This window comes from Beta vulgaris, chromosome 9 (assembly GCF_026745355.1).
Source record: "Beta vulgaris subsp. vulgaris cultivar EL10 chromosome 9, EL10.2, whole genome shotgun sequence".
Taxonomy (NCBI): Eukaryota; Viridiplantae; Streptophyta; class Magnoliopsida; order Caryophyllales; family Amaranthaceae; genus Beta; species Beta vulgaris.
Window position 1 is genome coordinate 12391309 of NC_079210.1, and position 72089 is coordinate 12463397.

General features: G+C 35.0%; 4 protein-coding genes across 6 annotated transcripts in view; 2 read left to right on the plus strand and 2 right to left on the minus strand.

The window, feature by feature from the left end:
• Positions 1–15810: 15810 nt before the first annotated feature.
• Positions 15811–21218, plus strand: LOC104903253 (DNA polymerase II subunit B3-1). Its single transcript, XM_010691265.4, has 4 exons — positions 15811–16626; positions 19237–19321; positions 20734–20775; positions 20911–21218. The coding sequence occupies exons 1-4, from the start codon at positions 16063–16065 to the stop codon at positions 20988–20990; spliced, it is 771 nt and encodes a 256-aa protein (XP_010689567.2). The 5' UTR covers positions 15811–16062; the 3' UTR covers positions 20991–21218.
• A 34246-nt stretch (positions 21219–55464) lies between these two features.
• LOC130590121 (uncharacterized) lies at positions 55465–57165 on the plus strand. The gene is made up of 4 exons (XM_057392082.1): positions 55465–55609; positions 55819–55965; positions 56061–56261; positions 56670–57165. The coding sequence occupies exons 2-4, from the start codon at positions 55912–55914 to the stop codon at positions 56991–56993; spliced, it is 579 nt and encodes a 192-aa protein (XP_057248065.1). The 5' UTR covers positions 55465–55609; positions 55819–55911; the 3' UTR covers positions 56994–57165.
• Positions 57166–58061: 896 nt separating this feature from the next.
• LOC130590116 (protein FAR1-RELATED SEQUENCE 5-like) lies at positions 58062–61265 on the minus strand. 2 transcript variants are annotated; one of them, XM_057392077.1, is made up of 3 exons: positions 60233–61265; positions 58647–59446; positions 58062–58288 (listed from the first exon to the last, which is right to left on the minus strand). In XM_057392077.1, the coding sequence occupies exons 1-2, from the start codon at positions 60908–60910 to the stop codon at positions 59204–59206; spliced, it is 921 nt and encodes a 306-aa protein (XP_057248060.1). In that variant the 5' UTR covers positions 60911–61265; the 3' UTR covers positions 58062–58288; positions 58647–59203. The 2 variants fall into 2 exon arrangements, with proteins under 2 accessions (XP_057248060.1, XP_057248061.1); XM_057392078.1 differs by having other exon boundaries at positions 58062–58291.
• Positions 61266–64088: 2823 nt separating this feature from the next.
• Positions 64089–72089, minus strand: part of LOC104903254 (uncharacterized) — an 11884-nt gene continuing 3883 nt past the window's right edge. Inside the window, exons 5-12 of one of the 2 annotated variants that reach the window (XR_791443.4) lie at positions 72009–72089; positions 71828–71911; positions 71085–71181; positions 70913–71000; positions 70676–70781; positions 70330–70422; positions 64522–64964; positions 64089–64429 (exon numbers count right to left, since the gene is read on the minus strand). The exon at positions 72009–72089 is cut by the window's right edge and continues 7 nt beyond it. Coding sequence is in view for 1 of the 2 variants with exons in the window: in XM_010691266.4 (XP_010689568.2) it covers positions 64578–64964; positions 70330–70422; positions 70676–70781; positions 70913–71000; positions 71085–71181; positions 71828–71911; positions 72009–72089 (936 nt within the window). In the remaining variant the exon portion in view is untranslated. Of the gene's footprint in view, positions 64965–70329; positions 70423–70675; positions 70782–70912; positions 71001–71084; positions 71182–71827; positions 71912–72008 lie in introns of both variants that reach the window. The other variant, XM_010691266.4, reaches the window with a different exon arrangement.

The window sequence follows — 72089 nt, forward strand, 5'->3', positions numbered from 1 at the left end:
AACCCTCGACAAACCGAAGCTATTCTAAGCCCAAACACACTTCTTTTCTTTCTTTCTAGCCATAATTCATTGTGGTTGTATTAAACATGAGTAGATGTGAATAAAATAAGTTTAGGAGAGGCATGAATATGAATGAATCAAGGTTGGTTGGAGTAGAGAATCAAATGGCCACCTTATCTGAGCAAAAGACTAATGTGATGGTTGTTTTGGGAGATGTGGGGGTTAAGAGGGCAAGTAAGAAGGGGAAATGAGGAGGATTGAAGATGTGGCATATGATACTAGTGAGGAAGTTATCTTTTAAGCTTCCAGGACAAGGAGAAGGCCACGAAAAATAGATGATTTTCGAGACATTAAGTTAGATATTCCTGAGTTTGATGGAAACCTTAATCCAGATGTTTACTTGGAGTGTGTAGCAAGGTGTGATCGAATCTTTGAACTCAAGGAGTATGATGATGCTAAGGCTTTCAAGGTTGCAATTACTAAGCTAAAGGGGTATGCATCCCTTTAATTTGGTGGGAAAATGTTGTTCTAGAAAGAGTAAGAAAGCACAAGTTAAAGATTAAGAGTTGGATGAAACTCAAGAAGAAGATGAAAGAGAAGTTTCTACCTTCCACTTATATTCTTGATTTATACAACCAACTATCTGATTTATCGCAGGATCGTAAACATGTCGAAAATTATATTCACGAATTTGAGAAATTGATGATGAATTAGATGTTCAAGAAGGAAAGGAGAAAACTATGGCTCGATTTTTAGGTGGTTTGGAGAAAGCCATTCAAAGGAAGTTGGAGCTGCAACCTTATTCTACTTTAGATAAACTTTCAAGCTAGCTTTGAAGGTGTAAAAACATCAAAAGGAGAAGAAGAAGAAGGCGTTTGTTAAGGGAACTTCTTACACCAAGGAAAGTTCGAATGTGAAGCCATCTTATGCATCTCCTTACACTCCAAAAGGGGATACTTCGAAGGCCATTGACAAAGGGAAGAAAGTGGTTGAAGAATCCTCTAATAAATCTAATGTGAAGTTTTTTAAGTGTCATGGTTATGGTCATTATCAAGCTTAATGCCCAAACAAAAGGGTAATGACTCTAATTGACATTAAAAACATTGATGAAGCACTTGGATTTCAAGAACAACTTGAAGATGAATCCGAGAAGGAGGCCGAAATTGAAGAAGAAGTTGAGGTGGGAGAAGTAACTCAAGGTGATCACAGCCTTGTTCTAAGAAGAGTTCTTCATGCTAAGGAGGCTGAATTGATTTCATCTCAAAGGGATTAAATTTTCCAAACAAAATGCTTGGTTGGAGGGAAGATTTGCTCGATGATTATTGATGGTGGGAGCTGCACTAATGTGGCATCATCAACCATGGTGGACATGCTCAATCATCCTATCTTCAAACATCCTAAACCATATAAGCTTCATTGGCTTAATGATGGCAATTGTGTGGAGGTAACAAAACAAGCTTTAATTAGCTTTTCTTTTGTTGATTCGTATACGGATGAAGTTCTTTGTGATGTTTTTCCTATGGATGCATGTCATATATTGTTAGGAAGACCATGGCAATCTGATAAAGAAACTATGCATGATGGTAGGGCTAATACTTACACTTTCATGCATAACCGAAATAAAATTGTGCTTAGTCCTAGTAAACCATGTTCGAATGCACGTAAACCAAAAACAACACAACTTAAAACACAAAACAAAAAAAAACTTAATCTTTTCGAAATGTCAATTAGATAAAAGCTGTGGAAAAGGGGAATGTTATGTATTTGTTGTTATTATTAGATGAAAATGATATTAGTCCTATTGAAATACACGAAATGGTTAAGCCATTAGTGAGGGAGTTTGGTGATATTTTTCCTGAAGACCTTCCATTTGGTTTACCCCCTAGTAAAGGTATTGAACATCAAATTGACTTGAATCCTGAAGCACCATTATCTAACAAGCCAGCTTATAGATGTAATCATGAAGAAGCTAAAGAATTGCAACGCTAAGTTAGTTAATTGTTAACAAAAGGGTTTGTACAAGAGAGTCTTAGTCCATATGTTGTGCCTGTTATTTTGGTTCCAAAGAAGGATGGTTCCATGCGTATGTGTGTAGATTGCAGAGCCATCAACAATATTACAGTTAAGTATAGGTATCCTATACCTAGACTTGATGATTTGCTGGATGAATTACATGGTTTCACTATATTTTCGAAGATAGACTTAAGAAATGGCTACCATCAGATTCGAATTAAGGAAGGCGATGAATGGAAAACAACTTTTAAAACTAAGAGTGGTTTGTATGAATGGCGTGTGATGCCATTTAGTTTGACAAATGCTCCTAGTACTTTCATGAGACTTATGCACGAGGTACCCATGCCCTTCATTGGTATCTTTGTTGTTGTTTATTTTGATGATATTCTTGTGTATAGTCAAAGTGAACAGGAACATCTAGTTCATCTAAAGAAGGTTTCCTTAATCTAAGGGAAAAGAAGTTGTATGCAAATATGGAGAAGTGTGAATTCTTCACTTCTAGTGTGACATTTCTTGGGTTCATAATATCTTCTAATGGCATTTCTATGGATGAATCCAAGGTGGAAGCAATCAAGTCTTGGCTAGTTCCTAAAACTATTCCGGAGGTTCAAAGTTTCATGGTTTGAACTTCTTTTTACAGGAGATTTATCAAGAGCTTTAGTGCCATCTTGGCGCCATTGACTGAATGCATAAAGAAAGGGTCTTTTATTTGGACTCTAGCAGCTAGGGCTGACAATCAGGCCGGGTCGGGTCAGGTTCAGGTCGACCTATTTAGGTAAATAGGTCATTACTTATGAACCCGAACCCGACCTGTTTAGGTAAACATGTCAGAAAAGTAAACTTGAACCCGACTAGAGGTAATCGGGTTGACTCGAACCCGACTAGAGGTAATCGGGTTGACTCGAACCCGACCTGCTTGACCCGATTGCTGAATAGCTTCAATTTTGCCCAAAAAATCCTGATTTTTTACATATTTTTTTCTTAACACACATCAATCTATTCCAAATTTCCAACTATCCAACATTCAAATTTAAAACAAAAAAATCAGCATCCAATTGCATCCAACTTTCAAGTCAGAAAATTAAAAGTTGAATCCAAAACAACTACACAAGTAGTCAAGTACCAACGTTCAAATTTCAAACAAAGATACCAGCACTCCAACAGACTTAAGAGTTAAAACTAAATATGCTAAAAGTTAATTTGCAACTAAAATATAAAAGTCTGCCAATTACAATACAAAATCCATCAAACATCATTATAAAATCGGCATCAAACTTGGCTAGACATGGCCACATGGGAGCCACTAGACTTTGAGGCGTGCTTTCCAGCGGGCTAGCTAGGGGTCTCATTTTCTCCATTCACTTTCATGGTCATTATCTTCCCACATAGTTTCTCCAACTGATGGTCCATTTGTGCTACAATAAAAAGACAAAACAAGATATCTATAAGATGACATATTGAACTAAATAGCTCTATACAAAACAAGATAATTATTGGCTCACCTTTACCAAAAGCCCAATCCTTGAGGCAGATGATAGATTCAGCAGTAGAAGGCTTCAAAGAGCTTCTATAACAGTCAAGAATCCTACCCCAGTACTAAATGCTGATTTGGAAGCTACTGTAGAAATAGGGATGGCGAGAATATCCTTTGCCATCAAAGAAGAAACCGGGTACCTCACCTCATTAGTCCTCCAGTAATATAAGATGTCAATGTTAGTCGTGCGAGGGATTAGTGGTTCCGCTAAGTACACTTCCAAATTAGTCTATCAAAAATAAATGATCAATGATACAATTGAACATATTAGAGTAAATTATCGTCATAAATGAATCGGAAGACATGATAAACTGCTCATCATCTTGCTGCCCAGCAGTAGAATTAGTGTTATTACAGCCTCTTGAAGTATGTTGATGGTATAGAAGACTCAGCCATATACGCATAATATAAAGAATTCAACTTTTCCTTAAACTTAGCCAACTCACTTACACAGTCAACAACCCCATAAACCCTTTCAAACGCCCACACAACAAACTCAAACTTAAATCGAGGATCCAAAACAACTGCCACAACCATGATTATGCTGAAATGGGATCAATACTTAGAAAATTTATCAAACATCTTAGATGCCATTTTTACCATGAAACTATCAGAACTTTTCATCTCATCTTTTAACAACAAACATACCTTCAACACATTGGGAAAATACATGGTTGCAGTAGGATACAATGTTCCATAAAACAAATTAGTTACCTCATAAAAAACCTTCAAGAATCTGAAAATTTTCTCAATCCTTACCCACTCTTCTTTACTAGGCAGTGAATGTAATTAGCATCTACTTTCTAAAAATGAATAAAAGCCTTCTTAAAATACAACAATCTCTAGCATTAAGTAGCTCGAGTTCCATCTTGTAGGCACATCTTGCTTCAATTCTCTAGTAGATTCTAGCTCAACCTGAGCAACACATGTCAAAAAGCGTTGCCTCCTAGCTTGTGATCCTTTATAGTACTTCACACTATCTCTCACCTTAACTATGGCCCCATATATTTCCTTAACCCCATCTTGCACAACTAAGTTAAGTATGTGCGCACAACACCTCAGATGAAAATATTCACCCTCACAAACCAAATCAAGCTTATTAGATTTAATAACTTCAACAAACACATCATTAGATGAAGCATTATCAAGAGTAATAGACATAATTTTCTTTTGGATACCCCACTCTTTTAACATACAATAAACTTTATCCGCTATATGAACACCCGTATGAGGTGGAGGCATAAAATGAAAATTTAGGATCCTTTTCTGTAGTGACCAATGTTTGTCAACATAATAGTTAAGGAAATATAGCCATCTGTGGTAATTGAAGTCCAACAATCAAAAGTAAAATTCTGCCACGAACTAACTTCAACTCTTCTTTTAACTTTTCTCTCTCTCTCCTAAACGTTTTAAGTATATCAGCTTTAAGGGTTCTAGTCACAAATTTTACTTTTGGATTAATATAAGTGAAACACCTCTTAAATGCATCATACTCAACAAAGTTAAAGGGTAAGTCATGCTTTACAATTGCAATAGCTAAAAGCTCACGAAAAATAGCAGGATCAATAATGGGTAACCTATTTTTGCAATGAACCAGAAGTATTACTAGAATCCAATATCATTTGACCAACATCCAAAAAAGTTCTTTTCTTGCACTTTTGAACATGACGTTTTAAGTTACCAATGCCTTGACTACTATCAGCAATGTATTTTTGCAACACTTCTTAAATAGGCGAACCAGATTACCTTGTTCATCAGGTTCATCCAAAAAGTTAAAATTTACCCAAACACCTAAAGTCAGCTTCCTTTGTCGGTTGAAGTGAGGGTTTGGCTTCATGAATACTGGTTTCCCTTTCTTTTTTTGCATCAACCTTGTTGGGTGGATGGGAGTTCTCTTCTTCCTCAAATGAAACCTCCAAATCAACATGATTAGGAGGAAGGTCATCCATCTGCATTAACAGATATGCAGCAAAAAATAAGAACAAAGGAATATTAACAACTAAACTAAACTGGTATAGTACTATAGTAACATCACTAACAATAAAAAAATGAAGATAAAAAACGACTATAAAAGAGGGAAAAAAACGACAAATATCGAGTTCAAAAAAACAGCAAACTAAACCTTTCCATTAGTAAGACTAACAACAGAACATAACAAAATGAAGATACAAAATAGAGGTGAAAGAAATTACAAAACAGAGGCGAAAACAAGATTAAACAAACTGAAAAACTAAAGAAAATGATTAAACAAAAAATGAAATTTGAAGAACTAAACAAACTTAAACAAATTCGAAGGATTGAAGATAAAGTGACAAAAATAAAGTGAACTCACCAAGATTTGAACTAAACAAAATGAAACTTATGTAGCAAACTCACTGAACAAAAAATGATTAGACAAAAAATAAAATTTGAAGAACTAACAAACGAAACAAATTTGAAGGATTGAAGATAAAGTGGAGAAAACCAAAATGAACTCACCAAGATTTGGATTTAGGGCGACGCAAGAGTGAAAGAGTGAGAGAGATAGAGAGTTGAAAATTGAAATGTTAGGGTTTGTGGCTTTGTGTCATTTGAGTTTTGTGAAATGTTAGGGTTTTACTTTTTAACCTTTGTTTTTATATTTGACTCATAACTCATAAATGACAGGGTTTTATCATTTATGTTTTTACATTGGGCTTGGCACAAATCTGATATATTAACTCAAATTTTAAACAGGTTATGCATGTTATTTTCAGGTTGGAATTTTCAACCAGAACCTAACCCAATTAATTTCAAGTCGGGTTCAGGGCGACCCAATTACTTAAATGGGTCGATTTTTTTTTCCAAATCCGTTTATTTCAGGTCGGGTTCGGGTCGGTTGTCGGGTTCGGGTCGACTTTTGTCAGCCCTACCAGCAGCACAAGAAGCATTTAAGCAATTGAAGAGTATGCTTAGTAGGGTTCCTGTTCTAGCCTTACCTGATTTCAAGAAGGTGTTCGAGGTTGAATGTGATGCTAGTGGCGTGGGCATTGGAGCTGTTTTACAACAAGGTGGACGTCCCATAGCCTACTTGTGTGAGAAACTTAATCAGTCTAGACTCAACTACAACACTTATGATAAGGAGTTCTATGTTATTGTTCGTACCTTGACTCATTGGACTCATTATCTCAGACCAGCTCAGTTCGTGCTTCACTCATATCATCCAGCCTTAAAGTACATCAATGGCCAACACAAGCTCAGTCCTAGACATGTAAAATGGGTGGAATTCCTTTAGTCCTTTGATTTTGTTTCCAAATATAAAACTGGAGTTTCTAACATTGTTGCAGATGCTTTATCAAGGAGGGATTCTATGATTTCTTTAATGGAGGCTCGTGTTCTTGGCTTAGTCATCTTAAAGAGTTATATTATTAAAGCAGGGAATGGAAGAAAAAAAAACATCTGTTTTCATTCCCAATGACAGTAAAATCATTTAAGAGAGTTAAAAAAAAAGTAAAAAAAAAAAACCAAAATTGTAAAGGTGGACCATTCCAGTCAAAATATTGCAAAATTGTTTTTAAACATTTCCTTTATTCCGCAATGCATTCTACAATATGTAGCTTTTTTCTCTTTTCTTTCATTTATTTTTCTCTACCTTTAGGTCCAAAAAGAAGAAAATTTGTCCCTTCTCTAAGGATGACCAATTACCATCAGAAAATAAACACATCATCCATATCCACAAATGTGGTCAAAGAGCCTATAGGGTTTGCCATGCAACCTCTATCCAAAGAATTTGGAATCATGATGAAGATGGGTTATACTCAAGAAACCGAATTAGGGCGTGATGGTAGGGGAATAAAGCAACCAATTCACATAGTAGACAAGCAAAATCGGTATGGAATAGGATACGATCCGGGCAGCACTTCTTGCAACATCAAAGAAGCTTTTATTACCCTCAACGACCAGTTCATCCTGCAGGGAGATACTGAGCCATACTATGAGTTTCCAGAGCCATGGCTAGTAGGAAGGAACATAAGATTTTACTAGGATTGGAGATATTCTTCAATGAGGCTAGAAATCTGGATTTAATTAAAAGTTGGTTTGTCCGAGAACAGAAAATGAAAAAAAATGACTAGGTGGATATGGAACATGAAGTCCTTAAGAAACTTTTCACTTTTGAGTCCTCTAAGGAAGCGGATTTTGACCCGGTGTCTTTGATGATACCTTTTGGCGAAACATTGAACATAAGGGAGTATTGAGTATTAGGCAAAAGACGAGCCTAATAGAATTTAAAATGTGTTTAGGAAACCATCCGCCACATCCATCTCATGAAAATACCTTTTCACCCCTTTCAGATGGATATCATACCGATAGCTCATCTTCTAGCCAATCTACCTTGCATACCTACTCAAAAGACTCTGATAGTGAGAAAATTGAATGTGAATCTTTATCAAAGTACATTTGCATGCAAGATGTTATTTCTGACAGTGAATTTAATAATGATGAATGACTTGATACAATTGAAACATATATGAAACCCATGGAAGAATCCATTGTAATTGATATTGCTACAGAATATATTGTAAAAGAAGTCAAAATAGGATCATCCCTCTCCCTAACTGAATAATCTATGTTTCTTGCATTGTTAAAGAGTATGTCGGTGTGTTTGCATGGTCTTATGTTGTATGCCTGGTGTTAATGGAAAAATCGCGGAACATCACATTCCGTTGCATCCGGAAAGCAAGCCTAAGCAGCAAAAGCTCCGCCCCATATCGATGTGCTCGTAGATAGCACGACTGGTCATGCAATGTTTTCCTTCATGGATGGATTTTCAGGGTATAATGAAATACTCCTGGCTCAAGAAGATATGACAAAGCCGTCTTTCATCACTCCATGGGACACTTTCTGCTACCGAGGTATGTCGTTTGGTCTCAAGCATGCCGGAGCCACATATCAAAGTGCTGCAACCACTATCATTCATGCACTCATCCACGATAGTGTGTAGGTTTATATAGATGAAACAATTGTGAAAAGTGAAGATCGTGAGGGGGATATTCCGGCACTAAAGTCCATCTTTGAAAGAATCATGAAACACAATCTAAGACTAAACCCTTAAAAGTGTGTGTTTGGCGTCACATTAGGGAAGTTGTTGGGATTCATTGCCAGTCAATACGACATCAAAGTGGACTATGAAAAGATGAAAGATATTCAAGAGCTAGATCCTTCAAAAACAGAAAAAAGACGTAAGAGGATTTCTTGGCACAATTCAATATATCAGCAGGTTAATCTCACAACTCATTATGAGATGTGAACCTATATTTAAGCTGCTCAGAATAGGGGCATACCATGAGTGGAATGTGGAATGTCCGGAAGCTTTTGATTCCATGAAAGAGTACCTTTCTAATCCATCTGTTCTAATGCCACCTAGAGCACAAGAACCCCTAATTTTGTACCTCACTACCACCGAAACGACTATGGGAACTCTCTTAGCCCGATATCAAGAGGGAACAAAGAAGGAAGTTTCAATACACTATCTCAGCAAGAAATTCCTATACTATGAGACAAGATATACTCCATTGGAAAAAGCATGTATCTCTTTGTCTATGCCACGAAGAAGTTGAGGCATCACCTTCAAGCTCATACCACTTACCTGATCTCGAGAATGGACCAGTCAACTATCTGCACGAAAAACCCATTCTTAGTGAAAGATTAGCGAGATGGCATGCTATGGTTTTTGAGCTTGATATTTAATGTGTCAGCCAAAAATTTGTTAAAGAAAGAGCCAAATCTGAAGCCCTAGCAGAAGGACCAGTGTCAAGAGATGAATATGATGATGCATTCCCTGATGAGTACTTATTATTCATTGACAACCCACAATGGTGCATGTATTTTTGTTGACCCTTGAGTTTTGAAGATGACCTAACCACAAAAGACATAGTATATTTTATTTGTGTTATTGCAAGGTAATTCATGCTCGAGCTAAGAGAATACTTGATTGAAGATTAAAACGGAGAATTAATCAAGATCAAAGTAAAGATGTTCGAGAGATGAAGAATCAAGCATGGAATGAAGATTAGAATACATTAGGGTGTATTATTATCTTCATGTTAAGGTTGAGTAAAAGCTTAATTAAGTTCGTGGTGAATTCTCAAAGGAACTTGGTTCTGTTCCCATGAAAGAAACAGACCTGGCACTATAGGAACAAGGTTAGGGAACAAGACTTAAAACTGATTTAGGAACTCCTAAGAGACTCTAATGTTGTGCGCCTAAGTTAAACTTGTGCCCAATATAGTTGTTAGAGTTTTTAGGGTTGTTTTAACTAAGATCCACTATTTTAGGAATTTAGTTTAAGTTTGTTAGGAAAAAATTTTAAAAAGATTTTCTGATTTTAATTTAACCGATTTTCAAATCTTATCTTTTATCTTTTATATTTTATTTAAAAGATTTTGTTTTCAAAAAATAATATCTTTCCGGTTTTTTAAATGTTTCAATTTTAAAATATAAAATTGTTTTTCCGTTTTTATTAAAGATATTTTGAAAAAGATATTTTTCCTAAAAACTAGCTAAAGTAAATAATTTATTTATTTCCTAAAAATTGGATTGCATTCCTAAAGCTACTGCTACACGATTTATGTAGTTAGTGAATTTAGTGGCTTAGTTAATTATCCTCCAAGTATTTAATTAAATTAAATGAGTTTAATTATTCTTCAAGTTTTGTAAAACCACGTAATGTGTTACTGCTTCTCTTATGAAGTGAAGTAGTGGATTAGTGTATTATTTACTTGACATAGAATATTTAATTTATTTAATTAAATTAATTAACATCATGGAGATCATGGATAATGGTCTAACTTAGTGGTGATAATGTCTTATCTTAATTGTCTATAAATAGGCGCCTAATTCATTTGAACAAAGTGTGTCTGACTTTTATTAGTCTCACCAAATGTGTGTCTGACTTAGCTAATATTGTCTTAGTTATCTAAAAGAGTCAGTGCCTTTTCCTTAAGAGAATTCATACTTACATTAATCGAATTTATTACTCTTCCATTGTTTTACAAAGTGTAATTTTGAGAAAAGGGTTTGAGTGCACTCTTGTAAGTGTGAGAAGCTTTGAGTGAAGCAAGAGAAAGAGAAAGAGAAAGAGAAAGGAACTTCAAGTGAAGTTTGAGAGGAACGTCAGTTGTGGGAACTGTCGTTGGGAACTTGAGTTGAGTGACTTAAGTTGAGAATCGAGAGAAAAGTAATAGGTTGTAATCAGAGTTGTTTTGGCCTATTATAGTGGAAAGTTGTTTAAAATCCCTTGTGGTCGAGGTTGTTTCTTCCTACTAGGCCTAGGAAGTTTTTCCTCGCTAAATCTCTCGTGTTCCCATTGTTTGTTCCCAAGTTTACTTTTAATTCCGCAAAAAGTATAGCTTATTCTCTCACTATAATTCACCCCCCTCTTATAGTGCTCATATTATACAACAATTTTGATGGAGCTTCTAAAAGGAGAGGTAATGGAGCAGGGGTTTTGTTAGTAGATCTTAATGGAGTCTATATTCCATTTGCCGTCAAGCTGGATTTCTGAACAATAAATAATACAACTGAGTATGAATCCTGCATATATGGAGTAAAGGTCGCTTGATGAGCTTGCATTTGCAGATGAGCGCCGACTACAAGCTTTGCACAAAATTTAACTTTATTGTCAACGAAGAATTCCTCATGCATTTAATAAAAAGGTTCGAGATAGAGACATTCAAGAAGGTGATCTAGTTTTAAAGGAAAATAGAGCTCCATTGCATGATCCTTGGGAAAAATTCAAGTTTAAATAGTCTGGACCATTCCTAATCAAGCATGTTACTACGGCTGGAGTAGTAAAGCTAATGGGTTTTGATGGGGATGAATTCACCCATTTCACTAATCTTGATCAAGTGAAAAAATATTACACTTAGGCATCAAAGTAATTGTAATTGTCGTGGTCAAGTAACCAATCAGTTTATGGATTTTGTATCATGCATATCTGGTTATTCTTAATAAACGTGCCATGTGTTTCTAGATATTCATGCATGTATGGAAAAAAGTGAAACAAAAAGAAAAGAAAAAAATGAAAAAAAAAGGAAAAAAAAAGATGAAACATGTTTTCTATTGTTAAGGTTTTATATGTTATGCTTTTACGTGTCATATGATTGATTAATTATGATTTGCATGTCATACTTAGTTTAAGTGTGCACGTGTTTAGAATTGTGTTCATATTGAATTTCTCACGAGCAGATAATTCTCACAAACAAATTTTGTTCATCCCAACTAGGGTACATCGTTTCATACATAAAAGACATAAAACCTCCATTTCTTACAAACTTAAAAAAAAAGAGCAAAAGAAAAAAAAACTTATAAAAAAACAACAACATGAAAAATAAACATACATGCCATTTCTTTCAAACTCTTTCCCTCTTCATGGTAGGCCCGTTTTGAACCATTATCTTAACCAATATCATGCAGGAGCCATTGAAGGTAATCATCATCAACTGTCGGAAAGGGTGGTTCTGGTAGTGCTGATACAGTTTTAGCCCCTTGTCATATAGTAGGCATTCTCTGAATACCACTCATGTCAGCCTCATAAGTGGTACATGTTGGAAGAGTCTAGAGGCGAGGAATGTGTTGTTGCCTCCAACCAATTTGCCTTGGACACCTCCATGGAAGGTATAAAGTGACTTGGCAAAGCCCGAGTAATTGTACACCTCTGCGACCAGAATTGCAATATACAATTGCATTAACGTCATGGTGGCTTCGTAACCCACTTTGTGTCTTGATATAGAAAAAAATCATCCCACCCACCATTTTTGCTAATTTAATATAAGAAAGGAAGAAGACCTCTCGCCCGGACATGATAGTTTTGTAAGTAATTAGACTCTTGTGGGGGGGTTTCATAAGAGAAATTTTTTCCAACAACCATAAGTGAAGGGCTAATGGACATCCCTTCACAAAACTTTGAGTGGTTCTTTATAGTTCATCTAAGCAACATTTTCCCCAAATAAGTGGTCCAAGACGACCCCTACTGACAATTTTAGGAATAAGTGAAAGACACCGAACATGGCATGCATTTAAAGACCATTTAGTGAGAGTACTTCCCAAAATCAATAAGAATGTAAGCATTTTTTCTAGCAACCCTATAGTTGGCATTATTAGAGAATTGCCAAGTGCCAAATTGAAAAGTCAATAATAAGTTAATAAGAAGTACCTCACAATATTATATGTAGTTGCCATGAAGGTTTTCAGGAAGATATAAAATTGTTGATAAATCTCCCAAAATTCTTATAGGAGATCTAGGTGTAATAACTGGACCGTTGGATGGTAAGCCTAGATAACCCTCAACCTCTTCAACAAGAGGCACACTGTCCGGTCTCTAAAGCGGAAGACATGACGAGTTTCATCCCAAAATTGGGAAACAACATGAATCATTTCATAACAAATAGAAATTGAAAGCAAAAGCATGAGAGCCTTAGTGAAGCGGGAAGAAGAAGAATATTGCCTTGGTTGCTCTAAATTTTTTGTGACCTCCGAGAGTTGTTTTTTCTCAAGAATCCCCATTTCATTAGCTTCTTCATAGTTATGAGCCATTTTGTGAAAGAAGAAAAATTAGAGAAAAGATATGAGTAGTGAAGATGGTGCACTTAAAAATGAGAAATCATGCCCCTTTTATAGATGAAAAAGATGGTCATCCATGATTCATGTCATGGACAATAAGTTTGTGTATTGTCCATAGAATAATAAGGAGCATCCTTCACCGTGGCTAATGACCAAACATTTGTGGTATGACAACTTTTTGTTGCAGCCGAACATAAAAAAACCGTGTTAATGATGAATCAAGAACATTGATACAACCCCTTTTCCTAATGATAGATCATCCAAATAATGACCTTGATTAATCTATTTTATATAGTGATCATAATTTTCCGATAAAGCGAATAAACATTACACATAAACTTTTTCTGAAAGATTTTGGAAAAACATATGAAATCCTTGCCATATGACGTTTGGTCCACCATAGTTTATCTATAAAGTAATAACCTTAGATCAACCCTTTTAGGTGACATGACCTGACAATGTCCTAATTTAAGGTGACAAGATAATACATAAAGTCATAAAAAGTGAGTGATGGTGATTTCACAATTTGCTTGTCATCAAGGCCATGAAAAACTGTGAAAAAAAAGAACTGGAGTTAACCTGTTAATTGTCGGAGTCTATTACATTAACAAAAGACAAATTCATAAGACTGAAAAAAAAGACAACGTTAAAGTCGCATTTAAAATTTTAGAAAATTAATTGGGATTTCTATCTAAGATGACGTTAAAGTCGTTTTCAATTTTAGAAAATTGATTGAGATTTTCTATCTTAGACGACAATAAGGTCGCGTTTTCAATTTTAGAAAATTAATTAGGATTTTCTATCTAAGACGACAATAAAGTTACGTTTTAAAATTTTAGAAAGTTAATTAGGATTTTCTATCTATGACGACAATAAAGTCACGTTTTTAAATTTTAGAGAATTAAGAAGGATTTTCTATTTAAGACGACGATAAAGTCGTGTTTGCAAATTTTAGAAAATTTTCTATCTAAGACGACAATAAAGTCGCGTTTTCAAATTTTAGAAAATTAAATAGGGTTTTCTATCTAAGAAGACAATAAAGTCGCATATAAAATTTAAGAAAATTAATTGAGATTTTCTATTTAAGACGACGATAAAGTTGTGTTTTCAATTTAAGAAAATTAATTGAGATTTTCTATCTAAGACGACAATAAAGTCCCGTTTTCAAACTTTTAAAAATTAATTTGGATTTTCTATTTAAGATGACAATAAAGAAAACCCTTACCGTTTTATAACCATATAAAGAAATAGCCACTGATGTTTTCAAAGGCTTAATTTATCAATTCCGAATTTACACCTCATGATAGGTAATCATGGCTATTACCATCTTAGAGTATTGGGCTGGAAATGCGCAACCCTGTCGCTTTTTATTTAATGAATGGTTGGGCCAAATATTAAAAACAATAATGATATTTTCTCGAACTTTTAAGGGGTCAGATCCAGTCCTTATCCTTAAACAGTCTGCCCATATTTACGATCAAATGATAGTTGTGGGGTAAATATATTAATTTAACTAAGTCTTTATATGTTGTTATTGTCTTCTTCACAAGTTCCTTGATTAATTTTAGTTTCATTAGTTTATTAGTTTTGCTTGTTTTCATTAGTTTTATTTCTCAAAATGCCCTAACTTGGTTGCTTTAAACATTTAGTTTGCTTGGTGTTTACTATATTTATTTACTTTAAATAGTCATATTTTCCCATGAATACGAATTTTTCCCCATCTATTTTAAGTAGTGTAAGAAAGTTAGATTAATTTGGTGGATACGACAAAGGCCTACCAATAATGTAATCTAAAAATTTCAAGTCATTAAGTTTTTAAAATTTGTTTTAGGAAAGCACAATTAGCAAACTTTGCATATGCTACGATGCTTCTAGATTTGTCATCTTCATATATGTGACGATTTCGAACAGGTTTATGATTTCTCGAAGTTTTCGACATCTAGTGATTAAGTTTAATGTTGGATTTGCATAAATTTCTTGAAAGAACAATTTGCAAGAACCAACCTTTTATAAAAACTTTGTTTGTGAGAAACAACCTTTAATTTTTTTTTTTTTGTATTTTACAACCTTAACAAAATTTGATTTGCGAGATCGAATCTCAAGGCTATTTTCCGACGTTAATATTGATTCCAAGAGTTGGTCAAGACATTGAACACCTTTAAGTGCGAGGATTTCACATTGAAAACGTGTTGATCAACGCTTGAAAACGAGAATAAATGCTTGAAAAAAAGCCTTAAAGTTTGATCTCGCAAAAAAAAAAATTAATGCAGTTACGGTTGTTAAATGCTAAGAAAAAATTAAAAGGTTGTTTCTCCCAAAAATAATGCTTATAAAAGGTTGTTTCTCACAGATAATCTTGTTGGTAATTGTCGATTTGCTTGAATATGTTGTTTTTCTCTTTTTCTAGTAGCTAAATAACGAATTTATTGGAGGGTTTGTTCGTTGAGTGTTGTTTATTTTCTCGCATTCATCAGTTCATGTTATTCAATGCATTAAAATCAATTCTTTTGGACTGAATTAATGAAAATTCAGTTAAGTTCAGTTCACGAAAATTCAGTTCAATTAAGTTTGTTTTCTTTCCCAATTTTCATTTATTTCAATTCAATTTAATTTGATTCAAATAAATTAAATTTAGTTTAATTTAGTTGATACCAAATTCAATTCACTCCAAAATAACATAGCCTAAATAGGTCGAGTTTAACATCAGAAGGCGGCGCCGAGAGCCCGAGACGCTTTGATTAAGCAGTATGCTAAACTCATGTCTTTGATCAAAGATTGAACGTCGTGTAAAAATTAAAATAATGCAAAAATCAAAGCTTTGTGAATATTATTAGATTTCATTAACCCTTAGAATTTCCACTGCTTTCCTCACTGTTCAAAGATACAGTGGGAAGTTGGGAACTGGGAACGAACGAGAGACGGAGAGAGGAAGAGAGATGAGCACTGGGCAGAGATTTGAGAAGACGTTTTCAAGGAAGAACAAGGAGACAAACAAGAAGACCAACGAAGGGAAGAAATCGGAACAACAACAACAACAACAACATGTTCCTGAATCATCTTCTTCTCAACAACTGAACGGAAAACTCGACAATCCAAGCAACAAAATCAACAACACTACTAAATCCACCGTTGCTAAACAACCCACCAATAAGAACAAAAAAACTTCTCCAACAACAACCACCAAAAAACCCATCAACAACAACAACACAGTTAAGAAGAAGAAGAATGTGAGTGATTCTCCAAAACCAGAGCAGAAGAAAGAGAAAACTCGAGAGAAGAATGAAGAGAAAGATGAAACCCAGAAACAGAAAAGAAAAACGGAAAATGGGGGAGGAGAGATAGAGAAGAAACCAAAGACGATGAAAACGACGTCGTCGAAGAATGAAGAGAGTTCTGAGTGTGCGTTTCCCACGAATCGAATCCTTAGAATTGTGAAAAGTGAGGGTTCTTCTGATTACAAGCTTAGTGGAGAAGCTGTTTGTCTCATTAACAAAGCCACTGTACTCTCTATTTCTCTCTTCTCGCTTTAATTTAATTTTTATTTATGGTTTGAATGAATTGATTTTTCTGGATATATTTTGTTTATTAAATTTAGTCTGAGTTTTATGAATATGTCATTGTTTTTGCATTTTCTATAAGCATGCATGCTTGTAAATTGTATCTGCTGTAATTTTAGGGTTTTATGTGTATGAGTAATTGTTTTAGGAGAAACACTTTAAACTAAATTGTTGAGTGTTTAGTGACATTCTGTGTTGCACGGAAACGATATTCGGACACCAAACTGAAACATGGAAACAGGTGTTTATAATGATATTCCGTCGATGAGGAAGTTTCCCTGAAGATTCTGAAGTATGAAAAACGTTTCGTGACGCGACTTTCATGAAGTTTGCGTGCAGTATAAGTGACATTATATTAGTATGGAAGGGTGTATGTTGTCATTATGAACCCTGGGAATGCTACACCTGACAGTGCTGAGAGACTACTTAGAAAGACCTATCCTTTCTCTGCTCAAAATAAGCATCTAAAAGTGCAGAAACGAAAACAAAAGATCCTCAAGTTCCATCCATTTTCGGGCTTTTCTAGCACGGAAGGGGGTGGAGTTTTCGGACTAGAAATGCTTCTGAAATGCGGGTAGGGTACTTCATGTACCAGAGTTTTAGTTGGTTCATAACTTTTAATAAATTGGTTTGAGCGTAGGTTGAAGTGAATGCTATGTGTAATCTTGCTGTATCTGGGCTGGATGATATATTTTGTTTTGATGGAGAAAAAATTATTGGGCACGAGGGGATATGCAATGATTTGAGTAAAATCGCATTAATTTGTTTGGTTATATGTTATGACAATAGTTGTGGAACGTCAAAATTTCGCCAAGTAGAGTTCAATTAAGGGGTTAATGGAAGGTGTCCAACTGTAGTATTTTTATGTGAGAGAAGATGGTGAATGTTTAGGATCTTAGGCAGGACTGAAATTGTGTTAATTGAACTGTTGGATTACCAAGGTTGAGAGAGAGAGAGAAAGAGAGGGGAGGGGGGGGGGGGGGAGGAGGAGGGGAGAGTTATATGTTGTTGAGAAGAGCAGTAGAGCAGATTTGAAGAAGTGATTGGTGAAGTGTTAAAGGATGGTATAATTTGAGTAAATGATCATTAATTAGTACGATATTGTATAAGCAACTCTGACAGAGACAAGCGGTTATGTGTACTTATTTTGAATCGGGGTACATAAGCGGAAGAATTTAGTGAGTATAAAACTATTATATTATATTTCTGAACTTAGGAGAATTTTTTGTATATGAAATCATATTAGCTGGACCTGTGTCGTCTCTTAGTATCAAGATTCGAATACATATTATCTGGCTTGTGAACCATTGATGCTTATGGAGAAAGGAAGCTTTTTTGTTTAAAGTGCAAATATATCATTATATAAATGAGCTGTATACATATTATAGATGCTGTTATATGGATGCTTTAGTGTGGGCTTTTGTTTTTCCTTCAATGTGATCTTTGTTTTCTGGAAAGGAGAGAAATAGAAGGTGATGATTGGACCTGAAAATTCAATAGAATTGCCTGCTGTTGGCTAATTTAACAATGTGACTTTAATGATATGTCATCTCTTTTAGACACTTTATGCGAGTTCTCAACATTTACACTTGACTACACGTATTTACTTCTGAGTTCTGAATTTGTGGAATTCTTGATGCTAATTATGTGGCTTGTCATCTTATCCTTGTCAGTAGTGACTGTTCTGAGATCTCAGGCCTCTAAGTCCTCTTTTTCTCAAATGTCTGGTCTTAATCTTGCGAAAGACCTATAAAGAAGTTTGATCAAACTCGAGGTGATGATAAGAAAGAGCTGCAAGTGCTCAATTCTATTTTACCAATTCCGCTTATACTTGCAAAAGGAAAGAGAAATCAGCAGTTGCAGACTACTCACTACACTGAAGTAATTAGAAAGAAAGAAAATCAACACTAAAAAGGGAAACATTGAGAACAGAAATTCTACTGGATTAATCTTCTGCTATTAATACTCTCTTTTGTACTTGTATAACTTTTGGATGGATGCTATCTCTCAGCATGTGAGCATGAAGTGCCTGTTCAAGCTTAATGTTTTTGGTAACAGTTGCACTTACGGCCCGTTTGGTTAGTGTTACTAAATGATGGTAATAGTAATGGTTTTTCATGTAATTTTGTGAAGACTTTCCTACATTAACATCCTTGGTAATGAAACTTGATGTCAAAACATGGGTTTTCCTTTATAAATTTTCATTACCACCCAATACCACCTTCTCAAGTGGTAATGGATGGTAATGAAATTTTGGGGAGAAAATAGGTGTTTTTGATATAAAGTAGCATTATCATGAATGTTGAGATGGGAATGCCTTCACAAGTTTGCACTAGAAACCATTAGCATTACTACCATAATACCGCTAACAAAACGGGCGGTTAGGGCTCTTAATCTATGCAAGTCAACTTTTTTTAATTTTTGTGGGAACAAAGTTAATATTTTCTCAGAATCATGGTTGTCAAGATAAAATTGTAGCTTCCTGCTTACTTATGCTTCATGTTTTTTCTAGATGCTTATTGCTGTTATCTTTGTTTTCTATATTGGTCGCAGGAAAAGTTTATTGAACTATTCTCAAAAGATGCATATGACTCTGCTGTCGAAGATCATAAGAGATTTGTTGCCTACAAGCACCTTGGTAAGACCTCTTTGCTGTGATCAGTTGTCGCTTTTGTTTGTTATTGAAGAGTAATTTGGTATTGACTTCCTCCATTTTAGATATAATTAAGAAGCTACAATATTGTAGTCAGATGTGTTTCTGCCACCAGTCGAGGATGGTTCAGATATACTTTTGAGATGCAATCTATTGAGAACCATAAGTAAGAAGCGAGTAGCATAACCAGATATCTCTTGGTCACCGGTTGAAAATATGGTTTTTGAAAGAAAGTATACTGATGGATGAGAGCCATCAATGATTTGAAATCTTTTTAATGCCTATGCTTCCAAATTCCAATTGCTAATCCACAGGGAGCAGCTTTCAGATGTTGAGTGATCTTAGGTTGGATGTCATAACACCAAACATTGATTGTTATGTTATACTTCACCTTCTTTCCCCATAATTAAAGCTTCTGAGGTCATATTCCAATAATATGTTCTTTTAATTTTATTTGATTTTAGCGATTGACATATTTTTTAGTGTTAAGATTTGTACTAGTCCTCATTAAGTGAATTGCTAAAATTTAATAGCACAAGGGCATACTAGATAACCAAAACTACAATAAAGAAAAGAGAAAAAAGGATATAAGAATTGAGTATCTCTAGGATATAAACATATAAAAAGTTGATAGTAGTAATCAGTGAAAATTCAGAATGTAAGAGAGTGTTTGGTTGGTAGAGTAATCAGTGAAAATTCAGAATGTAAGAGAGTGTTTGGTTGGGAGAAAAACCTTTCGATGGAGATGTTTTCCATTTTATTTTGTTTGGCTTGTGAAGGGTGGAGAATTGTTTTTAAAAAGGGTGGAAAATAGTACTCCGACTAAAAATTTTCTCCAAAGGATGGAAAATAGTTTCTCCGACTAAAAAACTTTCTCCAAAGGATGGAAAACATGTTTCTTTCTAAAGGAAGGAATGCTACATTTTCCAGCCTTTCTTTTACCTTCCTCTTCTCTTATTCCATCCATTATCTCCCCTCCTTTTTTATTTTTTCTTTTTCTCCCCAACTTTCTTTTAAGAAACCTAGCGAAGGAAACGATTTTTTTTTACCTTCGACTGAAAATGTGTTCTGCTCTACCAAACCTTAAGTACGAGTTTGTGTTTTCCTTTTGGGGGGGGGGGGGGAGGGATTTTATAAGCACTTTGCACGCATCTGGAATAACATGAACGCAGCATTTGTCATTATGCTGCTGGCATTCTTTTTGATAGCTAACACGGGCATTATAAAAATTTGATATTTGCTCCCAATGTTTTATATATTACACTTAATTTCCTAGAATCTGCTTTTGTGTATTGCCATAGATAGTATAATGACAAGCCTTAGTGTTTATGGATATTGAGTTGCTTTAAACTTCATTACATGAAGAAGTTTTTATAGTTTGTTTTCGTCTATTTCAGCCTCAGTGGTCTGTAAGAAGAAGAGGTTCGACTTTCTTTCAGGTAATTTTAACTATCTTATTTCCACTTTTGACAACCATGGATATGAACTTTGGACTATACTTTTAATTCTATGCTTGACCACTTTATAAATTCTGTGGTACTTCTTACATTGCTGTGTTGTTGATGTTAATCCAGATTTTGTTCCTGAGAAAGTAATGGCTGAGAAGGCCTTGGCTGAAAGAAAACCTGCAGAAACTCTACCACCACTAGGCTAGCAAAGTCTTTCTGCTCAGCCAAATTTTGTAACACATTCACTCCATATGCAGGAAGTTTTGTGTCTTTGCCGAGGGTTGGATGTATGTTATTATGATGTCAATCTAGAGAGGTCAGCTTTCAGTGCTGGCGTGTTTACATTATATCATGCTTTAAAGTTTAAACTATGGTTGGATTATGGGCTTGGTAAAGGACTATTTTATTGCAGTGTTAAGGATGTTCTGCCAGAATTCTACAGTGCATTTTTTACATATTTTGGCCGCCAAAAAAGGAAGGAAACCCAAAGGTGTATAAATATAGCTTCAGTTTTAGGGCCAAATAACCAAATTGGTATGGAACTATCTATAAATTCATCGTTGTAGTCTTACAGCTGATGAAGTCGTGCCATTAGTTGGCATTGTAACTTCCAACCTTGAGGTTGGGATCTAATTCTCACGAGGGGCATTTTAAGAGTAGGGATTTCCCTTACCTCTCCTCTTAATCTCAGAGTGTCTAGCCCGTCAACTCGAGGTGGGTTGGCATGTGCAAGGTTTTAGTTTTGTAGGCAATTTATCTTACCAATCCAAAAAAAAAAAAAGTTTTGAACAAACGAAGGTGACTTTTCTTGTTTTTTCTTTTATAATATCTAGATGGGTTATTATGACATCGGTTTGTTGATAAAATATTATTATTAGGGATCAAAACAGTTATTAATTTTTGATTGGTAGCATAAAAATTCGTGTTGGAGATCTGCAGTCCTATATTGATAATACATTATAAGCATTATTTTTTGGATGTAATTGTTACACCACAACTTAAGGTGAACAACCTAGAACAACCACTTCTTCCTTCGCTCTAGTTGCGGCAAATCTTCTCCCCATACTTTCTCTTTCCTCCCTCGTGATGGTTGTTGGTGCTATGTGCTACCGGTGTTATGATTGTTTTGTTCCCTTTGCTACTGCATTGGAGCTATTGTTGCTTCGTTCTTTCACAATTGATGTCTTTGTTGCTGCCTTTTCATTTTCTCTCTCCTATGTCGTGTCCTTGCCGCCGCAGTGCGGTGCTACTCGTCGCGAGCTTTTTTGTCGTCGGTGCTTCAACAGTTCTGTCCTTAACTAGTGCATTAGAGCTATTGTTGCTATGTTCTTCAAAGCTTTTCACACACATCAACGTCATGGAGCAGCAAAGATTAGGTGTCGTGTCACCGTGTAGAACATTAGAGGAGCTAGGCATTTGGGGGTTTTAGCTGTGGTTAGTGGAGAGAGAGAAAGGATTATAAAATGACATGAAATATAATGACATACAACAGTTTCATAATGACATGAAATAGATTCAAAAATGACATGTGTTGTATAATATGAGCACTATAAGAGGGGGGGTGAATTATAGTGGGAGAATAAGCACTACTTTTTGCGGAATTAAAAGTAAACTTGGGAACAAACAATGGGAACACGAGAGATTTTACGAGGAAAAACTTCCTAGGCCTAGTAGGAAGAAAACAACCTCGACCACAAGGGATTTTAAACAACTTTCCACTATAATAGGCCAAACAACTCTGATTACAACCTATTACTTTTCTCTCGATTATCAACTTAAGTCACTCAACTCAAGTTCCCAACGACAGTTCCCAACAACTGACGTTTTCTCTCAAACTTCACTCGAAGTTCCTTTCTCTTTCTCTTTCTCTTTCTCTTGCTTCACTCAAAGCTTTTCTCACACTTACAAGAGTTCACTCAAACCCTTTTTCTCAAAAATACACTTTGTAAAACAATGGAAGAGTAATAAAAACTCGATTAATGTAAGTATGAATTCTCTAAAGGAAAGACACTGACACTTTAGATAACTTAGGACAAATTAACTAAGTCAGACACACATGGTGTGACTAATAAAAGTCAGACACACTTTGGTGAGACTATAAAAGTCAGACACACTTTGGTGTGACTAATAAAAGTCAGACACACTTTGGTGTGACTAATAAAAGTCAGACACAATTTTACTCAAATGAATTAGGCGCCTATTTATAGACCATTAAGACAAGACATGATTTCCACTAACTTAGACCATTATCACATGTTCTCCATGATGTTTAATTAATTAATTAAATTAAATTAATTATTTCATGTCATGTAAAGTATCCACTAATCCACTACTTCACTTCATAGAAGCAGTAACATATTACGTGGTTTTTGCAAAACTTGGAGAATAATTAAACTTATTTAATTTAATTAAATACTTGGAGGATAATTAACTTAAGCCACTAAATCCACTAACTACTAAACTTGTAGCAGTAAACCTTAGCGCTGTAATCTAGATTTTAGGAAATAAATAAATAAAATACTTTAGCTAGTTTTTAGGAAAAATATCTTTTTCAAAATCTTTTTATAAACCGGAAAACAGTTTTTATAAAAAAAATCCGAAACATTTTGAAAACCGGAAATAATAAATTTTCGAAAACTAAATCTTTTAAATAAAATATAAAAGATAAAATATATATTTTAAAAAGATAATATTTGAAAATCAGTTATTTTAAAATCAGAAAATCTTTTTAAAATCTTTTCCTAACAAACTTAAACTAACTTCCTAAAATAATGGATCTTAGTCAAATATCCCTAAAAACTCTAACAACTATATTGGGCACACAATTATCTTAGGCGCACAATATTAGTCACTTAGAAGTTCCTAAATTAGTTTTAAAGTCTTGTTCCCTAATTATTAAGTCTTGTTCCTAAGCCTTGTTCCTATAGTGCCAGGTCTGTTCCTTTCATGGGAACAGAACCAAGTTCCTTTGAGAATTCACCACGAACTTAATAAAGCTTTTACTCAACCTTAACAAGAAGATTAATAAATACCCTAATGTATTCTAATCTTCATTCCATGCTTGATTCTTCATTTCTCGAACATCTTTACTTCGATCTTGATTAATTCTCCGCTTTAATCTTCAATCAAGTATTCTCTTAGCTCGAGCATGAATTACCTTGCAACAACATAAATAAAATATACTATGTCTTTTGTGGTTAGGTCATCTTCAAAACTCAAGGGTCAACAATTTCCCCTTTTTGAAGATGGCAACAAAAGGCATATACTAAAAAATACACATGATCATATAAAAATAAATTTTAACAAAGTATGTAACCAAGTTAAATTAAGTTTATAGACTTGTTATTTTATTTTGTAAAGTGAAATATGAGAACAAAATTATGACAAAAAAAAATTTACTCTGATTTGCCTTATCTTTCCCCCTTTGGCATCTTCAAAAACATAGTCCACGATTTCAAAAAGATGAATATTATTCACTAAACACATCACACCACCAAACTTGTAAGAAATAAGTTGGTTAGTATAAGCAAATAAAGCATTCAACTCTCAAAAACCGCAATCCAAGAATATTAGCCATTCATTTAGACGCACACATGCAAAAAGATCAAACTTAGAATTAAGCAAACAATAAGTTCCATTGTAGCATGATTAAAGGAGAAGGATAGAAAAGACAAATATTAAACAAAGTTCATGTTCCCACACAAATAAAAACAAGCTAAACGAGAAAAGTTTATGATTTAGGAGAGGGAGGTTGTTCTACTTCTTCCACCACATCATGAAGCTTTGCCATCACTTCTTGATGATTTTCGGCCAATGTATCATTTCCCTTGAGCACAATGTCTTCCAACTTCAACAATCTAGAGTTCATAGCTTGAATGGAGGAAGAAAGTTCACCAAGCCGAGCCATAATTTCTTGTTGTCCATCCAAGGCTTTGTCAACTTTGCTCATAACCCCTTTTACCAACCCATTTAAATCCTTAGCTTCCGTAGCAAACTCCATCATTGCTTCCGAATGACCCATAACCAAGGAAAACAAAGAATCCAACCTTCTAGCATGAGCTAGAGTATATGTAGAACCAATGGTAGGATTTTGAGAAGACGAGGGAGTTGAGAAGGATTGGGGTTGCGGTTTGTTCCTTAGGTTTGGGAACAGCGTTGTTCCTCTAGAATGGGAACACCATGTTTTCTTAGCTTTAGGAACAGAACAGGAGGGTTTTGAGGTAGAGGGAGGGATGGATCATCTTGTGGTGCTAGGTAGAGGGTGAGGCAGATTTTTGTGGAGATGGAGGAAAAGGAGGATTGGTTTCCATGGGAACAGGAGTCGGTTCCCTAGAAGGAGGTAGGTTAGATTCATAATCTTCCCTATCAATCACCTTTACTTCATCTTCCTCACAACTTTCTTCGGCATCAAGAAAGGAAAATTAAGCACTTTCATTTTTGAACCCTTTGACTAGCTCTAGTGCTTTTCACAACCGGTTTCACCACCTCATCAACCACCTTCTTCCCTTTCTTCTTAGCTTCTTCTTTTTCTTTTTCAATTTTCTTTTCTTTTTGATTTTTCTTTTCTTTTTCTTTTTCGCCTTTTCATTTTCTTCTCTTCAACTTCTTTTTTTCTTCTTCTTCTTCTTCTCCACATTCATCATCCATCATCATCATCAAGATTAGCACGTCCCTTAATAACTTCTCCATTCACAACACAAACATTTAAGTTATTCAAGGCACGCACATTCAACATATTTCCCTGATACCCAATGGACTGAGTTCCCGAAATTTTCACTTTAAACTTAAGTAGAATTTCGGTTATTAAGCTCCATATCCAACAACAAATCCATTTTCAATGCAATGACTCAAATGTTGAATCATTAAAGAGGGAAAGTTTATGTGTTTGTGAGAGGCTAAACAATGAATGTAAATTAAATCCAACATGCTAACTTGAGCACGTTTGGAAAGACGAGGCAATAAAGCTTTCTTGAGGATGTGAAACAAAATTTTGTGATAAGGGGAAAGAAGATTATGATCAAGAAATGTTTTTCCCTTTTGACCACCATACTTAACAATCAATTGATCAAAAGAAATGTCCGAAAATGGATATGAACCACGTTGTTTCTTGAAATAAACATCTGTTCCTCTCACGGGAACACCAAGCAATTTACCCAAAATTTTAGCATTAAAATCTATTTGAGTTCCTTTCACCAAGGTGGAACAATTTCCTTCTTCATCCATGGAAAAGTTTTCACAAAATTCGTCCATCAATTTAGGAATCAAACTATTTCCATAACATTTCACAAAAAGATTTTCCCAACCTTGAAACTTAATCATATTAAGCAATTGACGAAAGTTTACTCTTTTGCACCAAGAAACATCAATAAAAAGTCCATGCACATACCTAGTTGCCGTGGAATTTTTTCGAACAACCGAGTTGTTCCTCTCTCGGGAACATCTGATTCCCCCTCACAGTTGCATGAGCTTCTTCAACCTCCATTTCAACCGATTCTTCTTTTTTCTTCCTTTTCCTTAGAATTCTTGATGAAGAATTGGGAGAAATATCCATGGGTGTTGGTGATTCAATTTTAGAGGATGAAGGAGAGGGTTTTTCGGCTTTGTGGGAGGAGAGAGAGTGAGAAGTGTTTTTGGTAGTCATGTTTTGTGGAGATATTCGGTTTTATGAGAAGGAAGGAAAAAAATTTGTTTTGTTTAAGGAAAGAATAATATAAACCGTGTATTTACACGTTTATGAAAAAAAAATCTTCTATCTAAATTAAAAAAATATCTTCAACTAATTTAAGAGATATAAGGAAAATATCAGATTTTTAGGAAATAAAATCTGAACAGAATATTTTTTGGTTTTTCGAATTTTGAAAAGAAAAAATCTAAATCTAATACGCTGGGAATTGGAACAGCGTTTGGGAACAATGAATGGAAACAATGAAATTTTGCTACTTTGGAACTCCATTAATTCTTTTAATCCTTTGTCATCACTTAAGGCATAGAATTGTCTATGAACAATAAGGGGAATATTATTGGACATTGGTGAGCAGTTTTCAGACATTTTTACTTATACATATGAAATAATCATATAAGAATTGTGATGTATTTAAGCAAATAAAAACATCAAAATGCACATCCAGACATAATGCCAAAGAATTAACACAAAGGGGAATATGTAGCAATCATTTCAATTAATTAAGCCAAGTTCAAGTCTCAATTTCTCAAACCTATCTCTATTTAAGGGCTTTGTCAAGATGTCTGCAATTTGACGTTCAGTCTCACAGAATTCCATTTTAATAAGACCCTTCTCAACATTATCTTTCAGAAAGTGATGCCTAATATGGATGTGTTTGACTCTTGAATGATGTAGGGATCTTTAGAAATACTAATAGCACTAGTATTATCACAATAGATGGGAACACATTCAAAGTAGATTCCATAGTCACGTAGTTGTTGTTTTATCCATAGCATTTGGGAACAACATGCTGCTGCTGCAACATATTCAGCCTCTGCTGTAGATAAAGCAACTGTGTTTTGCTTCTTGGTGCTCCAAGAAACTAAACTATGACTAAGGAACTGAACCATACCTGATGTACTCTTTCTATTGACCAGATCTCCTGCATAGTCAGCATCCGCAAATCCTTTCAATTCAAAGGTATCACTTCTCGAATAGAATAGGCTTAAATCATCTGTTCCCTTGAGGTATCTTAGGATTCTCTTCACAGCTGTGAGATGAGATTCCTTTGGATTGGCTTGAAACCTTGCACATAACCCTACACTGAAAGCAATATCAGGACGACTTGCAGTTAGATATAGTAATGAGCCAATCATACCTCGATACTTGGTTTGATCCACACTTATTCCTATAGAATCTTCATCCAATCTGGTTGAGATTCCCATAGGTGTATGATTTACTTTGGATGCTTCCAAACCATATTTTTCAATAGTTCCTTTATGTACTTTTGTTGATGGATGTAGATTCCTTCTTCTGTTTGCTTGATTTGCAACCCCAAGAAGAAGTTGAGCTCACCCATCATACTCATTTCAAATTCTTTACTCATGAGATTAGCAAAGTCCTTGCACAAAGATTCATTAGTGGCACCAAATATAATATCATCAACATATATTTGAACAACTAATAAATGTTTTCCTTTTGATTTTAAAAACAAGGTTCGATCCAATTTTCCTCTTTTAAACTCATTTTCAAGAAGGAACTTAGAAAGTCTTTCATACCATGCTCTTGGAGCTTGCTTTAACCCATAAAGAGCTTTGTCAAGCTTAAAGACATGATTAGGAAATTCTTTATTTTCAAAACCTGGAGGTTGTTCTACAAATACCTCCTCATTAAGATAACCATTTAGAAAAGCACATTTTACATCCATTTGATACAATTTGAAACCCATGAAGGCAGCAAAAGCTATGAAGATTCTAATTGCTTCCTTTCTTGCAACTGGAGCAAAAGTTTCTTCATAATCAATGCCTTCCTGTTGATTGTATCCTTTCACAACTAACCTGGCCTTGTTTCTTATGATAGTTCCGAACTCATCTAATTTGTTTCGAAACACCCACTTTAAACCAATAACCTTGTTATGTTTAGGCTTAGGTTCAAGGTGCCAAACTTTGTTTCTTTCAAATTGATGAAGTTCATCCTGCATTGCTACGATCCAATCAGCATCAGTGAGAGCTTCTTCATGATTCCTAGGTTCCAACATAGAAAGAAAAGCATGAAAAGCACAAAAGTTTTTCAATTGAGATCTCGTTTGAGTTCCCTTATTTATGTCACTGATTATTAGTTCCACAGGATGGGAACGATGAGTTTTCCAAGGCTTTGGTTGGAAATCCTGGATGGAAACTTGGTTTCCTTGATCATCTTCATTTCCCTGTACTTGGGAACCAGGTTCAACAATAGTGGATTCATTCACTAGTGCATCATCACTTAGTTCCTCTTCTTCCTCATTGGGAACAGGAACAGGATGTTGTTCCCTTGGCTTTGTTCCCATGACTTCGTCTTCCAAAGTCTCATCAATAAGACTTAGATCTTTTGTCAATCCTATTTCGAAGTCATCTTCAACCTGTGTGCTTGCATCAAATTTATCTGTTTCATCAAAAATAACATGCACACTTTCTTCTACACACATAGACCTTTTATTATACACTCTATAAGCCTTGCTACTAGAAGAATATCCTAAGAATACAGCTTCTTCACTTCTAGCATCAAATTTTCCAATATTTTGTTTCCCATTATTATGAACAAAACATTTACATCCAAATGTTCTGAAATATGTAATATTGGGCTTTTTACCAAAATACAGCTCATAGGGCGTTTTATTTAATAAAGGTCTTACCATGGCTCGATTTATAATGTGACAAGCAGTATTCACAGCTTCTGCCCAAAAGTTTTTAGGAAGTCCACTAGCTATCACATAGTCCTAGCCATCTCTTCTAGTGTTCTATTCTTCCTTTCAACAACACCATTTTGTTGAGGTGTTCTAGGGGCTGAGAAATTGTGATCTAATCCATTGTCTCTGCTAAAGTCATCGAACTTAAATTTTCAAACTCTTTACCATGGTCGGATCTAAGGTGAAGTAACTTATGACCACTCAAATTTTGTACTTTCTTTGCAAAGACAAGGAACTCATCATAAGTCTCGTCCTTGCTAGAAAGAAAAATAACCCAAGTAAATCTAGAGAAGTCATCTACAATTACTAACACATATTTCTTTCCACTCTACTTTGTATCCTCATAGGTCCACATAAATCCATATGTATTAACTCTAAAGGTCTTGTGGTACTTACCACATTCTTGGACTTGAAAGAGGACCTAACATGCTTGCCTTTTGCGCATGCATCACACACATGATCTAAATGAAACTTAGTAGAGGGTAAACCTAAAACTAGTTCTTTAGAACGCAGTTTGTCAAGCAAGGAAAAGCTAGCATGACCTAGACGCTTGTGCCATAAAATGAATCATCATCAATAACACTAAGGCATGTGAATTTGTTTTTGGGAACAAGGTTGAGATCCACAACATATGTGTTCCCTTTCCTTGTTCCTTCCAAAATGATATCCTTTGTGCTATTGTTGACTATCAAACATTTTTCACTATTAAACTTCACACAGTTCCCTCTATCACAGAATTGGGAAATACTTAACAAGTTATGCTTTAATCCATCAACTAGAAACACATTTTCTATGGAATGTGACGATGACTTACCAACTTTGCCCATGGCAACTATGTTACCTTTCTTGTTGTCACCAAAAGTCACACTTCCACCATTGTAGGCTGAGAGTGAGAGAAATCTTGATTTATCTCCAGTCATATGCTTAGAACAACCACTGTCTAGGTACCATGTGTTGTTCCCCTCACTCCAACCTCAAGAGATTCAATCTCTTCATCAGATTCGGAATTGTCAAAGCCATAAGAAGAAGTTTGCAGTCTCCTCATTTGGTTGAGGATCATCTCTCTTTTAGAGTCAGAGTCTCCCCATGCAGCAACCATAGCTTTCTTCATGTCAGATCGAGTATAGGAGTTTTTGTATTCTTTGTTCCTATCTCTGCTCTGTTCCCTTCCTTTGCCTTTTTCTTGTTCCCATTGGGGACAATCCTTGATGAAGTGCTCAGAACTGCCACACTTATGACAAACAAGTTTGTTAGAATATTTCTTATTCTTACCTTTGTAATCACTTTTCTTCATGTTCCTAAACATTCTTTTGAATTTTCGGACCATGAGAGCAGATTCTTCTTCATCTGTTTCTGAGCCTTCACTTTCATCGCTTTTAAGGCAATCGACTTTTGCTTGGACATGTCTCCATTCCATTGTCCAATTGCAACTCATGAGTCATGAGGGAACCAGCAAGTTGTTCCAAATTAACTTAGTAAAGTCCTTAGTTTCCTGTAAGGCAGTTACCTTGGCCATCCAACGATCCCTAGGAAGGCTCCTTAGGACCTTTCGTACCTGTTCCTCAGATGTAATCACTTTACCAAGAGATTTTAGCTCATTAATTATATTAGTAAAGCGTGTAAACATGTCTTGGATAGACTCTTTTGATTTCATTTGAAAAAGTTCATATTGGTTCATCAAAAGATCTATTTTTGATCTCTTAACTTCACTCGTACCTTCATGAGTGACTTCAAGAAGATCCCAAATTTGTTTTGCGGTTTTACATCCCATGACACGATTGTGTTCATGAGGACCAAGACCACAATGAAGCAATTTTATAGCAAGAGCATTAATTTCCATCTTTTCGAAATCAGCTTTATCAAAATCAGATATAGATTTAGGAATTACCTCATTTTGTCATTAGTGGTAGTGACTTCAAAATCACCTACCTCTATGACTCTCCATACCTGGTAATTGTCGGCTTTGATAAAGATCTCCATTATGTTCTTCCAGTAAGTGTAAAACTTACCATTGAACATTGGTGGCCTCTGCGTAGAGTACCCTTCTTCCAGTTTCTCTCTAGTATTCATATTTTTCAAGATCTTGAACTCAACAGGGTTTCCTGAATATTAGAGTTCCCGCTCTGATACCAATTGTTGTATAATATGAGCACTATAAGAGGGGGGTGAATTATAGTGGAGAATAAGCACTACTTTTTGCGGAATTAAAAGTAAACTTGGGAATAACAATGGGAACACGAGAGATTTTACGAGGAAAAACTTCCTAGGCCTAGTAGGAAGAAACAACCTCGACCACAAGGGATTTTAAACAACTTTCCACTATAATAGGCCAAAACAACTCTGATTACAACCTATTACTTTTCTCTCGATTCTCAACTTAAGTCACTCAACTCAAGTTCCAACGACAGTTCCCAACAACTGACGTTTTCTCTCAAATTTCACTCGAAGTTCCTTTCTCTTTCTCTTTCTCTTTCTCTTGCTTCACTCAAAGCTTTTCTCACACTTACAAGAGTTCACTCAAACCCTTTTTCTCAAAAATACACTTTGTAAAACAATGGAAGAGTAATAAAAACTCGATTAATGTAAGTATGAATTCTCTAAAGGAAAGGCACTGACACTTTAGATAACTTAGGACAAATTAACTAAGTCAGACACACATGTGTACTAATAAAAGTCGACCACTTTGGTGAGATATAAAATCAGACACCTTTGGTGTGACTAATAAAAGTCAGACACACTTTGGTGTGACTAATAAAAGTCAGACACAATTTTACTCAAATGAATTAGGCGCCTATTTATAGACCATTAAGACAAGACATGATTTCCACTAACTTAGACCATTATCACATGTTCTCCATGATGTTTAATTAATTAATTAAATTAAATAATTATTTCATGTCATGTAAAGTATCCACTAATCCACTCTTCACTTCATAGAAGCAGTCACATTACGTGGTTTTTGCAAAACTTGGAGAATAATTAAACTTATTTAATTTAATTAAATACTTGGAGGATAATTAACTTAAGCCACTAAATCCACTAACTACATAAACGTGTAGCAGTAAACCTTAGGCGTTAATCTAGTTTAGGAATAAATAAATAAAAATACTTTAGCTAGTTTTTAGGAAAAATATCTTTTCAAAATCTTTTATAAAACCGGAAAACAGTTTTTATAAATAAAAAATCCGAAACATTTTGAAAACCGGAAATAATAAATTTTCGAAAACTAAATCTTTTAAATAAAATATAAAAGATAAAATATATATTTTAAAAAGATAATATTTGAAAATCAGTTATTTTAAAATCAGAAAATCTTTTTAAAATCTTTTCCTAACAAACTTAAACTAACTTCCTAAAATAATGGATCTTAGTCAAAATATCCCTAAAAACTCTAACAACTATATTGAGCACACAATTATCTTATGCGCACAATATTAGTCACTTAGAAGTTCCTAAATTAGTTTTAAAGTTGTTCCCTAATTATTAAGTCTTGTTCCTAGCCTTGTTCCTATAGTGCCAGGTCTGTTCTTTCATGGGAACAGAACCAAGTCCTTTGAGAATTCACCACGTTAATAAAGCTTTACTCTACCTTAACAAGAAGATTAATAAATACCCTAATGTATTCTAATCTTCATTCCATGCTTGATTCTTCATTTCTCGAACATCTTTACTTCATCTTGATCAATTCTCCGCTTTAATCTACAATCAAGTATTCTCTTAGCTCGAGCATGAATTACCTTGCAACAACATAAATAAAATATACTATGTCTTTTGTGGTTAGGTCATCTTCAAAACTCAAGGGTCAACAACATGAAACATTTTCATAACATCATGGAACACAACTCTAAAAGATACGGAACAAATCAATAATGACATAATGACATAAAACAGTTTTAAAATAATGATATAAACAGTTTTAAAATAATATAAAATATATCAATAAGAGAGTTTTTAAATGTTATGAATCGATGAACGTATATAAAAATAACATGAAACAACAAAATGATATGAAACACGTTAATAATGATATGAAAAAGTTATATTAGTTTGCACATATATGATTTTATTACACAATAAGTTATGGTGTAAAAAATTACACTCAAAACGTACTCCAAAACAAAATGGAAAAATACTATATGATTGGAAAGGAAAATTAAATTGGCAAAAGATAGTACAAGATTTCACCAAGTAGCACAACTGACACAGATGACTTATTACTTAAGTCTTACACAACAATGGACTGACTAGCTGCTCATGTTGGACCAATCAGGCAAACCATCTCTATTTTCATGACATTTACACCCATCCACGCCCCAGCAGCTACGTATTTAAACTCATCTCCGCCCCACCACCCACATGGTGCCAGCACCCGCATCATACCCGCTTCATCCCGGCTCACCACACGCATAGGTACCCACACCCATTTCATACCCGCGTTATACCCACATACTTATATTTTACAAGATAAAATTATTAATAATATAAGTATATAAATAGAATATTAATAATAAATATGCGTGGCAGGAGGGGGTGGCGCAGATAGGGCGGGGATGGAGCGGGTATTGCATAAAATCCACACTCGCTCCACCACCCATTGCAGGTACGATTTTAATCTCGGGTTTTTCACCATACACCCTTGACAATTTTTTTTTTCACCATATACCCTTTCAACTTTCCAAATTCACCATAAACTGTCATCCCCCGAAATTTTATGAATTTTATAAATATATTTAAAGTACATTTATAAATGATTTTAATATTTTATGAGTCGAATTACTTCAATGTTTGACTATTTTGAGGAGTTAAAAGAGTTTTATGGTTTTTATTTCTTAAATTAATTAAATGTTTCATTAAGTGGAACTTTAATTATTTAAAGAGTAGTATTTAAAGTATATTTAATTATTAAATTAAGCTTATGGGTTGAGGAGCCCAATTTGTAGCCTTTTGAGCCCATTTGAAAGCCCAAAGGAGTTTTTTTTTCCTAATAGGACTCATATTCTTATGTACTCCTAATTCTACTAGGATTAGGGAAAAGGAACCTATAAATACTTCATTAACCCTCCCATGATTCATAAATTCAGATTTGGCTTTTGTTTTCCACTAATTCTTCTTTCCTCTTTCCCTTCCTTCACTCGATTTTTCCCTCTTTGCTTCACTCGACTTTTGCTCGGTTTCTCACTCGTTTTTTCTCTCACCCGAGTCTGATTGTCCAGATTTCTCATAGTTCCATTTATTTTTAGCCAAAAATTCCTTCTGGGAAATTGTAGATATAGAAAAGTTATTGAACTTAAGCTCAAGAATCACTCGATTCCGGCCTCTGCAAATTTCACAATTTTGCAGCCATATTTCACTCGCGATTTCGGTATTTCACTCTTTTTCTCCTTTTTTCTTTTGATTCTTTTCCTCACTTTCTTATATATTGATTTCATATATATTGATTTAATATTTCTAAGTATTATTTTGGTTAATTATTGTTTAAAGATTGTATCTTTAATTATTTCAGATTATATGTTTCGTATTATTAATAAGCGAAAAAAATTCAGATTTAATATTTTATGTTCAAGATGAGACTTAAATATTAAAGTCTTGATTTTTGAGGTTTTAAAAGCCTATTTTAGTAGTACCATATTTTAAGGTTTGAAATATTTAATCTTTGGTGTCAAAAGAATTTTAGAAAAGGTTTTGACACGTTTTTAAGTGAAGTTCTATTGCTGTAAATTTATTGGTATATTGATATACCAATGTTTGGTATTTTGTTAGGTGGAGATTACTCCCTAGGCAACTTTTAAAGTAGAAAAGTGGCTTCTCAATTTGTCTACACAATACCTATGTTTTATGTAATCTAGTATCATAATTTAAGAAGGAAAAAGTTGTAGTATCATGTGTAGGAACTTTATAAGTTCATAACTTCATATGTGATTTCTAGTATGATTGGATTTTACATGTTTTATGCCTGTGTGCAAGCCTGTTCATCATGAGATTTATTATGAGTTAAAGATTGTCATGTTTGTATGGAATTATTGATGCAAGCATGTGGATGAGAACTTTATTTATTAATTCACATGGGGGAATTATTAATTTATTATTGAGATTGAATCATGTTTATTCATGTGTTCCCTTACAATTATTATTTTCATTACTTTATAAGGACTGTGGGACTTATCTGGTAAGTTGACAAGTTATACCTTTGAAAGGTAAGATTGATTGTTGGCTAGGTTCAACAAAATAAGAAAGATTGAGATTAAAGAAAGTAATCTTGGATTTTAGGTTGTGTAATCACTTATTAAATCCTAAGATAATAAAAGAAGTTCAGTTGTGAATGTTTGATTTGTTATTTGTGTGTTACTTGTGTGTGTGTCATAACAAGTAATAAGTCATAAATAACGTAAAGTGTAACGAGGATAGTTATTAACTTTAGACTGGTGCACTATAGAGTTGGACATTAGGAGTTGGAGTACATGGTGGTAGCCCATGGCTTTTTCTAAGAGATGGATTGATCACCATCCCTATTATTTTTCAAAGGTTCCTCGATATCGCAGGTCATTCTGAAATACGAAGTAGCGCCCGTATTTTGTCTTCCTAGGTGAAGGCGTTAATAGATAAGACAACTCAAGTCCAATAACTATTCCATTAAAGTAATAAAAAGATGTTTAAATTTTAGTTCAGTAGAAGTTATCTGCAGAATGTTATATTGTTATATTATTATTTATCTCTGCATGTTATTTGTTAGTATCATGTTAGGAATGTATATGTATTAGTATGTAGTACTCAGCTTTGCTGATTACGTGTTTTGTTTGTGATTGTTGATCATGGATTTGCCTTATTGATTATGTGATTACGCATTTTGGTGAGCAGATTCTTTAGAGCATTGACATTTACAGGTTCACAGATGTTGTATCATTGGGAATCTGGGAAGGGAGAGCTTGTGTAATCTAGTATTCTATTTTCTGCATTAGTAGGAACATATTATAATAAGTTTGATTTGAGTAGACATTTATAGTGTGTTTGGTTTTAAGTACTTAATTACTTATTTATTTATTATATTAAAGTATGAAGTTTAGTTATTTGTTTTCTGCTACAAAATTCTGAATAAGCCGATATGTTATCACACGGGCAATAATGCTTTGGTAATTCTCTATATTTTACATTAAAAAGGTATTTCTGAAAAGAGAGAATTATCAGGGTGTTACATATACCCTTCACTTTTCAAAAATACACCCACTTGCCCTTTTGACTAATAGTGTTAGACTTTCGTTAGTTATTAGGCCATAATCCTCTCCTAACTCATAATTAATTAACCTAAACCAAACCATAATTGTAACCCTAATCTAATACACTTGGGCCTTAACCCTAACCACCCCTTACCCCTATTGCCCCCATAACCCCTCACCACCACCACCTCCTCACCACCACCCCTCCCCTCCCCCTCTGACCCCCCCTTCACTCTCCCCTTCGTTCGCCGCAGCTCAAGCCTGCCCGCACCGACGAGCTTGTACTCAGGCGCACCGACGAGCTTGAACTACGGCGACAATCACCACCACTCTTCCATCTACTGACTGTCGTCTTTGCGCTACTCCCACCTCCGACCAAACACCCAATCCCCTCACCTTCCTCGCTGCTCTCTCGAACCCCCTTCTCTCCCAATCTCTTTCATGTTCTTCGCGCGTCCAACCACCCTACTCCCCTCTCCTTCCTCGCTGCTCCCTCGAGCCCCCTCTCTTCTAATCTTTCTCCTGTTCTTCGCGCTTCCAACCACCCTACTTCCCTTACCTTCACTAGAAACTTGAATCGTAAATCCATAGTAAATCAGCGCGATTTTGCAAGGGGAGGGGGGTTGCGCGATTTTGCAGGGTTGGTAGGGAAGGGGACTGTAGGGGTGACGGAAGAAGGGTGGGGGTGCGGTGCTGTGGGATGGCGGAAGGGGGGAGGGGGGTTGCGTGGTGGGAGAGGGGGGCTGCAGGGGTGGTGGTGGGTTGGGGGACTGTAGGGGTGGTAGGTTAGGGTTAAGGTATTAGGGTTAGGGTCAAGTTAGTTAGGATTAGGGGTAGATTAGGTTAGTTAATTAGGGTTAGAGGGGGGATTAAGAGTTAATGACTAACGAAATTTAACGATGTTAGTGATGAAGGGTAAGTGGATCTATTTTTTCAAAAGTAAAGGGTATATGGTGAATTTGGAAAGTTGAAGGGTATATGGTGCAAAAAAAAATTTGTCAAGGGTATATGGTAAAAAAACCGTTTCTTCATCCTCGCCCTATCCCTGCGAAACCTAGACCCATCCCCACTCCACTTGAGTGGAGTGGGGTGGGGATGGGGTGCGTCAAGTAGGGCAGGTCTCCTACTTGACTCGTCCCAATGCCATCCGAAGCCCCAACAACTTCCAAAACTAGTAGGTCAAACCACATCTTTTCATGCTTGTTCGGAAAACTCGTGGTAACTAAATTTGGGAGACTTTTCAAAGACTCCAACAAGGGCATTTCAATAATATTTTGAGCTGGAGGTACCAGCTTAGAGTCTACTTAGTACAATCTCAAAGTCAAATACCAAAAAACTTTCTTCGGTATCAAATAAGAGTCAATTTGACACCAAGCTAACTTGGTATCAACTTGACTCTAATTTAGTATCAAATCAACTCTGATTTCGTACCAAGTTATGCTTGGTATCAACTTCATAACTTTGTATCAACCTGACTTTGATTCTGTATCAGCTTATTGTTGTCTTCTCCAAAGGACTCTATAGTTAGATGCCAATCAAAGCTGTCCTTGTCCTCATTTCCCTAATTTTGGTTGTCATTATCATCTCTTAAAGCTTTTGATACTTCTATCCTAACTTATTCGATACATTGTTTTTTGCATTTCAATTATATATTACCTAAACCTTAGAGATTGAACTACTATTACCATTTGTGAAAAAAAACTAATTATTACTCCCTCCATTTCTTAAAGATCTTCCCTCTTTCCGTTTAAGTGCATTTTCAAAAGATCTTCCCTCTTTTACTTTATTCCTTATTTGGAATTTTTTTCCCCTTTTTACCCTCTCATGTCCCTATCATATGGTCCACCATTACATTATGAATTCAATTTTACCCCATTTCTCTCTCTTACTTTAACCAATTTTTATTTGTTTATTTATCTTAACCCCTTTCTCTCTCCTACTTTATCCTACAAAAAAAAAAAGGGACGATGGGAGTAAATATATATATTATATTTTAGAGGGAAATATAAATCATTTATTGAAAACTTTACCTTCAAATTTGAATTTATCACAAAATTTAACTTTAATTGACTAATTTCTTATAAATATTAGATTTTTAAAATTACCTACGGGTCCATTTGACCTTAAAAAATATAAATTTTCAAGTTTAACAAGTAATCCTTGTAAATGTTATTAGCTTACTCACAATTGAAATCTAGACACTATTTATAATGAAGATAATCTTCTAAATTCTTCTTAATGTACAAGAAAAATATAGTCAATTAGGTTTAGTTTTATTCGTCTCAATGAGGACTCTATTAATATTCGATCATTATAATATTCGCTAATATGCAACGAAAGATGTTCAAGATAAAAAAAATGCATTGCCAAAACAGGTGAACTAAAATAGTGAGAGTATAGATAAATTCTAATAAATAAATAAAGTTTAGATAAGTTCCAATAACTTACCTAAACTAGAGGCTCGGAACCTCTCCCCAAACTTATGGCAACTAGTTAAGTGATTGTTAGATATATTTAATTGTTAGAAATAAATGCAATTTATAGGACCTAGGGTTTGCTAGTTAACTTCAAGTTCAACAATAAAGCAAAGTTGGAAACCTTAAATGAGAAAAGGAAGCAATAAAGAGACACAAAGATTTAACGTGGTTCGGTCAACCTTGACCTACATCCACAAGCAAGAACATTGGACTTCTTTAGCCTCTCTAATGGAGATATTACAATGGATAAGAAGAAGAGAGTCAGTAGAGAGATAAAGTTATATTTTGTGGCTAATTTGAATCTTAGGGTTCTAATGTCTTTAGGATGTGTTATATATGACCTCCTAAAGTTTACAAAATGACCCAAAACACAAAACAAAGAAATCCGAAAAATTCGAATTAAAATCTCGAAAATCGCAAAACATGGCTTGCTCCCCACCCGAGCATCTGAACGCTCGCCCGGGCTGCTGGTGAAACAAGTTCGAATATCTCTCATTTTTTTCTTTGCCAAGAAAATCAAGGCAAAAAATAGCAATTCTCCACCTTGACTTGAATTTCTCCAAACACCTCCAATAACACCGAAAAACACCAATCAAAGTCCAGGACTCTAACCCATAGAGGTCTACAACAAGTAAGAGGAGAGACCCACCAAGTTCACACACAAAATGAACTTAGTGGTTGGTAAAGGCTTTGTCAACATGTCGGATGGATTCTCCTCGGTACGAATCTTCATCAACGTCAACTCGTTTGTATCAATGACATTCCAGATGAAGCTGTACTTCACATCAACATGCTTCGTTCTTCTATGGAACATGTTTTAGTTCTTAGCCAAGTGAATGGCACTTTAGCTATCACAAAATACGGATAACTCCTTAGAACACGAGCTAATTTCCCCAACCAACATTTGAGCCACTTTGCCTCCTTGAATGCCTCGGTAATCGCCACAAACTCCACTTACGTAGTTGAAAGAGCTACAACATCTTGTAGCAAAGATTGCCAACTCATCGTCATACCTCCTAAGGTAAACACATAACCCGAAGTTGATTTTCCATCATCCAAGTCTCCACCATAATCCGAATCACTAGTGGAAAAATTCAGAAGGGCTGCGCTGAAAAAGGCCTGTAGGGCTGCGCTTCAATAGCAGCCCTTCACTTTTTAAGTAGGGTTGCGCTACACAACGTAGCCCTTCACAAGGAAGGGCTGCACTTTTACCTAAAAAGCGCAGCCCTTCCTACCAAAAAAAAATTTTTTTTTTTTGACATTTTTTTACTCATATATTAATCTCACATTTTCTGAATTTTAACATTTGCATTAAACTTTAAAGTAAACCATCCAAATCCAGAAGAGAAGAAATTACAGAAGAGAAGAAATTATAGATCTACAATGCAACTAAACCCAAATATACAGAAGAGAAGAAATTATAGATCTACAATGCAACTAAACCCAAAACAAAAAAAAAAAGAACGAAACGAAAAGGAACAAAAACTAATATACAGAAGAGAAGAAATTACAGATCTGAAAATACAAGAACATTAATCAAAACAAAGATTAAGAAATTATAGATCTGAAAATACAAGAACATTAATCAAAAACTGCCTTCTAACATTGAACTAATAATGTTTAAATATGTAAAACAAAACCCTAATACATAATTAAGGAAATAATAAAATTTGACAATACATAAAATGCCTATTTGGAGCCTTAAACGAACTCGGATGGCTTAAAAAGCCTATACATCACGGCATAGCCTTGAGTTTGACTCGTTGGCTCGTTCCGCTTCTGAAAAGGTATCACAATAGGCAATCGGACTCCGTCGGCATGATTAGTGCAAATCATTTCAGGCTTTTTGTCGCGTTTCTGGGAGTTTTTGAGAGAGAAGAAAGGATGATAGAGAAGGAGGAAAGGGAGGAGGGACATGAGAGAGGAGAGAGAAGGAGGAAAAGGGAGGAGGGACGTGAGAGAGGAGAGAGAAGGAGGGATAATATAATTGACCGAGCGCGCTTAATATTTGAAGCCCGCGAATTTTTTATTTCAAATTTTTTCAAGAAGGGCTGCGCTTTTCTTCAAAAGCGCAGCCCTACATAACAGAAGGGCCACGCCTTTGAAGAAAAGCGCTGCCCTTCACTTTAAGGGTTGCGCTTGTAGAAATGCGCAGCCCTTCTGAGTGTGAGAAGGGCTGCGCTTTTAGGAAAAGTGCAGCCCTACTAAGTGAAGTGCTGCGCTTTTTTAAAAAAGCGCAGCCCTTCTGTTATGTAGGGCTGCGCTTTTAGAAAAAGCGCAGCCCTTCCTTTTTTTTCCCCTAGTGAATCACAATGCCCAATCACACTATTTGCATCTTGGCCGAACTCCAAGCAAACATGTGAGGTACCCTTCAAGTACCTTAGAAGCCATTTCAAAGCTTCCCAATGCCCTTTTCCAGACCTTCACATATAACGGCTCACCATGCTCACCGCTTGAGCAATGTTCGACCTAGAACATACCATGGCATACATCACACTCCAAACGACACTAGTATAATGAATGTGAGCCATTACTCTTTCATCTTCTTCGGATTGAGGACAAAGCTCCTTTGAGAGCTTGAAGTGAGAACCGAGAGGAGCAAAAACGGGCTTTGAATTATTCATTGAGAATCTCTCAAGAACCTTCTCAGTGTACCTTCTTTGGCTAACGTATAACAACCCTTTAGATCGATCTCTCCAAATCTCCATCCTAAGTATCTTGTTGGCTTCACCAAGATTCTTCATATCAAACTCACTACTCATAAACTTTTTCAAATTATTGACCTCAATCATATGCTTGCAAGCAACTAACATATCATCAACATAAAGCAAAAGGTAAGGAACCACTTACTTGCTCTTTGTAATAGACACAACTATCATAGGAGCTTCTTGTGAATTCATGAGCCAATACATATGAATCAAATCGCCTATACCATTGCCTAGGCTATTGCTTCAAGTCATACAATGACTTCGCCAAATGGCACATATGCTCTTCTTTCCCTTCAACCTCAAAACCTTATGGTTGCTTCAGATTTCCTCCTCCAAGTCCCCATGAAGGAAAGCTGTCTTAACATCAAATTGGTGTAGCTTCAAGTATTCCATAGCTACCAAGGCAAGCAAAACTCTAATGGACGAGTGCTTCACAACTGAAAACTTCATGAAAATCAACACCCTCAACTTGAGTGAAACCCCTTGTCCAAACTCTTGCCTTGTAGACAGGACCTCTCGAATCCGGTGTACCCTCTTTTCTCTTGTACATCCACTTACTCCTAATGACTTCTTCTTCTTAGATGCAACAACTAACTCTCAATTATTGTTCTTGTGCAAAGACTCCATCTCTTGCATCATTGCCATCAACCACTTGCTTGAATTGGGTAGAACAATGCTTCCTTGTAGGAGCAAGGATCATCAAATGTCTCTACCTCATTTGCCACGTTGAGAGCATATTGCACATAGTCACACTCCTCAACATATCTTTGAGGAGGCTTGATTTGTCTTCTTTGTCTCTCACAAGCAAGTGTCTTGCGTTTGGTTTGAGGTGAACCCTCAACATGTCTTTCTTGAGTGAGAGCATCATCATGTGAAGCACTTTCAAGCTTCAGCTTCTCCTTGGTGTCATGAGATGAACCTACATCAATACACATAGAATGTTCCTTCTCCGGAGTGATCATACATGATTCATCAAACACAACATCTCTAGAAGCTATTACCCTCCTAGATTTTTCACACCAAACTCTATATCCCTTAACCATAGCCAATTAATACACATTTTCTAGCTCTAGGTTAAAGTTTATCCTCATTTACATGAATGTAGGCCGGACAACCAAACACTTTTAGATTAGAATAATCACAAGGAGTTCCGAACCATACATCTTAAGGAGATTTATAGTTAAGGGTGGAGTGAGGAGACCGGTTCACCAAATAGCATGTCATTGCAACCGCTTCGGCTCAAAAGATCTTCCCCAACTTGATTGACTTATGAGAGCATACATCTGGCCCTCTCTAGGAGAGTCCTATTCGTTCTCTTCGTAACACTTTTTGTTGAGGCCTCCCAACACAAGTCCTATGACGAATAATGCCTTCATCAAAACAATATTTAGTGTACTTCTTTTCTACAAACTCTAGGCCATTGTCGGTTCTCAAAACCTTGATCTTCGTGTCGGTATTCTTCTTAATAATAGTCTTCCATTGAAGAAACAAATCAAACATACCATCCTTGTGCTTGAGAAAGAAAGACCACACCTTCCTAGAGAAATCATCAATTATTGTGAGCAAGTAACTACAACCACCCAAAGAAGTCTTCCTTGAAGGATCCCACAAATCCGAATGGATGTAATCAAGAGGTCCTTTAGTGTTGTGTATTGTGGGCTTGAAGCTAACTCGCTTGTGTTTACCAAACGCACAATGCCACAAAAGCCAAGGTTGCCAAGCTTCACATTATCTAGCAATCCTTGCTTGCAAAGTTCGGCCATTCCTTGCTCTCCCATATGACCAGGCCTCAAATGCCAAAGTTTGGTATCATCATCACTCATAGTGCCGGTGGAGACATTAGCCGAACCACTAACCATGGAACCTTATAACACATGCAAGCTTCCCATTTTAATGCCCTTCATCAACACAAGTGCACCCCTAATAACATTCAATACTCCACCTTCCTCTATGTACTTACACCCATTGTTGTTAAGAGTACCAAGAGAGATCAAGCTCTTCAATTCCAGTACATGGCGGACTTTGAACAATGTTCTAACCATGCCATCAAACATCGTGATATCAATGGACCCTATGTCATTTGCATGTTGCATTATTTTCCACGGTGACCGTGCCTCCATTGTACTCCTCATATGAGGTAAACATGTCTTGGTAGGTTGTCACATGAAAAGAACATTCTGAGTCCATTATCAATTCACTCTTGCTCTTGATCCTATCATGAGTAACAACCAATGCACCACTTTTAGCTTTCGGAATCAACATAGCTTACATCGCCGGAGTTCATGGGTTCCTTGCCTTTCCAGTGCTAACTATTCCCTTATTGCATGTTTTTCAACTTGTAGCATTCGGACTTGATGTGCCCTTTAGATGACAATAATTACAAGTCTTGTGCCTATTAGAATTGAGCTTCTTTGACTTAGAGCGCCCCCTATTCTTACCACCATTACCACATTGACTAGTGGATGTAACATCATTTGATCTACCCCTAACAAACAAGCCATCACTAGAGTTTGATTATTTAGATGTCAATTAATTATCAATCAACTCCATTTGTTTAAAAGCGTCTATAACATCATCAACACTCAAATTATCTCTACCATACAAGATAGTTTCCCTAAAATGTTTGTATGAAAATGGTAATGAACACAACCAAATGACTAAATCTTCATTATCCAAAGTCACATCAAATTTTGAAGATCCATAACAATAGAATAAAACTCATCTAAATGAGACTTGAGAGAATTATCTTCCTCAAATCGAAGGTCATACAATCTACTCTTGAGTAGAATTCGGTTGGTGTCACTCTTTGCCATGTAAAGAGACTCCAACTTCAACCATAGACCTGCCGTCAAGTCCTCCTTAGCAACTTCTCTCAATACCTCATTCAAGAGGCAAAGTTGTATAGCCGATAAGGCCTTCATATCCACTTCTTCCCATTTCTCTTCGGTCATAGTAGTAGGTTTCTTCACCTTACCCTCAAGAGCCTTGTGAACACCATTTTCAATCAAGATTGCCTTCATCTTCACTTGCCATAGTCCAAAGTCGATGGACCTATCAAACTTCTCAATATCAAGCTTCATTGTTGACATATTCTTCAGAGAAATAAAATAGAAACCTCCTAAATCTTAAGCTCTGATACCAATTGTTAGAAATAAATGTAAAACTAGGACCTAGGATTTGCTAGTTAACTTCAGTTTAACAATAAATGCAAAGTTGTAAGATAAATGAGGAAAGGAAGCAATAAAGAGAGACAAAGATTTAACGTGTTTCAATTAACTTGACCTATATCCACAAGCAAGAACCTTTGAGTTTTCTTTAGCCTCTCTAATGAGGAATCACAATAGAGAAGAAGAAGAAAGTGAGGAGAGAGAGAGAGTTATATTTTGTGGCTAATTTGAATCTTAGGGTTCTAAATCACTTTAAAATGTCTTATATATGACCTCCTAAAGTTTAAAAAATGACCCAAAATCCAAAACAAAGAACTCCGGAAAATCCGAATTAAAATCACGAAAATCGCGAAACAAGGCTAGCTGCTCGATCGCCCGATGCAGGTTTTCCCAAGTAGTGGTTCTGCCTTGAATGTAGAATTTTTGGAGCGAGCTAGGCCTGCACGAGCACCAGAACCCCCCCCCCCTACCTGGGCTGCTGGTGAAACAAGTTCGAATTTCTCTCCTTTTCTTCTTCGCCAAGAAAATCAAGGCACAATATAACACTCACAATAAGGCAAAACTGATGCACGTTGTGGTGGATGGATTTGGAGGAGGTTCTAACAAACCGAATGCATCTTGCTTTTTATAAATTAGTTGTAACTTTTAGTAAAAGAGTATGTCATTATAAGACATAATAAAAACATACTCATACTCAACCCCATTTACTTGAACTATACGACACGTAGTGACCATTTAGTCGATAATCAACTCAAAATCCCAAAATCCCACAAAATGGCACAAAATGTCAATTTTGAAAATTAATTCCTCTGTTTCTAAATAAGTGCAACATTTCTCATTTTAGAAAATGTCACAATAAGTCCAACATAGCTCAAAATGTAAAGTTTTTTTTCATTTACAGAAATGCCATTACATAACTTTCCAACAACTTAATTGATTTACTATCTACCAAACTAAACAAACTAATTAATCAACTCACCCAAATCTCCACTCATCTCAACCACTTTTCTCTCTCTCTCTCTCTCTCTCTCTCTCTCTCTCTCTCTATCTCTATCTCCCAGCTCTCTCTCTATCTCTCTCCTCAACTAAACCCAACACTCTCTCTCCTCAATTCAACCCACCACGCACTCTCTCTCCTCAACCCAACTCAACCACCCAACAAACCACCAACCACCAACACTACTAAGTACCAACCTAACACCATGACCAACTCGACACTAGTACCGGCAGCCCTTCACCGACGATACAACCTTCCCTTCACCCACATTATTGTCCTCGCAATATCCCCATGCGCCGGTCTATTCTCTGCCTACATCCTCGACTCCCTCCACTTCACCCCAGCGACATTATCCGCCACGTGACTCTCCCTCCTCTTTCTCCTAGACCCTCTTCTTTTTCTCTACCTCCTTCGCGTTCTCCAGATCCCCTTCTTCGTGACTCTCCCTCATGCTCTTCCAAATCTGGGGTGTTGGTTTGTTGGTGCCGGTGGAAGGTATTGGTTTCGTGGGTGGGGGACGGAAAATGAGGTGTTTTCGATCAACTTAACCAAAAAAACCTAGATCTACAAGTTTTCGGTGGTTTTGGGCGTGATGTCGAAGGGGAGAATATTGGATTTGGGGTGGGGGAGGAAAAATGGGTGTATTCCGGTAGGCAAGTTTAGGGCAAGGTGGTTTTTCGGTGAGCAGGTTTTGGGCAGGGTGATTTTTCGGTAGGCAGGGGGTATGATGCTTTCCTGTGGTAGTGGCGGTGGCCGACAGTGGTGGCGTTCTTGTGGTGGAAGGCAGGTGGAAGGTGTTGGGGATATAAAATTGTTGATTCGGTAATTAGCATAGATTTTTTATTTAATTAAGTTGTCTAATTCTCTTTTAAGTGTGGTCTCCAACTTTCTCTCTCTAGGTGCATTGGTATGTGTGGCATTTCTCTATTTGCACGTATTTAGAAACGGAGGAAGTATTTCACAATTTCCTTTCTTTTCTCTTGATGAAATGAACGATGGAAAGCTGGTCCGATATATGCTACTCTCCTATGAAAGACAACTCTTCGGTGTTGACACAAAATTCGATTTTCCTAATATTTTCGGCAAGTTCATCGATGAAGGAAAACAAGTTTAGCCTTGTATTTTCCTTTTTCTAAGTCATCTACGTCGATTTAGAGTTTCCAACTTTCATTCTTGCACGTACAGGTGGATTGAATAATTGGAATACCATCTATCTCAAGCTTCTTCTTGCAAAGTCTGTTAGCAGAAGCAACTCATGTTTCCTTGAAAAATCAAGGAAGAAAAGGGTTTATTATCTATATAAATATATTAAGTGAAAGTATTGGGTCAGACCGTCTGACCCAATAGCTTCCGTCGGACGGGCCTGGCCATCAAAAACGCGCGGACTTTCCTTTTTTTTGTTGATCAGCAGTTTTGTTTATTTTTAGAAAAAACATATAACGGTTATTAGGTCATTATCTTTTTTCGATTTTGAAACTGTTTTTTGGATTTCTACTTGATTCTCGCTAGTTTTAAAACTGATTCTTCTTCATTTCAAAGAAACCGATATATTATTTACTGATTATTTCTAGAATTTTTCTGCTCCTCTGCTTCTCTGCTGTTGAAACTTAGTGTGTTTTTTTGTTCGTAATCCATTACGTTTGCATCGCAAATATGGTGAAGAGGATTAGGAATGATGATTCTAGGTATAATTTCGTTTGTTTTTGCTGCAAATTTTTTTTTGTTTTCAAAATTTGAGCGTTTTTGTTGTTGTAATTGTAATGTAGCCCGAAGTCGAAGAAGGTGAAGAGTCTTGGATCTTCAGGAAAAATTTTGGCAGTGTCTACTGCTGGGAAGAAGAAAGAGAAAGATGGTGATTATGATCCAAGGTAGATTTCAAGTTCTTAGAGTAGTTTAGATATTTTTTTTTTCTATTTTTGAATGTTTTCAGTTTATCAGAGTATTTATTTCATGTTTTTAGGCTTTGTGTTTCAGTTTTTGTTGTTTTATACACATGTTTTCAGTTGTTGTTGTTTTTCAGTTGATATTTATATATTCTTTCAGTTGATTATAATATTCTTTCAGTTGCTACTTGTATTCTTTTAGTTGATGTTGTTTTCAGTTGATATTTATATTCCTTCAGTTGATTCTTGTATTGTTTCAGTTGATTCTTATATTCTTTCAGTTGATTTTGTTTAGCAAATAAGTCTAACTGAAGAGCAAATAAGTCTAAGTGAAGAGTTAATAAGTCTAACTGAAAAACTAAATAAGTTTAACTGAAAATTAAATAAGTCTAAGTGAATCAGTCTAACAGAAGAGTAAATAAGTCTAACTGAAGAGAAAATAAGTCTAACTGAAATGTAAATAAGTCTAACTGAACACTTAATAAGTCTAACTGAATCAGTCTAACTGAAGAGTAAATAAGTCTAACGGAAGAGTAAATAAGTCTAACTGAAGCGTAAATTAGTCTAACTGAAGAGTTAATAAGTCCAACTGAAAACTAAATAAGTCTAACTAAAATCTAAATAAGTCTAACTGAAAACTAAATAAGCCTAACTGAAAACTAAATAAGTCTATCTGAAAAACAAACAAGTCTATCTGAAGCACTATATAGACTAGCTGAAAAACGAACAAGTCTATCTGAAGCACTTATATACTAGCTGAAAAACGAACAAGTCTATCTGAAGCACTTCTATACTAGCTGAAAACGAACAAGTCTATCTGAAGCACTTTATACACTACTGAAAAACGAACAAGTCTATCTGAAGCACTTTATATACTAGCTGAAAAACGAACAAGTCTATCTGAAGCACTTTATATACTAGCTGAAAACGAACAAGTGTATCTGAAGCACTATATTGACTAACTGATAAAAGAAACAAGTCTAACTGAAGTAATGTAAATTTTCAATGAAAATTTTAAGTGATTAATAGAATGAAATGAAAGATAATTATACTAAATGAAATAATAAGGACTAGCTGATAAAGCAACAAGTTTAAGTGAAGCACAATAATGAAGTTACTTTGAATGACTGTAGAGACTATCTGAGAAACAAACAAGTCTAACTGAAGCACTATATAGACTATCTGAAAAATAACAAGTCTAACTGAAGCACTATATAGACTAGCTGAAAAATAAACAAGTCTAACTGAAGCACTATATAGACTATCTGAAAAACAAATAAGTCTAACTGAAGCACTATGTAGACTAGCTAAAAATAACAAGGCTACTTGAAGCACAACAAATACTAGCTGAAAAATAAAGAAGTTACTTTGAAGGACTGTAAAGATAACTGAAAAATAAACTAGTCTAACTGAAGCACAATCTATATAAGCTGAAATGCAAACAAGTCTAACTGAAGCACTATATAGACTATCTGAAACACAAAGAAGTCTAACTGAAGACATATATAGACTACCTTAAAAATAATCTAGGCTATTGTTTCAGTTGATGGTGGTCTGCTTTTAGTTGATGTTGGTATTTTTTCAGTTGATCTTTGTATTTTTTCAGTTGATGCTGTTTTTTTTTCAGTTAGTTTTATTGTTTGATTAAACTTTCTTTCTTTCAGATGTGATAAATCCTTGTCTAAGAAGAAAGGCAAATCTGATTTATCACCAATCAAGTTTTCATTTTCAAGATCTAATCCCGATCAACAGAAAGACACATTTGATAGATCGTATGTTTTTTTCATTATTCTCCTTTTATATTATATGATTGTGTTTTTTTTTTATGTTTTAAAGTTATTTTTGTTCACTTTTGTTAGGAATTTCACTGAGCAAGAAATAAAGTCAATTAATCTACAAGTATTGTCAGACTATTCCCATTTAAATGAAGTGGTTAGTAATTTGAGTGATGAGCAAAAAAGAGACATTAGGGATATTGGGTTTGGGAGTCTCTTAGATATTAGGATAAAGAAGTTTTGTCCTAATCTGAATTTGGAGGTGTTGTTAAATTACAATGCATCTGGAATGATGTTTTCAACAAAGAATGGTAAACTGATTTTTAATAAGTTTACCATTAGTGATGTTTTGGGGTTACCTGTGTCAGATAGAGCAGTAGAGGTTATAGATGATGACGCCTTTAGGAGGAAAGGTAGTCAGATAGAGGCTGGAAGTGCCAGGAAGGATTGGCATAGGTTTCTTGGTATTTCTGATCCCAAGAAGGTATATATTGGTAGAAAAAATTGGGATGATTTGTTTAAGAAATATGAATCCGGGGATGATTTCAAGAAGTTATTTGTTATCTTTTCGTTGTCCAAGCTTCTATGTCCTATAGCTGATTTAGGGCCTGTGCTGAAATGTGCCAAGAGTTTAGAAGATGATCATGCAATTTCAAGTTATGACTGGTGTGGATATATATTGAGAAGTCTTTGTGCTGCTGTTTTGGACTGTCATCAGTCTATTATGATTAAGAAGATTGAGCTTGGACAGAAGAAAGTATCATTCAAGCTTGGGATGCGTCAGCGCTTTGACTCTTGCTGTTATTCACAACTTCAAGTGTCGTAATCTGGATTATTCAAATGTCAGTAAGCCATTTATCAGTTATTGGCAGGATGAGAAGGATTTGACTGATGTTGTGAAGCAGTTTGAGATCAACATGGATTTTATTCTGCCGGTGAAGCGTGAAAAACAGAAGGTTGAGTTTAAAACTCCCAGTGTTAGTGTTGCTAGTAGGAAGTCTGGTTCTCCTATAATTAAGGTGGTTGAGGGTCCATCACCTTCAACTAGGCAGCTTATCATGGATCTTCCTCATAGTTTGATGACTGATGAGGAAATAGATGCTCTTGATGTTCCTGTGAGTTTCATTTATTTATGTTTTTATTTTTTTTACTCTTGAACTCTAAGTGAAGACTGTTGACCTCTAACTGAAATAATGTCAGTTCTAGCTGAAGAGCAAATAAGTCTAACTTAAAAGTAAAGAAGTGTAACTTAGAAATAAAGAAGTCTAACTGAAACTATGTAACTGAAGAGTTAATAAGTCTAACTGAAAATTATATTAGTCTAACTGAAAACTTAATAAGTCTAACTTAGAAGTAAATAAGTCTAGCTGAGAAGTAAATAAGTCTAACTGAAAATTAAAGAAGTCTAACTGAAGAGTACATAAGTCTAACTGAAAACTAAAAAAGTCTAACTGAAGAGTACATAAGTCTAACTGAAGAGTACATAAGTCTAACTGAAAAGTAAATAAGTCTAACTGAAAACTAAATAAGTCTATCTGGAAACTAAATTAGTGTAACTGAAAACTAAATAAGTTTATTTATATTTCATTTAAGTTTTCATTTGATAGTTTGATTCTTTCAGATGGTCCTTATTTTTTGTTTATGTTGTTTCTGTGTCATCATCATATTGATTTGTTTGTTTATTCTATTTTGCTCTTTTAATTGAAGGAATATGTGAAGAACATGCACAAGTTGAAGAGGAATGCGCTTGCATTCTGTCAAGTGAATTTGGAGATTGCCCAGAATATTCGGGAGGAAGGCGAGAAGCTGTCTCAAGACAGTATTTCTCTGGATGATAGTGAAGTATTTAACCCAGATTTTCTGAGTCAAATTGACGACATATGCAAGCGTCATTTGGAAGCGAAAGACAGTGCAAACAAAGTTGATCCTACAATTTCACTATTGGTGAAGCGGCCTGTTGAATTGGAGTTTGGAAGAATTGAAAATGTTCCTGATTTGGATTCTGGTGTTCATGGAGTTGATTTGAAAGAAGGAAGTAAGTTCCTTTCATTATATTATTTTCATGTTGTAGTTTTGTAATCTGGTTGGAATAAAAATTTTAGACTCTAAGTGAAAGAAATGTTTAACTGAAGAAGTGAAATAGCTAACTTTGATACTCTAACTGAAAGAATAAAAGACCAACTGAAAACTTTGACAGTCTAACTGAAATAATATGAGCACCAGCTGAAAATGAGATGAATACTAAATGAATTTTTTCAATTCACTTAAGTTTTCATTTGATTGCTGGATTTTTTCAGTTTATTTTTTTTTTCATCTGTTGGAAACATTGTTTCAGTTTATGTGTATTTAGTTGTTTTTTTATGTTTTGAATGAAGATGATGAAAAAGAAGGAGAGGAGGATGAGAAGAAGATGAATGCTGATGATGATCAGCATAAAGAAGATGATGATGATGATGATGATGATGATGATGGTGATGATAAGGATCACCAGAATTATAATGAGAAAAGGATGATGATGCTGATGATAATGGTGATCCTGGTCTTCAAGGAGATGAAGACAAAGGAGTAGATAAGGATGCTGGTCTTCATGGAGATGAAGACAAAGGAGGAGATAATGGTGATCCTGGTCTTCAAGGAGATGAAGACAAAGTAGGAGATAAGGATGCTGGTCTTCATGGAGATGGAGAGGAAGGTGGAAGTAAGTTCTTCTTATTGTATTGTTTTAGTTTGCTTAAATGAAAAAGTTAAATAGCTAACTGAAAGAATAAAAAGACCAACTGAAAAGTCTGATATTCTAACTGAAATAATATTAATACTAGCTGAATATCATATAAATACCAAATGAAACTTTTGTATTTGTTTTTATTTAATCTGGTGGAAAAATAGTTTTAGTTTGTCAATGAATTTATTCATTTCTGATTTTGTGTTTTTCAGTTATTGTGTATTTTTTTTTTTTTTATTGTTTTTGTTTTTGAATGAAGATAATGAGAAAGAACCGAAGGAAGATGATAATAAGAAGACTGGCAATGCTGATGATGATTGTGGTCTTCAAGGAGATAAAGAGGAAGGAGGAAATAAGGATTGGATGCTGGGGTTCATGCAGAAGGAGAGAAAGGAGGAAGTAAGTTTCTTTCATGTTTTCCTAATTGAAAGAATTCAAAGACCAACTGAAAAATGTGATGCTCTAAAGGAAATAATATCTTATAAATAGCAACTGAAATACTGTTTTAGTTTGTAACAATATGAAAACGAACTGAAAAATAAATAGGAAGTAAGCACTATAAAGATTACTTGAACAATAATTGATGAAGTATTATAAAGTGTAGCTGAAAATGATTGTAATAGTATCAAATAAAAGAATAATTATACTAAATGAAATAAATTAAGGACCAACTGAAAAGAAAATAAGTCTAACTGAAAACTAAATAAGTCTAACTGAAGAGTAAGTAAGTCTAACTGAAGAGAAAATAAGTCTAACTGAAGTGAAATAAGTCTAACTGAAGAGTAATAAGTCTAACTGAAAACTAAATACGTCTAACTGAAACTAATAAGTCTAACTTAATAGTCTAACTGAAGAGCAAATAAGTCTAACTGAAGATAAATAAGTCTAACTGAAGAGTATAATAAGACTACTGAAAAATAAAAGTCTAACTGAAGGATATAAAGACTACTGAACAATAACAAGTCAAACTGAAAGAATATTCAGACCAACTGAAAATTTTGATATACTAACTGAAATAGTCTTAATACCAACTGAATATCATATAAATATCAAATTGAACTTTTTATATTTTTTTTTTTTTTTTTTGTTTTTGAATTAAGATGTTGAGAAAGAACAACCAAAGGAAGCTGATAGGAAGAGGAGGAATGCTGATGATGATCAAGTCAAAGGGGCTAAGGATAAGGATAAGTGTAAAATTTCTACACACGTCCCTACTCGCACCGCTGCTGGTATTGATATTGTTGATCTTCGTACTCCAACTCCTCCTCCTCCTCCTCCTCCTGTTGGTGAAGCAGTTGAGAATGTATATAGCAGAAAGTCTTGGAGAGTTGATTCTTCTGCTAAAAGGAAAAACATTGCTGATTTCGATGCCCCTTCATTCCAACTATTAACTCATAGTCCTGTTGTTGAGGATCTTCCATACAGTGAAGAGAGTGGTGAGGGTGTTGGAAGTTCAATTCCAATCATCACTCCAGTAAATGTAAAATATCCTCGAGTAAGTATAGTTTTAGTTTCTGTTTTTTTATTTTTGTGTTTCAGTTAGTGTATGTTTGTTGTCATTTAGTATATCTTTTATTTCAGTCAGTGTATGTTTGTTTGTTGTCAGTTAGTATCAGTTTATGTTTGAGTTAGTGTAAGTTTCATGTCAGTTAGTGTTTCTTTTTTGTCAGTTAGTATTATGTTTATGTTTCAGTTAGTGTATCATTCTTGTCAGTTAGTAATTGTTTAATTTTCATTTGGTTTATGTTTCTTGTCATTTAGTATCTGTTTTATTTTCAGTTAGTGTATGTTTATCTTTCAGTTAGTATATCTGTCATCCTTTTTTAATATTTTAATTGAATGCAGGGTGATGGCTCTTATTCTGATCAATCATCATACAAATCCTACAAACCTCAGAAACAATCAAGTCAGAAATCCCTTCAACACCTGAATTATTGAAGGGGTGGGACTATGACCCTCTTCAGAGAAAGTTGGGAAAGTTGTGAGAGTTAAGGAACCAGGTGATGATTATGACGATGAAGGTTTGGAGGACCTGATTGATAGGATTGCTGATCATGGAGTTGAATCATCATCTACAAGGCTAAAAAAGAAGAGGATGAGAATGAAGCTGGTGTTGTTTCATCTTCTACGCCTGGTTGCATGCTGTTCCTGTCAACAACCATGGCATAATATTATGTCGAAGTTTGCAGCATTATAATAGATATTTGAGTGATCTGTCTCCTGACCAGAGGTTGCTGGTTGATTATCTATTTTACAATGAGTATGAAGATGTTGCATATATGTCATTGGATACAGATTCTGAGGAAGTGAAGATGAAAAATGACATTATGCAAAGTGAACTTACAAGTGATCTCATTGTGGATTTTGATAATCCTCATAGCAACTATGCGGTTCAGCTGTACAAATTCGACTTAATTAGCATGCCTCGTCAAGGTTGGCTGACAAGTGGAGTTATTGACGGATGCGCTTCATGTTCAATAGGCAAGAAGAGGAATCACCTTCTGCAACAAGGAGATTTTGGTTTAATATTATGCCTTTTGTAAGTGTTGTTATTGCTTAGTTTTATATGTTTGTTTTCATTTGGTCATATTATTTTGTCAGTTGGTCATCTTCTGTTTTTCAGTTTGTCATGTTATGTTTTTCAGTTGGTCATATTATGTTTTCAGTCTAATAAAAAGTAAATAAGTGTAACTGAAAACTTAATAAGTCTAGCTGAATAATAAATAAGTGTAACTGAAAAATAAAGAAGTCTAACTGAAAACTAAATGAGTCTAACTGAAAAGTAAATTACTCTAACTGAGAAGTAAATAAGTCTAACTGAAAGCTTAATGAGTCTAACTGAAAACTTAATGAGTCTAACTGAAAACTTAATGAGTCTAACTGAAACTTAATGAGTCTTACTGAAAACTTAATAAGTCTAACTGAAAACTAAATGAGTCTAACTGAAAAGTAAATTTGTCTAACTGAGAAGTAAATAAGTCTCACTGAAAACTTAATAAGTCTAACTGAAAACTAAATGAGTCTAACTGAAAAGTAAATTTGTCTAACTGAGAAGTAAATAAGTCTCACTGAAAACTTAATGAGTCTCACTGAGAAGTTAATGAGTCTAACTGAAAACTTAATGAGTCTAACTGAAAACAAATAAGTCTAACTGAAAAGTAAATAAATCTAACTGACATTTTAAAAAGTCTAACTGAAAACTAAACTTAATGTTTCAGTTTGTCATAATATCTATTTTCTTTTGTTGTAGAACTATATCAATTGGTTGTGTGCTGAGAAGGTAAAAAAGGTTCAGTTTGAGAGTGAGATTGCTGAAAATGAGATTATTTTGAAGAACCTGGAGGGCATAGGCAGTATGATCAGAAGTTTAAGGAATGGGAAGAAAACAAGAAAAAGCTTATTACAAAAGATGATGATTTATTCTACAAGAAATGTAAGGAAGCTATTTCTTCATGGGTGAAATCATTTCCACGCAATGATATTCGAGAAGCTGAACTGGTTAGTTGTATTATTGTTAACTATTTTTTTTTTGTTCAGTTAGTGTAATTTTCTCTTTCAGTTAGTGTATGTTACTTGTCAGTTAGTCCTAGTTTATGTTTTCAGTTAGTGTATGTTTTTAGTTCAGCTAGTGTTTTTAGTATTTCATTTTGTTTTTTGTTCTCTGTCAGGTAGACTTATTGCTTTTGCATCTTATGTTTATCTTCCAGATTTTTGTTCCTGTTCACAAGGATGATCATTATACTGTCTTGGTGCTGAACAAGAAAGCAAAAAGGATTGAAAATATTGACAATCGTACAGACATGAAGGACATTGATAGATATAAGCATGAGGAATTTAACGGTCTTACATACTTTGTAAGTACCTTTTTATGAGCATTTGTATTTTTTTTTTGTTCCATTTTATTACTTGTTTTTTAATTGTTGTTTTTTTTTTTGATCTTCAAATGCAGTGTCGTGCTTTTGATTCTTTTATGAAAGAGACTATGAGATGTCGTGATTTTGATCGTCTCCACCATTGGCAAACATCAACTCTTTACTTCCCTTGGAGAAGCAAGGACAACAATTTTGATTGTGGTGTCTATGCAATCAAAACCATGGAGCTGTATGACGGTCAAAATACTAACCATGCTGCACTTGTTGACCTGAAAAGGGTATGATTACTTTATTTTGCTTGTTACATTTCTGTTTTTGAAAGTTTTTTAATAGAAAAAGGTATGATAGCCAGTTAGTGAAGGACTTGAAAGACTAGCTGAAAAACAAAGATGTCTAACTGAAGCATTAAAGACTAGCTGAGAAATAATGAAGTCTAACTGAAGCACTGTAAAGACTAGCTTAGAAATAAACAAGTCTAACTGAAACATAATAAATACTAGCTGAAAAACAATCAAGTCTAACTGAAACACAATCATTACTAGCTGAAAGCATTATAAGGACTACCTGAAAAACAATGAAGCACTATAAAGACTAGTTGATGTTGTTGTTTATTTTCAGTTAGTTTTATTTTGTAATTGTTACATTTTTGAACCTTTTTTAATAGTTTTGATTTTTTTATTTTTTAGGCAGCCACCAAAAACCTTGAGCGGTGTAGGCTTGCTCTTCGTCTTGTGGACCATCCTTTAAACAAACTGAGAGAGAAAGTGAAGCATGACTGTTATGTTTGGTCTGCAAAGAAACCTGAACTGATGGCAAGACAGAAGATAAGGAAGGATAAAGAGGCTGTTCTAGATAAATTAGCATTTAATCGATCAAAGAAGACGAATAGAAAAGAAGCACACATTTTACGGCGAAGGAGGGATCATGAGGCGAAAGTAGAAGATGTGTTGAATAATAATTTTGGAGACAAAGTGAAAATAGAGCAACTGTTGAAATTTCATTATTGTTAGGTGCCAAACTTTTTTTTATTATTATTATTATAATGTACAGTAGAAATAGAAACGATTGAATTTTGCAATGTACAGTACAAATAGCACAGAACTCATTTTACATTTTATATCTGTGTTCTTTAATGAATTGTACATTTACACTTACTTTGAATGGAATACATTTGTGTAAAAATGTAGTTGTTTGAAAATTAATTGGAAAAATACAAATACCAACTGAAAAATGAAAAATCTAACTCATAATAATAAGTGTATGACATATATTTGTAAATATAAATTTTAAGTCTAACTTATACACTGTAAATAGTAGCTGAAAAACAAACAAGTCTAACTGAAGAGTTGTTAAGTCTAACTGAAAAATAAACAAGTCTAACTGAAGCTCTATAAACACTAGCTGAAAAATAAAGAAGTCTAGCTGAAGCACAATTAATACTAGCTGAAAAATAAATAAGTCTGACTGAAGGAAATTATAACACTAGCTGAAAACTACACAAGTCTAACTGAAGCGTAATTAATAGAGGCTGAAAATCAAATAAGTCTAACTGAAGCAGAAATATACACAAGTCTAATTGAAGTACAATTAATACAAGCTGAAAAAAATACGTCTAACTGAAGCATCATTAAGACTAGCTGAAAAAGACACAAGTCTAACTGAAGCAGTATAAAGATAAGCTGAGAAATAAATAAGTCTAACTGAAGCATCATTAAAGCTAGCTGAAAAGACACAAGTCTAACTGAAACTGAATTAATATAAGCTTAAAAGTAAACACGTCTAAGTGAAGCACTAGAAAGACTAGCTGAAAAATAAACAAGTCTAACTGAAGGTCAATAAATACTAATATTACTGAATTTCGAGTAGCTTAGGAATAAACAAGTGTAAATTTCAATACAATTACTGAGTGGAATACAATTGAAAACTAATATTATTTGAACACTATTCAACTTGAGGTACATTTGGGGTTTTTGTTCCATATTCGTTCGGATGCCTTGTCTTCATTTTACGCTTCTCAAAATGTCCTTTTACTCTCTTGTTTCCCTTTGGTGGTCTTCCTTTTGTCTTTATCACTCAGGATTTTCAACTGTTTGTCTTCGTAGTTCTTCATCTTCGATTTCTTGTTGTTTTTGTTGATCAGTCTTGAAAACTTCTTTCACTGATTTGTATAATTCCTTCAACGACTTGTCACATAATGTTCTTGCATCCTCATTTGATTGACATATTGACACTAGGTTGTAGAAATTCTTGGTTATTGCATGTCTCCATGGTGTCCACAACTGTGCATTTTGGCTTTGGTCCTTGTCTGCTTTAATAAATGTTTCTTAGTCAATTAGTTCATTTGACTAACTAAAATTTTCAGATAGCTTATAATTCTTTCAGGTGGTGTGTTAATTGTTTCAGTTAGTTAAGTGTTTAACCCCCACCCCCAAAACCCCCCTACTAATATTCCCCCTCCACACACAAAGAAAACCCCCAATTAATGTTCTGGTAGTAACATTAATTTATCAGTTAGTTATAGTAATGTTTCAGCTGGAGCCTTTTTTTTTCAGTTCACTAATTAAATCTTTCAGGTGATCAGTTAATTGTTTCAGTTGGAGTCTTCAGTTTTTCAGTTAGTTGCTTTCATTTGTCAGTTAGTCATATTGATTTATTTCACTAACCTTGAACATTCTCCCATACTGCTGACTTTGCAAGTCTTGTCCATCTCTTAAGGATATATTGTTGTGGTATTTGAAATATGCTGAACATGTGCATGACCCTTATTATGTGAAAGCAAAGCATCCCCGTCTCTGTGAAGCATTGACATGAGCACACTAATTCTGTTGTCGCCTCATCGTATGCTACTGTATGTGAATTGCTGAAATCTTCTTCTGGTGAGACTTCAAACAACTTCAGCTGTGAGTTTTCGTTGCAAATGCTCGTAAAAATGATGCCATTGCCCACTCATACTCTGTTTCAAAGTCATTATATAGTGCTAGTGTGTATACATCAGCTGCATGTTTCAGAAGCTTTGATTTGGATTTGACGGCTTTGGGACGTTCAGTTCTGTTCCGGAAGTTGTCACTAGTTTCATTGCTTCTCCATCTTTTCACTGTTTGCTCAAATATATGATAGAATTCAAACAGGTTTGTTGTTGCTTTTGCATTGAATGATATTGCCTTATTTGTGACTTCACTTCTTTGTGATGATAAGATTCCAGCTGAAAACATATCCCTGTTTAATGCGGTGCACCACTTGTGTCTCTGATCATATACTTGCTCGAACCATTCTTTTTCTCGTGTCCATACAATTCCATCATTTTCGCCCACAATTCTTCAAAGCCTGATTCATTTTGACACCCCATCAAACAGTTCTTGAACATGTTCTTGAAGTCTTCATTGGTCTTGAGGGATCCGAAGTGGCTTACAAAGTTCTTCTCTATATGCCAAAGGCAAAGCCTATGTCTTGTATTTGGGAAAACCTGATTTAAGATAGTACATATTATGCTAGAAATCACTTTCATTTGAATGCTTGTGAATCTAATTGAAAAGGTAAAGAAATAATATGAAGACCAACTGAAAAATTAAGAAGTCTAACTGAAAACAGTGTAAATGCTAACTGAAAATTTCATTAGACAAAAAGAAGTAATATGAAGCCCAAATGAAAACTAAATGAGTCTAACTGAAAACTAAATAAGTCTAACTGAAAATAAATAAGTCTAATGAAAAGTAAATTTGTCTAACTGAAAAGTAAATAAGTGTAACTGACAACTAAATAAGTCTAACTGAAAATTAACTAAGTCTACCTGAATAATCAAGACGTCTAACTGAAAAAGAAAGAAGTCTAACTGAAATAGTGGAAATAAATGAGTCTAACTGAAAACTCAATGAGTCTAACTGACAACTAAATGAGTCTAACTGACAACTAAATGAGTCTAACTTAAAACTCAATGAGTCTAACTGACAACTAAATTAGTCTAACTGAAAACTAAATAAGTCTAACTGAAAACTCAATGAGTCTAACTTAAAATAAATACGTCTAACTGAAAACTCAATGAGTCTAACTGAAAAGTAAATTAGTCTAACTGAGAAGTAAATTAGTGTAACTAAAAAGTAAATAAGGCTATCTGAAAAATTAATGAGTCTAAATGAAAACTAAATAGGTCTAACTGAATTATAAATAAGTCTAACTGAATTATAAATAATTAACTCAAACTGAAGACTAAATAATTCTAACTGAAAACTAAATAATTCTAACTGAAAAATACCTTTTCAATTGCATTGCCCATTGCCTTATCTTGATCAGTGAAAATTGTCTTTGGCTCTTGTTGGCACATTGCTCTCTTGAATGTTTCTAGTAGCCATTCAAAGCTCTCTTCCTTTTCATTAGTTATGAAAGCACATGCAAACATTGTTGTTTTCCAATGGCAATTTATGCCAACAAATGGTGCACATATCAGTCCATATTTGTTTGTCCTATATGTTGTGTCAAATATCATAACATCTCCATATGCTTTGAAGTCCTCCAACATCATTGAATCTCGCCAAAAGTAGCTGACGATGTTGTTATGTTCCCCAAATTTCAGCCTGTAGAAGAATGCAGGATCATCATCCGCTCTTTGCTGAAGTAAGTCCAACACACTCTGCATATCCTTTCCTTCAACCAATCTTGTTCTGTACTGTGTGATATAGTTTAGATGGTCCCTTTTTGTGTGGCCCACTACTTCTTCTGATCCAGCCTCATGACACAAAAAGTTGTATGCATGCATTGGCTTTATGCCAGATTCAACCATTGTTTGTATTAGTTGTCCTTTTTGTTCAGTTATCTTCCTTTCTGATTTCAGATGATGTATTTCTTGTTGTATTACCAACTCATGGTTGTGTTGCAACTCATGAGCTACTACAACAAAGTCTTCACCAGGTTTTTCTTGCTTAAATCTGACCATGGCTTTGCATGCTGTTCTTGTTTCATTGACTACTCTTTCCTTTCTTTTGTTGGTTGGCTGCTCAACATCTGGTATCTGAACAGGTTTTTCTTGTTGTGTGTCTTTTTCTTTTGGTTCTGTTATTTTGTTTGTTGATTTTGAGCCTCCTTCCTTTGAGCAAACCAAGTAGAATTCGTATATTGAATTATCAATTCTCCTCCTCCTTAGAGTTTGTTTCCTAATACTAAATTTGCTCTTGAGTGTGCTTGATACAAGTTGTAACCATCTTTGTGATCTGTAACATGTCTCCCTATTAAACTGCTACTGATATTTTCGTCATTGATGTACTTGAGATATTCATGTTCAGCTGTTGAGTTCATTGTCAAAAAATTAGGACACTAACTTAAAGAACAAAAGCACTAACTGAAAACTAACAAGTGTAGCAGAGAATGATTGTAATAGTATCCAATGAAAGAATAATTATACTAAATGAAATAAATTAAGGACCAACTGAAAAGAAAATAAGTCTAACTGAAAACTAAATAAGTCTAACTGAAAACTGAATCAGTCTAATTGAAAACTAAATTAGTGTAACTGAATATGTCTAACTGAAGAGCAAATAAGTCTAACTGAAAACTAAATAAGTCTAACTGAAGAGTTAAAAAGTCTAACTGAAAACTAAATTAGTCTAAATGAATCAGTCTATGAATCAGTCTAACTGAAGAGCAAATAAGGCTAACTGAAAAGAAAATAAGTCTAACTGAAGAGTTAATAAGTCTAACTGAAAACTAACTAAGTCTAACTGAAAACTAAATTAGTCTAACTGAATCAGTCTAACTGAAATGTAAATAAGTCTAACTGAAGAGTTAATAAGTCTAACTGAAAACTAAGTTACTCTAACTGAACACTTAATAAGTCTAACTGAATCAGTCTAACTGAAGAGTAAATAAGTCTAACTGAAAACTAAATTACTCTAACTGAACACTTAATAAGTCTATCTGAATCAGTCTAACTGAAGAGTAAATAAGTCTAACGGAAGAGTATATAAGTCTAACTGAAGCGTAAATAAGTTTAACTGAAGAGGTAATAAGTCCAACTGAAAACTAATTAAGTCTAACTGAAAACTATATTAACTGAAAACTAAAGTACTCTAACTGAACACTTAATAAGTCTAACTGAAAACTAATTAAGTCTAACTGAAAAAGAAGTTAATGAGTGAAAAATAGACTTTTGTTGCAATGTAAAAGGTAATTTTATGCATACTAACTGATACAATCAAAATTATAACTGAAAATGAGTAAATGCAATTGAAAATTAAATTTAGACATACACCGTTACTTTGTCTTGTATTCCAGCTGATTCTTCATGTAATTTCTTTCTTTTTTTTTCTGATGTGATATCTGTGTTACGGTTTTCATTGTTTAGTTCAATTTGTAATGTGAGATCTCTTTGAGTATTCTCATTGCCCAGATCAATTTGTAACGAACTTGCGATTTGTGAATTCGAATCTTCGGCTGACATTCTTGTTCAATTTGTAACGAACTAGATTTCAGTAGTGGAACTAGATTTGTAGTGAGAAAGTAGAAGTGTTGGATATGTTTTTGTTCTTGAACAATGGCGGATGAAGCGGATGAAGGGGATGAAAGTGTTTTTCTTGTTTTTTTTTTTGTTTTTTTTTTTTTTTCGGTCTTTAATAAGTCGCGCGCGTTGCGTTGTTGCTCGTCCGATGAGAGTGTTGTGTCGGACGAGTCCGACACAATACGTTCTCATATATTAAAAGGCATGTGAAAGAAAGCTTATGTGCCACGTGGCACTCTCCTCAAATTTCGAATGCAAATGTTTTATGTCTCTGTACTCATTTTTAAACAGAATTTGTAAGTGCAAGGTATCGAACACGTGACATTTTATATGAAAAATAAGAGCTTAACCATCAATACACTATTACTTTATTTCTAATGTTTCAAATAAAGTATGATGAAATCTTGTAATAATTATAAATAACTAAAAAGACTTAAACAAGTATATACATCTCTAACACTCTTATTACGTAACTTACAAGAAAATATTGATGTCATATTCTCTTACCACAATTCCTTTTAAGGTATTGTTTTCAAACTCAAAACTTTCAAATTTTTTACTTATCATGTCGTGACGTGAATGTTTCAATTTCTTAATGGACAAAAAACACGAAAAGTAGCAAAATAAATTATGAAATTTAAAAATATTAACATATTTGTTTACTATAACTGACCCGAGACATCGCTCGGGCTAAAAAAAAACTAGTAAATATATTATAAGTTGTGCTTGGCATATATGCGCGATGTAGCACCCTCAATCTGCCACTAGAAATTTACAACGTGTTTATTAATTAACAATAAGTTAGGTGACCATTATTTAAAAACTATATATATATATATATATATATATATATATATATATATATATATATATATATATATATATATATAAATGTTGAACCTTGGGCTCAAACCCTTGTCGTCAAGTAAAAATTTCTAAAGATTTACCATATGATCTAACATCTTTTAATGATTTATATTTCCACAAAATTATAGATATGTGTTGTAATTAGTAATGTGGCAGTTAATGCCTACTTCCAGCCATAAAATTTATTTTTCTTATTTGATTTCTTTTTTGCAATCATCCCCTTGCTCCATCTCTCCTTTCGAAATTTACCATGATTGTTAGAGTCCTCTACTTCATAATCAATGGGGTAGTGTTCCAAATTATTCTTCATGCTAATCAAATCTTATTGTTGTTGTTCGAGAATACGAATCAGGAGATGGAGTTCAAAGGTCATAAGGCAATACTAATAAAGAAGGTCAGTGAAATTGTTAACCCTAGCACAAATTCCTTAATTACAGATATAATTTAATTCAGTTGTGCTTTTATATGCCATGTAGAACCTTTTCTCTTGTACTAGAATTTTGTTGTATGTGCAATTAACCAACAATAAAGTGGTCATCATATTTTTTTGGGAAAAAAAATATAATGATAGTCTTGAATTGACCAAATGACCTATTAATAAGAATTAAGATACATTTACCATTGCATCAACTCATATATGATATAGTCATTTTAAACATAAATTATTAACAGATGAAAAATATAAGTACCCGAAAAATAGGCCGGGTCTAAAAACTAGTTTACCTGGAAAATGGGTTAATCTTTTTTCACATAATGCAAGAAAACAAATAAAATATATTGTACGTCAAATAAGAAAAAGTATCATTAAGAAAATTTCGTCTCTAAACCTAAAATGATGATAATAATAATCATTATACAAGAATAAAAAGGATTGAAGTCGTTAATGTACAACAAAATCTTCAATTGCTCGGACTGGAAGTTCGATCTTCTACCACCAGATCATACTAAACGTTGGAAGTCTATAACTAATATCTCAAAAGATTTCCGCAGCACCTCTATTATTTGCACCTATACAGTTAGTATTCCTAAAGATGCTGATAACCTAGTAATTACGCATTTAAGCTCTTTCAGCAGCTGGCAGTATTAACATTGGTACTACACACAGATGCATAGAGTGGATTAGCTCAACAGGACTACTTAGATGGTGCATGAGCCTCATTAAGCATATGCATATAAATATAACTTACCTGCAATTTGACACTCAACTGTCTACACAATTCGTGATTGGAAATTTCTCACTTGGTTATTTGCCATTCGATCCATTAGCAGTTGGTATTGGGGGCTTTTCTGTTGCACTAGAGAGAGTTTCTGAATCGCTTGATATGCTTTCAGAAGATCCAGGTCTCATCCAAACTTTTATGTGCCCTTCTCTGCATGCTGTGAGAATGGAGTGCTGAGTGAAGACCAAGTCCGACAAAGGCTCAGAGTAAACACGATGAGCAACAAGAGGAGAGAGCTTTGGGACATCTCGCATACTCGGAGCAGGCTGTAAAGAGCCTAAAGGAACCACATTATCCCACTGAGATGATTGACTTGCAGCACTATATGTAGGTGAGCCGCCTGGTGGACAACGGCGAAGAGGCACTACAATCTCATCCATTGAAAAATCCCATAAGAGTAATTGAGTGTCCTGCACATGGAAAATTTCTAATTTGATCAATTAGTGTTCACAAAAGAACAAAATTCAATTGCATCGATATTGTGTAACCCTTAAGAGATCTAGAAACATGTAAATGAAAAATTGGCAGTCTAACAAGGCATGGTCATGCTCGGGGTCCTTTTTGCATTACATAAACAATGACAATACCTCTCTCTTCTTTTATTCTAGGGAATGGAAGAGAAGCAATTCAAGCCCTCATTGAGGCAGAGCCATTATATAGAAATTTACGATTTTTGCTGCAGGAAATTTGTCTACCAGTCAATCTATTTGCAGTGGTAAAATTTTGAAGCTAAAACAAAACTTAATAGAAATATCCATGTACACAGGAGATTGACATTATTTCCCATGATAATATTATGAGCAAAGAAGCCCTGCCAAATCTGTAGTAGTTTTATTCATCTGAAACAGACAAATTCACCCTCCAATTTGGGAAAACAATTTGATCCAAGGAATTGGCAGGAGACATTACTATTTAGGAATTTCTTAGAATTTTATGATCACAGTCGGACAGGTGCCTTTCAGAAACAAAGAAAAAAGGAAACTCCAAGGAACTTATCAGAAAGACTCTTAATAGCAACACGGATAGTGATAAGAGTTTATACCCCACCCTGCTGTAGAAGTCCGAGTTCGAAGTCTTTAGGCAATGGATCATGGGCAAAGACATATTTCCTCACCTTATTATTTCCATAATAGGCGTGATAAAAGAATGCTAAATGTTAAAAACAAAATTTAGATTCCTAAAATCCTAATACACTTGTAAAATGTTTACATTATCTTAAAGTTAGGTCTCTTTAGCTTACAAAAGAACATCTAAATGTTCCGTTCCTCTCAGTTGTGTGTATAAATTTTGTTGAGATCAGTCGAGTTTATGAGGAATTCCCTAATCTTTACCAGCTTAGTAACATAGCAGCTATTTGCTGCTGTGATATATGTCTGTTACGCTGACACCCTAGCAACCTTTTCTAACTTATACCAGTTATTCTTGCCAGCAAACCTAATCTAATCTGTAGCCACCCTTCCATTACTCTATACAGATATTTGCAGATTTAACCCCCCTAAATTTCCTTTTTAATAGTACAATTTTATCCTATCTATTCGATATGAGTCCCAATCTAGGTGTCTAGATTGCATATATGATAATTGTTGTATAATTAACGCTCAGCAGGCCTTCTGTTGGTCACACAAATAGCGAACCCTCATCCAAGGTGTTGTCACCATTGAGTCCTCCAGAAAGCTATAGTTATTTGATAGATGAAAAAAAAATGGAAAAATAGAAAGCAGTTATTTCTTTTCTATATCTTGTATCTATAGTATTCTTAACCTTGGGCCTGGTGGATAAAGCATTTGAGAAATTTCTGCCTTTTCTAATACTTCTACGGTCAAGTTTGAAGATGCAAAGAAGCATATTGATGATCATCTTGCAAGACATATACCACAAGTTTGAGCAGCTTAATTGCGAAAAAGGAGAAGCAGAAAGTTAGTCACCAAAACATCAACCATTCCAGCCTCCTAAACAGCGCACTTGAGGTGATTCTTCAAGAAAAGTTCATCCATCTTCTGGCAATTCAACAACATCCAGGTTTCCCACACAGCATAATGCCTCCTCATACATTACACTTACACCAGCCTCTTCCACATCATTATGAACCTTAATAATATTCAACTCAAGGATTTTACACTTCCTGAATTAAATGTGACGGTGAACCTGATGCATGGTCAATAATTTTTCATCACCCAGGAGTTCTTGTACAGCTCGATGAAAAGCAAGTTGCCTTTGCATTATGTGTTTAGATGGATATGCTTGTCAAAGTTTGAACAATCATAATAACATTAGTGACATGATGTTAAGTCTCGGTTGTATCGCGCCCGCATAGAGGGTTTGCAGTTTACCATGATTTTGATATATGCTGCAGCAGCAGCTAACCATCCTTGTTACCCGCGATAGTGGTTCTGCAACCGCTATCGCAATGGCAACCATATCCAAGACTTAGAACCATGTGAAGGACAATCTCATGGTGTAATTACTAGCTGGGAGGTTATGTAGCAACTTATAAATGGATTATATGTTCCCCTTAACTATAACTGCAAATGCAGTGCAAGTTTACTAGTTTAGCAGAAGGAGAATGGATTATATGTTCCCCTTAACTATAACTGCAAATGCAACGCAAGTTTACTAGTTTAGCAGAAGGAGATGAAACTGTTTTGCGTATATTCTAGAATATTGTACGGCGTATGCTAGATGCCGATTAGTTGAATCAAGGCAGCAACAAATATACCATTATCTGAGTGGACTTTGATATGAGCTGAGACTTGAACTCCGAGAACAATTTATTTGGTATTAATCATACTGAATGTATTGCTAGAACTAAGGAGGAACAAGGAAACATTTGGAGTTCACAGGCATAGATGCATAAACTATTGCACCTCACTCCGCTAGTCATTCCAAGGTTAGATATCTAGGTAATAGTATCCCGATCAAACAGCTGACGAAGGAATTAAGAAAACAGGGAATCTGTCGGATTTCGAAAATCTACTACTCAATCTGAAAATTCTGGATTTTCTCATTATAGTGTTAACTTGTATTTCATTTCAAATGACGGATTTCAAATTTGGAATTTGCAATACTAACATTAAATTCCAAAACTAGTGTATGTTTCTTAAAAAATGAGATCTTAGATAAAAGATATCAATCCCATGTATTGTCTGGATTCTGGAAAGTTACTAAAATTTCAAGTCTAATACTTCCTCCGTTTCATATTACTCGCTACACTTCTCAATTCACGGACTCCTAGGCAATTTTTGGAGAAGAAAGAGGTAGAGAGTAAAAAGAAAATAAACCCATGTGAGAGGAGAGAGATAGAGAGAGCTTATTGTCCAAAAAGGAAGTGTAGCAAGTAATGTGAAACTTCCCACAATGGAAAGTGTAGCGAGTATTATGAAACGGAGGAAGTATAAAAATTTCATCTTCATCCATCAATAATCAACATCTCAAAAGGATAAACATGGATGTGTCTCATCCAAGTAGCACGGAAACGGATAAGGGTACAGAAACATAAATTGGCAAAATCAAATTTTTCAAAAAACGGGTATGGCACGAATTTGGTAAAAAATAAAATAAAAAATATATCTGGAAAAATATTATTGTATTTTTAATGAGTCAAAGTAAATCTGGAAAATATTATTGCATTTCTGTAACATTTTATGTTTTTCTTCTGTCCCCTAGGGAATAAGAAAAGCTGGAGAAGAAAAATGGGTTTAGAGAACACGTGCCACAGGAAAGGAAAATGGGTATTCCAAAAGAAAAGAAGAAAAGGAAAGCTCGCAACCACTATTTTGATTAGTGTGCAACAAGTACCCTTTTTTAATGACATCACGTGAAACTCATACTATTTACCTTTCTTTCCTCTTTCCCCTCTCCTAAACTCAATCAATGACTACTTGCTACTACTATTCCTTTTTGTTTTCTTCATCCTCCAATGGCGCGTCAATTTTTCTTTTCTTCTCCTCTCATCAGTCAATCTAGCGGCAAGACTACTTGGTGGTCGTTTGTTTGGCTGAAATATCATTGAAGAGCAAGGAGATGCCTCTAAACTTGCTTGAACTATACCCGAGACATCCCCGTCAAGAAACCCTAGCCGTCTCCGGATGACTCGTTGTCCCCACTATTTAAAGACGCGCATGGAACGTATTTCTAGCGTACTCGTACCGTCCCCCTCCCTCGTACAGGAAATGATACCCTAGAGAAGTACGCTTCATAGTGTTTCATGATGAGGCCCCAAAATTGCTTTGAACGAGGATAAATGGCAAAGAAGATTGGAAGCATGAAATTGAAAGTCGTGTATTAAGATAAAAAGCAAGTGAGGAGAGAGACAATTGAAGAACTAATGTGTAATGGAACTTTGAAAGATTGAGCTGAAGCTTTAATGGTGGTGGGAAGAAAGAGGGAGAGGAGAGGGAGAAAGGGGCACAGAGAGGGAGAGAGGGAGAGAGGGAGAGAGGGAGAGAGGGGGAGGGGGGAAGGATAGAGGGAGAGAAAGGGAGAGAGAGAGAAAGAGAGCATATTTGGCCCAATTTTGGATTTGAAATTCAAATTCCAATTCCCAAATAGACCATTATTCTTCCCTAAGATTTTAGATTATAACATATAGGATGACTTAAATTTACCAATCTCCTATAGTCAGATAGGGTAAAAAGGGATATAGAGCTCGTAAATGCCCTCACGATGCTCTCATGATCAGACATGAGTATGGTGGCCATGTTTGATGAGACTATACATCCTTTAGAAGGTCAAACACTCTTTAAGGGTCAAGTAATGAGGAAGAACATGTGGGGAATGTTTTTACTAGGCCCTGAGACTAGCGTATTCCACCAAATAATAGATGCAAACAATCTAAGTGTGCATGCATGGTTGATCTTGGTGCTTTTTTAAAGTTGACATCTTCTAAATTGGTCCATGACTTTATGTTGAAAAGTAGCTAACCATAAAATCTTCCTTGTATGACTCTCCATTATGAATTTGTGCAAATGTGCTTCGTTGAAGTACCTTTTTTATGATGTTCAACTTCACACCTCCACTTTAAGTGAACTAGACCCCTTAGATTATCCTTTGCAAGCCTTGGATTTGTACCAACGATATTCTTTCTTGGCCCAAGATCAATTTGTGGTGCTGAAGCAAGGATGTTGCTCCTTCTTGGAGACAAATTAAGATGCAATGTTGACCTCCTCACTATTCATCCCCAACACCCCAACACTTAGGGTGCGTAATCTTCACCATTTTTTCCGAGAATTTATTTGAACAAAACTTATCTGAGCTTATATGAACTAAAACTATCTGAACTTGTTGGAGCTCATTGAAACTTATTATAACTTATAGAAACTAATTGTACCTATTTTCGTAAGGTGTGAGAACTTATTGGAACTTACTAGAACTAATCTAAATTGATCTAGAGTCATTAGACCATAAACTTATTTCGTTTTACAACGTACAGTAAATGGTGGATCTTAGTCTTTTCGTTGTTTGAGGACGAAGCTTCATTTTAAAAGGGCGAAAAGGACAGTTTATGTCCTATCCCAGATTAGAAGATTCACATTATTCCTCCTTCACTAGCTATAATAATTATCTCCTAATATTAATTATAGTATATTTTAGGAAATTGCTTATTTCTCAAGTCGGTATCTAGCTTTCTACATGCAATCTAATTGTTATGTTTCTCATAGAAGTATAATATGAATTTTGATGGTCATTTGTTGAGTTTGTAGGGAATTCAATTATCTCCATCATATAGGTATGATGGCACAGTAAGATTATACAGCAAAATACAAGTAGTGTTGTTACCTGGCCAACAGAACCAAAGCGATACATCACATTTTCTCCTGCACTATCTGAAGAAGGGGGTGACCAATATGGATCAAAAGCAACTCCACTGACCTGCAAGCATTCGATTCATATAGTAAAGAGGCACATCAGAGGCACCGGAGAAGGAAGAAGTCAGAGCCATAGGAGGCTTGGGCAATAACAAAGAAAGCATAGCCATGTGCTTGCTGAAAAACTCCACAGAGCGAGGTTGGAATCACCCATGGCTTCCAACCAGTTCTGACAAATATTGCTTCAAGCCTTCAACAAGATCCTTATTATGCATTTTTTTCCCTAAATGATAAGAAATGATCAAACAAAGGCTTACCCATGAATTGTGCCCCTCACCCCATGCTATAACCTTGCGATCTTCCATGCTCCAAACTTGAACTAGATCATCCTCACCACCAGTCAGAATATATTTACCATCCATGCTAAGCGAAGAAGAAAAATTTGAGTCAATTGCTTATAATCATATGATCTGATGAATAATCAACCTAGAATGACAAGGCATCTATCACATCTGGATATACAAGGATCTCACAATACCACTCCTTCACATTACCTCCATGCACAGCAGAGAATAGCACCATAATAGCTTTTTCCACCACATACTAGCTGTTCTTTCTGATAGTCATATACTCTTAAAAATCCTACAAAGCATGAATATCTCATTAATGATTAAGCACAAAATGGTATCAACTCAACTGGTTTGGTGTGTATAAGTATAATAATACCATCTCTACCAACAATAGCCAGATGAGTTCCATCAAAGGAGAATGCCATTCTATTGATTGAACCTTGACATATATGCCACCTGGCAATTGGATTGCTCTGCAGTTAAGCAAATCATTTGTGAGAAAAAAGACGGCCTCCGACATTGATATGGCTAAAAACCTGTACCCAGAATCGCTGGAGTCATTATGTACGAAGTTCAAGCTTTCTGGATCCTTCTCTTCATACACAATTCAAATGCAATTGCTAAAAAAAGTTTCTACAATCATGGATAATAGATTGTTACTTCTTCCATCCAATTTTTGAAATAAGATTTTCTGGTACGAGTGATCTTAAACAGCATTATGAGCACAAATCAGTCAATGAAGAGATGATAGGATCCATGGAAGAGATCTAAACACTGCAATAGCAATGTAACTCCCAGTTGAGATAGTTACATGCTAGAAAACACCCAATCTTGATTCCACGAATATTTGAACATCAAAGTGAAGCAGAAACACATCCAAAGTCAAGATATCAGTTGACTACCTCTTTCGTTAAATTCTCAAGTTACAAAATTTACATTATGCACATTCTCAACAAAACAGAAAGGTATGGTAAAATTGCACTACACAAGTTGGTTTCCACGCAATTCAGCTCCCTAGTATACAATATAGGTTCCCTACTTATTGAGGTCACTGAGAAAGTAGTGGGAGGGAATTCATCAGTAGAACAGGTTCAGCACCTTAAATAATTAGTATATTACCTTACTAGATTTTGCATGTGCAGTGGAAAATTGAGTTGCATCCTTTATGAGTGGAAAAGACGAATCAACAATAGCATCCTTCCCCTAAAAGATATTGAAAGTGTAAGTCCCTTTAGCTATAATGTAAACGATGAATAGCAGGAAAGATAGAGTACTAATAATTCACGTATATGAAGCTTGCCTTCTCATACACATACAAGTTTCCATCAACATGAGCAACAACAAATGCACCATTTCCTTGAGGAACCCATGCAACGCTGGA

Excerpts from the sequence above, each read along its gene's own strand:
- LOC104903253 (XM_010691265.4), top strand. The coding sequence starts at position 16,063 with ATGAGCACTGGGCAGAGATTTGAGAAGACGTTTTCAAGGAAGAACAAG. Across the intron at positions 19,322-20,733 it reads TGTTGCCTACAAGCACCTTG|CCTCAGTGGTCTGTAAGAAG; the intron begins GTAAGACCTCTT and ends CGTCTATTTCAG. Across the intron at positions 20,776-20,910 it reads GAGGTTCGACTTTCTTTCAG|ATTTTGTTCCTGAGAAAGTA; the intron begins GTAATTTTAACT and ends ATGTTAATCCAG.
- LOC130590121 (XM_057392082.1), top strand. The coding sequence starts at position 55,912 with ATGAAGGACATTGATAGATATAAGCATGAGGAATTTAACGGTCTTACA. Across the intron at positions 55,966-56,060 it reads TTAACGGTCTTACATACTTT|TGTCGTGCTTTTGATTCTTT; the intron begins GTAAGTACCTTT and ends CTTCAAATGCAG. Across the intron at positions 56,262-56,669 it reads CACTTGTTGACCTGAAAAGG|GCAGCCACCAAAAACCTTGA; the intron begins GTATGATTACTT and ends TTTATTTTTTAG.
- LOC130590116 (XM_057392077.1), bottom strand. The coding sequence starts at position 60,910 with ATGGTCAGATTTAAGCAAGAAAAACCTGGTGAAGACTTTGTTGTAGTA. Across the intron at positions 59,447-60,232 it reads TGGGCAATGCAATTGAAAAG|GTTTTCCCAAATACAAGACA; the intron begins GTATTTTTCAGT and ends ATCTTAAATCAG.